The sequence below is a fragment of the Medicago truncatula genome, chromosome 6, assembly GCF_003473485.1.
Source record: "Medicago truncatula cultivar Jemalong A17 chromosome 6, MtrunA17r5.0-ANR, whole genome shotgun sequence".
NCBI lineage: Eukaryota > Viridiplantae > Streptophyta > Magnoliopsida > Fabales > Fabaceae > Medicago > Medicago truncatula.
Genome location: NC_053047.1, coordinates 16,459,804 through 16,523,984, shown reverse-complemented (window position 1 = coordinate 16,523,984; position 64,181 = coordinate 16,459,804). Strand labels below are relative to the sequence as shown.

Below are 64,181 nucleotides of genomic sequence, written 5' to 3'. Positions count from 1 at the left end.
TACATATAAATACTCATCATCCTAGGATACTAACTTCATATGAATATTATCTTACTTCTATCATAGCATATCAAACATATCATTTTCAAGATCAAGTAAATAAACTCTTAATCAAGTCATACCACAATGTATCATCACCTCGACATTATTTCTCAAGTATACTAGCATAATCAAGCAACATATATAAGTCCACATTTCCACATAGTCACAACATGCATCAAATTTCACCAATGCACATAATCACATGACCAAGTATGTCACATTTCACAAATCTCAAGTGCATGCAATGTTCTAGACACCTCTACATGCATGTGGTACCAATTTTAGATTTTGGAGGTAATCTTACCTAGTTATCCACCAACGTAATAAACACCACCAATTACGTTCTTCACCAACTAATATAATAAACACCACCAATTACATTTTTCACGAAATACTCAATATGACTATGAATGCATGGACTTTCAAGTAAAGACTCGACAATGCACATATCACCAACTATATTATATAATTTACACCATCATATAATATCTTAACCGAAATTCACCATTGCATTGCATTATAAAGCATTTACATCCACATAATCAACAAGTCATAATCAACAAAAGAGTCAACACTATAATCATCACCAACATTTATCACCACAAGGAAACAACAATGTTTCAGAAAACACAAATTCGCATAGTAAACGAACAATCAACAACATCATGATACCCAACATATTATAAATCATTGATTCATTCCTATTTCATATTATTATCATGAATACAAGACATTTGCAAGTTATTTGATCATAAAAAAGGATGTTTACAAAGTTCGTCTATTTTTTGACGTTCTTCACCAAAATCAAGTTTCATGTTCGTACCAATCCTATTTGGTTATTCTAAGTCTATTGTTACAGAAACCAAGTCATATCCTCATCATTTCGTTTTAGAAAAACTAAGTTTCAGAAATTCCAAGTTCATGTGCATTTTTCACTCAAAGTTCGTCTCAAAATCATAAAACTAATTTAATCCAAATCAAATGATGTTCAAGTAGCTTTATGAGTTAAGAAAAATAAACACATCAAAAGGAACACTTGGGTATGTCCAGAAGTGACCCCAACTGCCCAGAACGCCCAATACTATGGGTTATATCCCTCGCCACGGCGAAGATAAGCTCGTTGGGCGAGTGTCACAAGACAGGGAGCCCAAATTTTTGGGTTCCTCTTGGAAACTCACACAAAATTTTCCCCAACATCCCAATTGACCCAAAAGCGTTGCAAAAACTTCACCAACAGTTAAAATACATACAAGGAACATTAGGATGCATCGAAATATGAATTCATAACATCCAATCATCAAGTTTTCATCACCACACTCATTTTTCACCAAAAGCTCCATAACTTCTCAATTCAAATCAAACTTCACAATTAACAACAAAAATTCATAACACATCAATATACAAACGTACCCAATCATCCAACAAATAATGAAAATCATGTTTGAACAATAATCATCGCAAATTCATTTAGTTTGGGCGATTTTGCAAAAATGCGTGGGATAAGATATTATACTATCCTCCTGGTGAAAGGTCAGTTGCAGTACTTCCAGTGATGGCCCTCCATGGAGGTCCGAAGGTTTACCGTGACAAGAACGATGACGAAACACACTGCTACTTCCTCTTTCTGAGTCATTGGGAGGCTTCTTGACGCCTTTTCGACGGTTCGTCAGAATGGAGGCAGCGTCGCCTACCGCCAATGATGTTGCATGGCGTTTGTTTTATTAAGGTTCTTCGATTTGTGTGGAAACCTCCGTCAGAATATTCTCTTTATTCTTTTCCACACGTTCGAGCCTATTATTTTGTTGTTGGAGAAAGTTCACCAGATTTGTCAAGATTTCGTTTGTTTTAGGAGGTGGAACAACTGTAAGAAGCGACGGAGGCAGAGGGACGTCCTCCGTGTGCAGAGAAGGTGGAGGAAGGAGTGTTATGTTCATTGTTGTGGAAGGATGTGCGTCAATCGCAACGTCAGGGAAATTATTGTTGTCATTTCCTTTTGTATTCTACAGTTCGAGAATTAGAACTGTTCGATCTTGGAGGATTTGAATAGCATGACGTGATTCTTCTGCGGTGGAGGAGCGACTCGTGGTGGTTCTCCTACGAGTTCAGGCCATTACTGCGTAGAACGGAGAAGTAACTGTCAACCGTTATGGTTGAGGAACGTGGAATTGAAAACGATTACGCCGGATGGGCGCATAACAGAAAAGTGTTACGGTGGACGATCGGTATATCGTGGCGGTTAGCGAATGATTCCCTCCTTCTTGCAACAATGGCGGAAAGTACTCCGGTGTGACAGTGATGGTTTCCAATATGGTGGTGATGAGTCTTCATTCTGGAAGAGAAGGTGCCTGCAAGCAAGTTATCACTCGAACTCTCAAGTCAATAATGAAACTGAGAAAAAGTGTGTAGAAAGTGTTGTGAAAAGTGAATCATACCTTGAGAGTGAAGCTAAGTCACCCTTATATAGGTGCATGTTGGAAATAACCGCATCCAGATTTTACGGCATGTGATTAGGGACAATTAGAAGACACGTGTAGCGTGCTCCTTGTGCGGGGACGTGCTCATATGTGATGTCGTTCATCAAATCTGGCGTGTTCCTTCTAGCGCAGAGTCTTAAGGCGGTGTAAGTTAGATAATATGTCAGCATGGAATTGGTCTTCTGACCGATTCATAACAACTTTTAATATTTCACATGCCTAAAACATAGACAAATATGTTCCCCGTGTGCAACATGATGCTACTCTACATGATGTTCAACATTGAATTTTGTGGTGAACATATGCCGCCGCTAATGAAAGGTTTAGAAAAATATGGAATGTCGTGGAGGACAGAAGCGGCCCCTAAAGTAAATAGGGAAACAAAATTTAAATTTAAACTTGGAATTTTTTTCCTTATATAAATAGACTTCATTCAACTTGGTTTATGCCCCTTTAAGTGATATGGTTGTATTTTGGGTTATATTACTTCTTTTTTTTAAACATTTGTATTCTAGGGAAAAGAGGCTCAAGTAATATGAAGTTCGGTTAAGAGGTAAGTTAAGTCTGAAAAAGAATTGTTCAACTTAAATATCATAGATACTCTAATTATATCGTAAAAAATTAGTTAAAAGCCTTAATTGGAGGCTATAGTGTGATACATCCAAAATAGAGAAGAATTCAGTATTACTATCAACAAATTTTAGCGCTCATTTGATTACCAACATCTTAAAGTACAAAACTATAATTACACGATCCGTGAAAATACGAGATGAAAAATAAATAAAAAATATAATTATTGGACGCCAACATCTTCCAGCCATAACTAAATCTTCCCTGAATGAGATTTTTGTACTCTCTTAGGGTTGACACTCACACAAGATGTTTCTGCCTTCTAAAACGTTTGCATAGGTTGTCAATGCACTTATAAAAGCTGTGATGAATTACTATAGGACAATCAGCATCAGTATCACATTTAATATATTCTGCCATTAAAAATGTTTTACCATCAACCCCCTTTTCAATAAGAAATAGGTAAAGAAATAAAACTAAACCATAAACAAACTTAAGAGTTTTAGCCATATTATTTTTTCTCATTGCTTATAACAAATATAGTATGATCGATTTATAGTGTATAAAGCTCATGCAATACTAAACAAAATAAATATTTATAGCACTTAAGTAGATTAGAACATTGTATTTGCCCCTTTATCACACTTAGAAGATGTCTCTTCAATAAATCAATGTGTTATTTTTGTCCCTTAAACATATGTAAATTAATTTTCACATTTAATAGTTTACAAGATAATGACATCACATAAAAGATAGTAAATCAATTTATATATCAAAGATAGTATGAAGTACGAACGAATAGAATCACTCCAGGCTTGAATTGATTTTTTTGTTCAAGGCATTAATATAGCATAAACAATTCTATAACAAATTTAGCATATGTTAATGTATCACACACAATTCATATATATCCATTTGTAGTCATATCTTACACGATCTCATGTTCGATTATTATCATGTTTGCTTATTTTCATTGTCTAATTCTTTGATCTTTAAATGATAAAAGAATCACATAGCTTTAAGTGGAGTAACTACAACATCTATTTGAAGGTGAGAAAAACACAAGAAAGAGGGGGGGAGGGGGTTGAATTGTGTTATCTTTATCTTCTTTTTAAACTAAGTCCAAAGTCTGATAGAGTTCAAAGTCTGGAGCAATGTTCAGAGTCTAATAGCAGCGGATATAAAAAGATAAGAGAGAAAGACACAAAACAATTATCTTGGTTCCTTCCACAATCCGGAAGTAGTCCAGTCCCCTTGCACTTCCAAGGAGATTTTCACTATAATCCAATCTGATTACAAATGCTCAAGCCCACAAAGCAAGAGACTTCAAATACTCAAGCATACAATCTAGAGATTTCCTATGCTCAAGCACAAAAGCAAGAGACTTCTAAACAAACAAATTACAAAGAAATAAGTTTGGTTTGAACACTTGCTATACAATCAATGGTGTTCACAATACAAAACAATTCAGACTCTTAAGACTCTAGAACTTTTAAGATATGAAAGTTGTTAAGAAATTTTAAGTGTTTGATGCACAATAATTTCAGCAGAGTCTTGACACTGTTTAAAATGTTGTAGAGTCACTTCTAATCTTCAAGTCTTCATTCCTTTATATAGAGGTATGAAAGAGATGTTGTAGAGGTGCCAACACATCAAAGATTCGTTGTAGAAGCTTGATCAATCATCATTGATTTGTTGCTTGATATGCATGGTTAATGTCATAGGAGGGAATAATTTGAAAACCATTCCTTGTATGGAGAATTAACCAGCAGAGACACAGTTGTAGCTTGTACTATGCACAGGAAATGTTGGAGTAGTGCTTGTACAATTGTACTATTGTTCTTCAGTGTCCTTTCTCTTTGGATAAGCAGCCAATGCCTTCTAATTCATCAGAAATAATTGTTGCATCAATCTTCTTATTCCTTCTGCATGTTTGTGTCTTCAAATATATCCATTTAAATAACTTCAAGTTCTTCATTTCAGACTCTGATGAACTTCAGACTCTGACAGTCAGCTTATGATGGTCTTCAGACTTTAATTTCTTCAGACTCTGACTTGCAAATAAGCTTCTCTTGAAAATTCCTTTGTTCTAACTTGTTCTTCCAGAACCAATACTTTGTTTTAAGACTTATAAATTTTAATCTATGACCCTGCACACTTGAACAAATATTAGCATATTCAATTGAATTTTAATACCTTGTTATCATCAAAACTCAAAAAAACATTGTTAAACTCATTTTGTTCCAACACTTTCACATGATCATAATTCATGGGAGGGGTTGCAAGTATCTGTTGAAAAATTTCCATGATAACAATATATGATTTAGACACTTTTGAGTCAAACATAATAAGTTGTATGATCTTAATTGAATAATCTTCATCTTCAACAATACAATTGCGTAATTGAAGAACATTTGGTAGTTTTTTTTTGACAAGACTACTAGTAGTTGACTATCTATCTAAAACATAAATACTCAAAAAACCAAGTCTAGCGGTGAAAAAATAGATGTATTGGATGAATTTGTATTTGCTTTTGATAAAATGTTTTAACAACATAATAAAAATAATCTTAAGATTGTGTGTTTCAATCACAACATATAATTTCCAATCCGAAGACCCTATGTTGATATGGTATTGGTCGACTAACACCATTTTGTATCAAATTGTACCAATGGTTATGGTAATTGCGGTTCATAGGAAAAAAAATATGTATTAAAAAATTTAAAAAGAGATAATATAAATAATTTAGATTTAACCTAGATTTTTTTGAGGAATAGATTTAACCTAGATGTTAATGATAAATTATGATGAAATGACTATAAAAAATAACCGTTGATGATAATTTTACCGTCGTTGGATTTGAATGAATTGTATTGAAACATAAATATCAATAAATAAATAAAATTTTATCCAAAAGCAAAGGAAAATAACATTTTCAAACAGAAGCACGGTTATGGAAAAAGGTATGCATTTTGCAATAGTGGTGCTCTTATTGTTGCCTAATTATTCAATGGTAATAAAGTGAAAAGTTTACAGAATAATAAATAAAATTTCCAAATAACCAATTTTCTTAAAAATAACGAAACAATTGTCGTACTACCCAACATTTTGCAATGAATAATAATATGTTGGTTTGTAACTCATATTACAATGAAGATTGCACAAAACATGAAGAAAAAAAAGTACAATGAAATCACATTGAAGACAATGGTACACATAAATAAGCTAATGAAAACTCAGCTTCATCATCATAACATAAAGTCTATGAATTAGCTTTAAAAAAAACATCAAAAAAGCTCTACCTAGCTTCTACCCCATGATCAAGACTAAGCTCTCTCATTGGAGGGATGTTTTCCATTGCAAATACCATAAGATGCGGAAACATCCAATTACCATGATCAAAGAGAACTAATTGAACAAACACATTTGGAGTTGGGCTATGACTAATATAGCTGGCAACATTCCTCATCATTGATACATCCAATGCAAAATCTAAAGTAGGATATGCAGGATGCACATGATTAGCATCAATCATCGACAAATCTCCCCATTCTTGAGTAGACCTATTCAAAAATCGATTTGGATATATAATCAAAGAGTTATGTTCACCATCCATGGTCAAAATTTCCGCTTGCTCCCTAGTCAAAACAAGTCCGGTGAACTCACATATAAAAGTTCCAGCTAGAATAGGGTCCAAAGACCTAACTCCCCAACTAGTTTCATTAGATCTAAACACTTCCAACCTATATTTAATACCTTTTTGTGTCACACGGTTTCTGCAATGCGAAGGACAGCTACAAAAAGGACCGCATTCATAAATTAACGACCTCCCTTTCAAAAGAATCCCACTTTTACTATAAGGGGTAGTGTTGCCATTCATGATTGAAGAAACACATCCATCAACGCATTCAGAACACTCTATCACCCTCATCTTTTTCCTCGTCGTCATACTTTGAGGAAGCAAGAACATTGGAAATGCCGCTTTCGGGAGATACTCAAATTGCATAGGATAGAGATCACTATCAATGTCATTATATAGCCTCACACCAATATTCTCCTTCCCATTGGAAATATCATCAGAAAGGACACACATATGATTATCACATAAATGGCCTCTCATAAGCATACTAGCTTCCTTAAGGATCATACTACCCATCTTAGGTTGACCTTGAACCCTTGATAACATAAACTTATAAACACCAAACCCAGATATACCTTTTTCAAACCAAAATTCAATTATCTTATACAAGCCATCATAAACAAAAACCTTACTACTAGTAGTAGAAGTAGCACCTTCATATCGAAAACCTCGAATAACCCTGACATCAATCTCATATTGCATACTTGTCACCATAGCAAGGTTGCCTCGTTCCAACTTCTGATCCTGCTTCATATCACCATGTCCAGAGTAGATAATAGAGTCTCCTTGATCATCATCATTATATCCATCAGACACAACCACACTAGTAGCAATGGGTTGGCCATTAGAACTCATACTAGCATGTAAATAATCAATCCCAGCTTGTGGTTGACCATGTAAGCCAATCACACACATTTCGCTTCTATAGAGAAAAATATCACCAATAGAAACACCAGGAACTGTACCAATAATTTTCACATCATGATACAAATACATACCATGATCTTTCATCAGAGTAGCAGCAATCAAGTCATTTCGGACCCTACTATTATTCACTTCTTCTGTCTGGTTTACCAAAGAAGAAGCTTTCAAATTCTTTTTGTTCTTACGATTATTCTCTTCTTCTAGCAAACCTGACACACGAATCGAATCAAACAAAATTCTTGTTCTCCGGACCATCTCACGATACGGACGGTGATCCGCATCCATCACAGTGTGAACAAGCTCCTTGTTCTGCCCTCTAAGCTTCTGCTTAGATTTTGAATCTTTTCCCGTCAGAGTGTTGTTGTCGTAATTTTGTAACTCGTTGGGAATTGGAACGATGGTGCGTGATATGGAAGGGTTTGGATCTTGAAAATTCATGTTGTTATTACTGTATTTTTTGTTTTTTTTTTGTATTTTTTGCTTTGAAAAGTAATTTTTACACACTAAACACTCAATCTTTTCCCTAAAGAGAAATAAATAAAAGAGAGATGTGACTGGTTAAGTGATAAGAAGAGACAGGATAGAGGAAAAATAAGGTGTTGAATAGGTGTAGAAAAGTCAAGGATGTTTAAATATGAGATTAGAGAAAGAGATAAAAAGGATGATGCATTAGATTGATGATATGATTAAAACTGTTGAATGAGTGGTTAAAAATATGAGGTGTACACATATAAGTGTTTATGCTTATATAGTGAAAACACTTGCACTCGAGTGAACGATGATGACAGTTATTATTGTCAGAATGTGATAAGAAGGAATCAAATTAGAATATACTGATTTAGTTTTTATTATGAATGGACGCGGTTATTTAAATGAGGTATATTATTTAATGAAATGATATATTCTTCATATCATTTAATATTATTTAATAATTTTCTATTTTCTATTTTCTATTTTGTGTTTTGGTGTCCAAACATTTTTTATTTGGAATTTTTCTAAATAAGTGTATTTGTTGATTAACATGTCATTGATACAAAGTTTCCATATACTGACAAAACTATTTATTTAAAACCGTGTGACGATTCTTTCTAGAAACAACCGTGTAATATAGCCTTATTTAGGGCCCAAAATAAATATTGTCTTATTTATAGAATGGAGCAATTTATATATTTATAGGGATATTCTATTGTTCTTTTAGCTATTTATAGGGATATTCTATTGGCTCACAACCATTAAAAAACGTGTCTTACTTGTTAAACAAAAATGATATAATATTCCTTTTTGTTTACAAATTTTTTAGTATATTAAAATATTAATTATGTAAATTAAATTTTTAACAAATTTATTGATTCTATTTCAGATAATTAACATAAACGACAAAATCACGATTCACAACACAGAAATTTGTAAATCAATTTAATCATATTTTAACTTTTATTTAGTGTGATTTTAATTTTTGTGTTACCCACCTGATTTTTAGTTGACACTTAATCCTGAGTTCGTCTCTAATCCTGATTTTTTATTGATAAATTTTAATAATATTTTACGATTTCTATTATAATTAAAAAAAGCAAGCTTGCTAATAATTTTTTTGTATGTATTTGATATAAATTATTTTGAAATCCCTGTGAGCTTAGCTCAGCTGATAAGTACAATGCATAATATATGCAAGGTCCGAGGTTCAAACCCCGACCACCACAAAAAAATATAAAATATTTTGTATTTTATTCCATAGTTTATAAATTTGGTCAATTTTATTTCATCTAAATATATACGATTAATAAATAAATAAATAAAAGTGAAAGAAGTTTATTATTATATATATATATATATATATATATATATATATATATATATATATATATATATATATATATACATGTATATGTATATGCACGTTAGTAGTTCGTTTTGACATAAAAAAAAAAAAAAAAAAAATTATTCTTTTTTTTAAGAAGCCAAAATGGAATATAATAAATTGCTCAAAAAAATACGCAACGAAAAAATAACATGATGAAAGCTATTCCATAACACCCATACATAGTAAAGGGTGCCGCAACCAGTCATTATAACTGAAAGCAGAAGTCAGCATATTAGCTTTTAACCAAGAAAAAGACATAAACTTTACATTGTCTAATAAGTGAACCAAATCCTGAGCTTTGTTTTTAAAAATCCTGTTATTTCTTTCCTTCCAAACAATTCAAACTCAAGCATGCGAGATCACTTTCAGGAAAGAATGTTTAAATCGCAGTAACCCTGCCATATGGCCACACTGATGAAGATGATCGCGAATCAAGTCTGGAGATTTGAATGAAATACCGAGCCATTGAAATATACGGTGCCATAAGTTACCAAAGATGTCGCAGCGGAAAAGAAGATGAGACATAGTCTCCTGACAGCCGCACCCTCCTATGCAAATTGTGTCGTCATGATGAAGAACTCTCCAACGGAGATGATTGTCTATGGTTGGAAGTCTATTACGAACGAGTTTCCAAACAAACACAAAAAACCTTTAACGGAACTTTCTTCACTCACGCTTCGTCATAAAGGTCGCACCCCAAAGGTGTGTCAGGCAGCGAAAGATATTGATAAGTCCCCTTAACAGAGTAACAGTTAATATGATAAAAAATTCACCGCCACCTATCAAGAACATGATCCTGCAAAATAATATGACACAACAAGGACGATCACTCCGTAACAGACTCATCTTCTCAAGGCAAAAAGCGCCTCCTCCACTCTCATGCACCACCTAGATCCACCCACCCTCTCTTTTCCATCTCCCTCACCGTCACCCCTTTATTTTCATACAGATCAAATAGGTGGGAAAATCGAACTCGTAAAGGTACTTCCCCCATCCAATTATCCAACCAAAAGTAGGCGATACTCCCTCCACCAACCACCCTACGAACGTCAACCTCGATCCACCCCCCACCCCTAACCCGACACCACTTCGAATGACAGACAATATCCGCCATCACACTGAACTATCCCCCCTTCCCTCCTCTTCATACCGCGCCCCCTCCTTATCAACCAACATACGCCAACACCACTTCCCTAACAAAGCTATATTAAATTTCATCAACCTTCTGACGCCTAACCCACCCTCTTCCATCGGTAAACAGACGGAATTCCATTCAACCCAAGCTATTTTTTTGCTAATATCCTCACCACCACCCCAAAAACAAAATTAAATAATGATTCGATAGAAGAAATTATACATGTGGGGGCCTTGAAGAACAAAAGAAAGTAAACCGGAAGGGATGACATGAAATATGCCAAGAGAATTAGACGACCACCAAACGAAGGAAATTTTCTTTCTATTTCGAATTGTTATGGACAATGCTTAACCCAAGGATGGGGGGAGCCAATAAAGTGTCTTGTCTTGTTTAGTTAAGTGTCTTAGTGTTCCAAACTCCCTTGAATTTAAATTTTTTGTTTTGTTTTAATTGTGAAAGGCATGTAAAGCAGCTTGTTTTTATTGTGAAATATGACATAAAGTTTTTGTCAAGTATGGGGGAGTTTGACGAGTCATTATTTAGTGTTTTTAATAGATTATTTGAGTCTATTTTATTTAGATCTTATATGTTTTTATTTCCTTTTTAGAACTATTTTACTTCAATTGCAAGTTATTTAATTTCAGGAACAAATAGTTCAAAGATTGAGTCTCGGAGCAAAAGAAAGGAGATTTGGAGTTGATTCGGGCCAAAAATATGAAGATTCTGTGCAAAAATACAGACACAACCTGTGCCTTGAAGACACAGCCCGTGCCTCCAAAATTTTAAAGCCAAACACACAAGTTAGAGACTTGGCACGACTGGTGCTGCCAGTGGCATGGCCGTGCCAACACCACATACCTCCTTTTGCTGCTTTTGCTTCTTCGACAAGCTACTTGTTTAGTTTATTTCTAACCTAAAGCCCACGGTTTCTCGTGCAACATTCTATTGATGTATTTCTTGGGCTTAAGTATTTGTAGACTATAAATAGAGTAGCTAGCAAACATATTGATTCATCTCTTGGTCTTGGAATTTAATAATGACAATTGTTTTTCTTTGAATAAAAGTTCATCTTTCTTCTTCTTCTTCTTCTTCTTCTTCTTCTTCTTCTTCTTCTTCTTCTTCTTCTTCACCCTAATTTTATGTAAATCTATTTTCTAATCTATTTTACCGTGCTTATAATCAATAACAAATATTAATCGATGGATCGAAAGATGAAGTTTAATAGTTGTTATTGATTCATCACAAATATCAAGTGAAGGATCGAAATATGAAGTTTTGTTATGGAACAAGTGAAATTAGACAGGGATTGCGAAACATGACAATAATCTAGCAAACCTTGAGACAATAAAGTTTCGAGCTTCAAGGATTTCAATAGCAATCAACCATGAGAATAGGCATGGTTGCTACAGAAATACATTCACTGAGATTGAAAGGAGATGTAATAGGCTAAAGAGAAACTTGTCTTTAGAAAATAGCTCCAACATAAGGTTCTAGGTTTAGGGTTTGGTTTGTGAAGAATTTGTCACCATGATGAACCAATAATCGCAAACACTTTTTATTATTATTTTCAATCGTTAAAAATCCAAACTTTCAACTTGAACTCTCTGCTAATCATTGTTAAAAGTTAATTGAATTCATAACTCCTTGTCGGAATGATATCTTTATTACTACTTCGGTAAACTGTGCACTTGCGGATTTACACCATTAATGCTATCATTAAGCCTAAGTAGACCGTTTCTTGTTTTTCAAGATGTTACACCATTAATTGAATTCATAACTCCTTGTCGAAATCGTTAAAAGAGTGATTTTTGGTCAATTTTGACCCAAAATCACCCCTCTGAAATGTTTTTCTTTCTATTTTACTTAAATAAGTGATTTTTCAAATATTTTCAAATTTCTTTCGTTTGTTTGTGATTTCATCGTCTAACATGCTTTGTTTATTTTGATTTCACGTCTTTGTGCGGTGAGTTTTTAATTTCTCGTGTTAGTGCGGTGTTTATTTGATTCAGGTTAAAAGATTCGTTTTGATCAACTACAGATTCAATCAATGAGTTTTGCATTGTCAACGTTACATATAAACATGAGTGTTTCAGTGGCTTCAAGATAGTCATATTTGTAGGAATATGTACTCTACCGTTTTATGATATTAACATGGATGTTGTAAGTTTGTTCACATATTCTTCTTTTTTGTTTTTAGCGATTTCGAATTTATATCGATATACCCTATCAATTTGAATGAATGAATATAATATATTATTTTTTCAAAAAATTAGTTATTTTAGGACACCTTTTATCTTCCTCTTGAAGCTTGCCTTTACAATTGACTCCCCTCTTGAAGAAACCACCCGAATTCCTAATAATAGAAGACTCATTGCGTGAAATATTTCAAGATGGATTTCAAACAAGAAAGGGGATTCTAGTGAGAGGACTGTTGTTCATCCTATTGATGTCACTATCATCAACGTTGCTCGTCATATTGCATTTAATGAAGATTTATAGCTTCTCTCATGCTCATACATAGTCAAACAACGAGTGTAGTTACTTCAAAGACGTGGAAGGTCATTGGTAAGATATTAAAACTTAGGAGGTCGAGCGGGTTAAAAATAACAACAAAAAAGTGTGTGATGGAAAGAGAACAAGATACCTTGAAGGATGAGAATAAGAAGCTTCAGAACCAGTGGAACAGTTTCAAACATTTGATTCCACAGTCGTGCCAGAAAAAAATGTCAGGGTGGGCCACTAAAATTAACTTTTGAAAAATTATTTAAAGTCTCGCAAATTAGACCTATAATTGAATTATTTAAATTTTTCGGGTGGGCCACTACACCAATTTGCGGGAATTGGGATAACCGAAACCTAAAACCGACATAAAATTGTATAAAATCTCGCAAAATAGACCTATAATTGAATTATTTAAATTTTCGGGTGGACCACTACACCACTTTGCAGGAATTTGGATCAATCAAAACATAAAACCGACACAAAATTGCATAAAATCTTGCAAAATAGACCTATAATCGTTGATTTTTTAATTTTTCCGGCCCTCCCCAGCCCATGAAGGGCTCCGCCACTATATATATATATATATATATATATATATATATATATATATATATGTATATATAACTTTATTTTATCGAATTGACTAAGGAAAATTTAATTATTGAAAGATAAATAATAGTTTACATTTGTGAAAATTAAATAAAACCTATGATAAATCTAGTCGGTGTTATCTATTTGTTGAAGAATTTGGTTATTATTTTTTCATCATTTTGCAATAACTTAAATATGTTTTTGCCTATGTAGGGAAGTGGAAGCATTTGAGTGGATGGTAAACTTAGGCAAGCATGAAAGGGTGAAATTCATATTCCAAAACAAAAAAATTTGTTAATAATAATTGTCTTTCGAGTAAATAGTCAATTTTCCTCCTGAAATTGTAGGTTTCGTCAATTACCCCCTGAAATTAACAAATCTTCAATTACCCCCTGAAATTGCATAACGTTAATCAATTTACTCCCTCCGTCAAATTTTCCTATTAACTGTTTACGGTTATGATCAAATACCCCCCTGAAATTTTGCACTTATGTGCAAAATGCCCCCTAAACTTGAAAATTTAAATTTTTTTTTATCATTGACTCAAAAGATATTAAAGGCAAACAAATTAACAATTATTGATTGTATAAATATGTATGGAATGTATGTTTATGCAGCTATTGGTCATATAAATCTTTAAGAAAGATATGTTACTCTCATGTGTTTTAAATATATACATATATAGAAGATTTTTTTTTACACAAGTTGGTAATTATGTTAGAGTATGGAGTCATAAAGTACACAAGTCTTTAATAATTGTGTGTCCATATGTTAATATCTGTAGAAGGAAGAAGAAACAAGACTTGTTGATAAATATGAAATATGAATGAAAATGCTGCACATGACAAAACCATGATTTCTTTGGCATATATTCATTCATTTTCTTGTGAATAGAATTTTTATGACAATAGGTACAATATACTACTTGAAGAACTAAATGTATGATTTTTGGTAAGAAAAAAAAATCTAAATTTTTAAGTTTATGGGGCATTTTGCATATAAGTCCAAAATTTCAGGGGGATATTTGACCATAACCGTAAATAGTTAACAGAAAAATTTGACGGAGGGGTAAATTGATTAACGTTATGCAATTTCAGGGGGGTAATTAAAGTTTTGTTAATTTCGAAGGGGTAATTGACGAAACTTATAATTTCAGAGGAGAAATTGACTATTTACTCGTTGTCTTTCTATTATCTATTATCATATACAATCAGAATGATGAAATTTTATATTTCAATTGTTCAAGCAAGAGGATAGAGGTACTTAGTTTTATCATTGTCATGTGAAATTTAGATCACAACAAATTAGTCGTATGGTTAACTGTCATTTTTTATGTACTAATTAATTACTTTTTTCAAAGTAATCTCTCCGTTTTTAATTATAAGTAAAATTTATTTTTCAGATTCATTCAATTAATGATGTATGTGATTTATAATATAGATCACATACATCAATAATTAAATGAATCTAAAAAGTCAAATTTACTTATAATTAGTAACAGAGGGAGGGAGTATATTTAGAGTATCCATTATTGTTATTCTTTCTTTGTGTTGTGGTGATTTTGATATTTTTGGATGAGTGTGCGTATCCATTTAGCAGTGGGTTTTTAACAAATTAAAAAGAAAGACTCCAACGTGTATAGCTAAGGAACGAGTCGGATCAAATTAGATGAAAAGACCACATTTTTGAAAAGAAACGTAAGACGATGAAGGGATAAATATAAGGTGATGTTGATTTTGTTTTGAATCGGATCTTTGTGTCTATACTATAGATATAACATAAAATTTTGAGTTTTGAGTTTTGTAAAAAGTTTTAGTCTTTGAAATTTTTTTGAAAATTTATTTATTTTTAGATGAATAAGTTTAAATTAAGACCACCTATATATATTAATTTGTCAAAGAGAGCTTTTGATAAGAAAGAGAGATGACCCTTGTCGTAAATACTTAGGAGGTGACATTACTAATATTGAGTAAAATCTGCCAATTACCTAAGATGTAACTAGTTATTAATTAGGGAAACAAGTGTCTCTGGGAACTAAACGATCCTAGTAGAACCATTCTCCTCGACCCCTTGGTAAGGTAGACGCTGATAGGGCTGCCCGTTTGTAGAACAACAAAGAGGCGAAGGAGAGTGTGCTATGAGTGTTCTAAGATTCGTATATGAGAAGACCTTCAGGAACATTGACCTTCATTTCCTTTGGAAATCTAGGAACACCAATTTAAGTCAATGTTTCAATTACATTTGAATTACCAAGACCCCGCACGTAAGGATCGCCGTGCGATCAGCAGGTGCATTTAGACATCAAAGGGATATACTTAAATCAACCGAGATAGTATAGACCCTACACGTAAGGATCATCATGCGATCAGTATGTGCATCTTAACAACCGAGTAGGTTAGGACGTCCCAACGGCCTCATCATTTGTATAGTCTACTTAAGATAACTAAACGTGACATAAATGTTATTTAATTCCAACAAAGATAGAGGGATTTGAAGAGTTCTAACCGCTGTTTACTTTTCTGCAACCAAATAGGTAACTTGCTCTGTTGCAAACAGATAAAATTTGCAATCTCTAACCCTTAACTCTTTTATTATTATATCGTTAAAACAAAATAACTAACGCGAATTGTTTAGACGAAATGACAATCCCTATTGATACGATACTCTACGTACACTTTATTACTTGGTAAACGATTTGGTACACTTGCCTAATCCGGCCATCAATTTTTTTGCATCGTTGCCAAGAATTGTTGATATTTTTGATTAAGCAATTCAAATTACTTATTTCTATCTTTTTATTTTTCTATCATTTAAATTTCAGTCATTTATTTTTCGCATTTTATTTTTCTATTTTCAAGAAACCAAAAAATAAAAAAAAATTCAACAATATTATTCCAGTTCACTCTGTCCTACTAACAACTTTGTGTAGTTTGTTTCATGCGTGGTACCAAAACAGGTATTCTACAATATGACCCAAACATAGACAAAATTGAACGAGCACTTCAGAAAATAGCCTGAACTGCTAGTGAAAGGACATAACATCCAGAAACAACCCCGATTCAAGACTATTAATCAGACGAGTCAGAAATGGGAGATGAACATCACATTACTCTAGGAGACTATGGGAGGCTGGATAACTTGGAAGAAGTATCACTTGGGTTTAAACCAGCAAACCCGGTGGTGCTTGACATTAAGTATCACTTGGAATCAGAAGATTGCAACGCTAACTTGACACACTTTATGCATTCCTACAACATAATCAATCCAGCTGGGGTGTTAGAATCTGACAAACGACTCAGGTTGTTTGGATATTCCTTAACCGAATGGGAAAAGGATTGGCTGGACACATTATCAAGTGGTATGATCGAGACTTGGGATAAACTGAAGAGAGAGTTCTTGGACAGATATTTCCCTACTGCAAAATACTTTGTCGCGGAAGAAGGAGATTTCCAGCTTCAAGCAACAAAAGGGTGAAGTACTTTATGATGTATATGGGAGGTTCAAGATATTGTTGAAGAGGTGTCCAGGTCACAAGTTTTCAGATATGGATATCATGCAAGCATTCCCTACGGGACTTGTAACGCCCTAGTCGTTATTTTATTATTTTTGGAATTATTTAGAGTCTTTTATGCATTTTATAAAATATGTGTGCTTTATTTGATGTATAGTATTTATTTATATAATTTATTTAATATAAATAGAATAATAGAGATAATAGAATTATTTAGGAGGTTAGGGATTAATTAGAAATTAATAATAATAAGGGAGGGTTTAATGAAAAAAGGGAGGTTATGGTTTTGGAAAGTTAAGGAAAGAAAAAGTGAGAAAACTGTTTTAACGTGAAAACAAGTTGGGAAGAGAAAAGCTAAGGCAAGGGAGAAGACCAAGAGAGAAGAACTAGAGAATCGATTGTTGAGCTTTCTTTGTCTTTGCAATTCTAAGGTAAGGGTGGGATTATCTTTCAATGATTATAATATATAATTTCTGAAAAAATTAATCTAATTGAATAGTTTTTAAGAATAAAATTGAGAATTAGGGTATGAGACCGATTTTGAAAGAAAGGTGTAAGAATTATGTTTAACATGTGGTAATTGATGTTATGTATGATTTCTTAATCTGTACTGCTGCTATATTCTGAATTAGATTGAGATTAGGAATGATGAATGAATTGGGAGAAAATGTGTATGATTGTTGGAATGAGTTGAATTGACGTGTTAATGCATATTTTGTGTTCTTTTGATGCCTAGTTGTGTATATGTCCTGTAAACAATCGCTGGAAAACGTTTTGGGCGATCGGGGGATTAAAATTGGGTTTTTGGAGTGGAGAGAAGTCTGAAATCGTAAGTTTTTACCCTGTACTGATGAATGGTCGCTTAAGCGAACATCCCATCGCTTAAGCGAGATATCATAATCGTTGCCCAGAATTTTCCTTTAACCGTTCGCTTAAGCGAACCGTGAGCGAGCTGTAAGCGTAGAATGCCTTTAGATACGACATTGTGTTCGCTTGAGCGAACTTGTGAGCGAACCGTGAGCGAACCTGAACCTAGATTTTCCTGTAGCTGGTCGCTTAAGCGAGATGCCCTTCGCTTAAGCGAACTGGGTCTTAGTTAACCTTTTTCTGAACTTTGCTTCGTGCACTAGGGGTTCCTTTTAGTACTTCTAAGTGTTTCCTTTAGCCTGTATAACTCTTGTATAGGTATTAAATCTTGATTATACTACAACGTTAAATTGATTGGTTAATTTTATGAACTTGGAGAGGTTGTAATTGCATTGAAGGAGTGGTGAGTCATATAAGTACATATGCATTGTTGAGTTGTATGTAGATATACACAAGTGGAGTCAGTCGCATAACATAAAACGGTGAGGACCTCGGTCCTGGAACGCCTTGTCGTTCAAAGCGGTGGAACACTATGTTGTTCAAAGCGGTGTTAATGGGAGGACTCATGTCCTGATATAAAGAATGCTTTAACCATTCTATAACGGTGAGGGCTTCGGCCCTGATATGGTACCACATGCATAGTTGCATTTGTTGAGGAGTCTTAGAGGAGTCGTCATGTCATGCATGAGTCTTGTGGTGTTGTCGAGTAGTTGCATAAATCTTTAATTGTTGGTTTATTTACCAATGGATGTTGATGTTGCTAATGTTATTGTACATATTTAATTGATGTATTATGACGATGATAGGGTGTTAGATTCATTGACGTTATTATATATTAATATTATTGTTTGAGAATCTCACCCCTTCTGCTTGAAAATGTTGCCCTTCCTATGGGTAACTTGCAGGTGATCCTGAGTAGTAGGTGGTGGCTCACTGTGTTTAGGGCTCTGTTACGTGGGATGGGATTTATTTTCTTGATTTCTTCCTATGTATCAATTTTGAAATATTATTGTTGTAGCCCTTTGGATGATTCGTTTTTCTTTCGATGAGGCGTTTGTGCCAAGAATGATTGTTGGAGTTTATTTAAGTTGAAAAATATTCCGCTGCAAGATTAACGTTGTTTAATGATGAATGATTAATCAAATAGATTTTTATATATTCTATTTAAGAGATTTTGATGACGTAATGTGACATGCCCGTTGGGGTTTTACTCTGATTTTGTTGAAATATAATATTTTATATGATTTTGGGAAACGGGGTGTTACAATTGGTATCAGAGCAGGTTGGTCCGTCCGACCGTATAGAAGAGTCGTGTTGAGCCACCTAGGATAGAGTGTTAACTCTAATGTTGTTTTTGCTGTTTTCTGATTTCTATTTCTTATGTAGAATCTCGAAATGGCTGGTCGTAACGATGCTGCTATTGCTGCTGCACTTGAGGCTGTGGCTCAAGCTGTAGGACAGCAACCTGTTGCTGCTAACGGTGAAGTGAGAATGCTGGAGACTTTTCTGAGAAACCATCCACCAGCATTCAAGGGAAGGTATGACCCCGATGGAGCTCAGACCTGGTTGAAAGAAGTAGAGAGGATCTTCAGAGTCATGCAATGCTCTGAGGTGCAAAAAGTGCGGTTCGGGACGCACATGCTGGCTGAAGAAGCAGATGATTGGTGGGTAGGTCTCTTACCAGTGTTGGAACAAGACGGAGCTGTGGTGACTTGGACTGTATTCAGGAGGGAATTCCTGAATAGATACTTTCCGGAAGATGTCCGAGGGAAGAAGGAAATAGAATTTCTGGAGTTGAAACAGGGTGACATGTCAGTCACGGAGTATGCAGCTAAGTTCACAGAACTTGCAAAGTTTTATCCTCACTACACTGCGGAGACGGCTGAGTTCTCCAAATGTATTAAGTTTGAAAATGGTTTGAGAGCTGACATCAAGAGAGCCATTGGATATCAGAAGATCAGGATTTTCTCGGAGTTGGTGAGTAGCTGTAGGATTTATGAGGAGGATACGAAAGCTCATTACAAGGTGATGAGTGAGAAGAGGAATAAGGGTCAGAGTAGTCGCCCGAAGCCCTACAGTGCTCCTGCTAACAAAGGCAAACAGAGATTGAATGATGAGAGGCAGCCTAGAGGGAGAGAGACTCCTGTTGATGTTGTGTGTTACAAGTGTGGTGCGAAAGGCCACAAGAGTAATGTCTGCACCAGAGATGAGAAGAAATGTTTCAGATGCGGTCAGAAAGGTCATGTGTTGGCTGAGTGCAAGCGGGGAGATATCGTGTGTTATAACTGTGGTGAGGAGGGCCACATTAGTTCGCAGTGCACGCAACCTAAGAAGGTCAGAACTGGAGGAAAAGTATTTGCCTTGACTGGTACGCAGACTACCAATGAGGATCGACTTATCAGAGGTACTTGTTTCTTTAATAGTACTCCTTTAATTGCTATTATAGACACTGGTGCTACACATTGTTTCATTGCTTTAGAATGTGCATATAAGTTGGGTCTGATTGTATCTGATATGAAAGGAGAAATGGTTGTTGAAACTCCAGCCAAGGGTTCAGTAACTACTTCTCTGGTGTGTCTAAGGTGTCCGTTATCTATGTTTGGTAGAGATTTTGAGGTCGACTTAGTGTGTCTACCGTTGTTGGGGATGGATGTTATCTTCGGGATGAATTGGTTAGAATATAACCGAGTTTGTATTAATTGTTTTAACAAGACGGTGCATTTTTCTTCTATGGAAGAAGAGAGTGGAGCAGAGTTTCTAACTACTAAACAGTTGAAGCAGTTGGAACGAGATGGAATCCTTATGTTTTCTTTGATGGCATCTTTGTCGTTAGAGAATCAAGCTGTAATCGACAGACTACCAGTGGTGAATGAATTTCCCGAAGTTTTTCCAGATGAGATTCCTGATGTGCCACCAGAAAGGGAAGTTGAGTTCTCGATTGATCTTGTTCCGGGAACGAAACCAGTGTCGATGGCGCCGTATCGCATGTCAGCTTCTGAGTTGGCTGAGTTAAAGAAACAGTTGGAGGACTTGCTTGATAAAAAGTTTGTGAGACCAAGTGTTTCGCCGTGGGGAGCGCCCGTGTTATTGGTGAAGAAGAAAGATGGAAGTATGAGGTTGTGCATTGACTATCGGCAGTTGAACAAAGTTACAATCAAGAATAGATATCCACTTCCGCGGATTGATGATTTGATGGACCAGTTGGTAGGTGCTAAAGTTTTTAGCAAGATTGACTTGAGGTCGGGTTACCATCAAATTAAAGTGAAAGACGAAGATATGCAAAAGACGGCCTTTAGAACACGATATGGTCATTACGAATACAAAGTGATGCCTTTCGGTGTTACTAACGCGCCTGGTGTGTTCATGGAGTATATGAACCGAATTTTCCATGCCTTTCTAGATAAATTTGTGGTGGTGTTTATAGATGATATTCTGATTTATTCTAAAACTGAAGAGGAACACGCCGAACACTTGAAGATTGTGTTGCAGATTTTGAAAGAGAGAAAGTTGTATGCCAAGTTGTCGAAGTGCGATTTCTGGTTAAGTGAAGTGAGTTTTCTAGGCCACGTTATTTCTGGTAATGGTATAGCGGTTGATCCTTCGAAAGTTGATGCAGTATCTCAGTGGGAAACTCCGAAGTCGGTAACTGAAATTAGAAGTTTCTTGGGTTTGGCTGGTTATTACCGTAGATTCATAGAAGGATTTTCAAAGTTGGCACTTCCATTGACGCAGTTGACTTGTAAAGGGAAATCGTTCGTATGGGATGCTCAGTGTGAGAGTAGTTTCAATGAGTTGAAACAGAGATTGACAACTGCTCCTATTCTAATTTTGCCGAAGCCGGAAGAACCTTTTGTAGTTTATTGTGATGCTTCCAAGTTTGGTTTGGGAGGTGTGTTGATGCAAGATGGTAAGGTGGTAGCTTATGCTTCTAGACAACTGAGGGTTCATGAAAAGAATTATCCTACTCATGATTTGGAGTTGGCTGCGGTGGTATTTGTTTTGAAGATTTGGAGACACTATTTGTATGGTTCAAGATTTGAAGTGTTTAGTGACCACAAAAGTTTGAAATATCTGTTTGACCAAAAAGAATTGAACATGAGGCAGAGGAGATGGCTAGAATTATTAAAGGATTATGATTTTGGTTTGAACTATCATCCGGGTAAAGCTAATGTAGTTGCAGATGCGTTGAGTAGGAAGACATTGCACATGTCGGCCTTGATGGTAAAGGAGTTCGAATTGCTTGAACAGTTTAGAGACTTGAGTCTAGTGTGTGAATTGTCATCGCAAAGTGTGCATTTGGGTATGCTGAAGATCAATAGTGATTTCTTGAGTAGTATCCGAGAAGCACAACGAGTTGATGTCAAGTTTGTGGATTTAATGGTTGATAGTAATCAAGCTGAGGATGGTGATTTCAAAGTTGATGAACAAGGTGTATTGAGATTTAGAGGCAGAATTTGTATTCCCGACAATGAAGAATTGAAGAAGTTGATTTTAGAAGAAAGTCATAAGAGCAATTTGAGTATTCATCCAGGAGCTACGAAAATGTATCATGACTTGAAGAAGTTGTTTTGGTGGTCTGGATTGAAGAAGGATGTCGCGCGGTTTGTGTATGCGTGTTTGACTTGTCAGAAGTCTAAGATTGAACATCAGAAGCCTGCAGGATTGTTGACACCGTTGGATATACCGGAGTGGAAATGGGATAGCATTTCTATGGATTTTGTGACAAGTTTACCTAATACTCCGAGAGGACACGATTCTATATGGGTTGTTGTTGACAGGTTGACGAAGTCGGCACACTTCATTCCGATTAATATAAGTTATCCAGTAGCTCAGCTGGCAGAGATTTACATTCATAATATCGTGAAGTTGCATGGTGTTCCGTCGAGTATAGTGTCAGATAGAGACCCAAGGTTTACTTCAAGATTTTGGAGGAGTTTACAGGACGCGTTGGGTTCAAAATTGAAGTTGAGTTCGGCTTATCATCCGCAGACTGATGGTCAGTCGGAGAGGACAATCCAATCTTTAGAGGATTTACTAAGGGTATGTGTACTTGAGCAGGGTGGAGCTTGGGATAGTCATCTACCATTGATAGAATTCACATACAATAACAGTTATCATTCAAGTATTGGTATGGCACCATTTGAAGCTTTATATGGTCGGAGGTGTAGGACTCCTCTATGTTGGTTTGAGTCGGGAGAAAGTGTTGTGTTGGGACCGGATTTGGTTCACGAGACTACGGAGAAAGTCAGGATGATTAGAGAGAAGATGAAAGCGTCGCAGAGTCGACAAAAGAGCTACCATGACAAGCGTAGGAAAGATCTTGAGTTTCAGGAAGGTGACCATGTTTTTCTGAGGGTTACTCCTATGACAGGTGTAGGACGTGCATTGAAGTCGAGGAAGTTGACTCCAAAGTTCATTGGTCCTTATCAGATTTCAGAAAGAGTTGGAACTGTGGCGTATAGAGTGGGATTACCACCTCATCTTTCGAATTTGCATGACGTATTTCATGTATCACAGTTGCGGAAGTATGTACCTGATCCTTCGCATGTTATTCCAAGAGATGATGTGCAAGTTAGAGATAACCTGACGGTGGAGACCTTACCGTTGAGGATTGATGATCGAAAGGTGAAGTCTTTGAGAGGTAAAGAGATACCTCTTGTAAGAGTTGTTTGGGGTGGAGCATCTGGTGAAAGTTTAACTTGGGAACTGGAAAGTAAGATGCAAGAATCTTATCCGGAGTTGTTTGTTTGAGGTAAGATTTCGAGGACGAAATTCTCTAAGTTGGGGAGAGTTGTAACGCCCTAGTCGTTATTTTATTATTTTTGGAATTATTTAGAGTCTTTTATGCATTTTATAAAATATGTGTGCTTTATTTGATGTATAGTATTTATTTATATAATTTATTTAATATAAATAGAATAATAGAGATAATAGAATTATTTAGGAGGTTAGGGATTAATTAGAAATTAATAATAATAAGGGAGGGTTTAATGAAAAAAGGGAGGTTATGGTTTTGGAAAGTTAAGGAAAGAAAAAGTGAGAAAACTGTTTTAACGTGAAAACAAGTTGGGAAGAGAAAAGCTAAGGCAAGGGAGAAGACCAAGAGAGAAGAACTAGAGAATCGATTGTTGAGCTTTCTTTGTCTTTGCAATTCTAAGGTAAGGGTGGGATTATCTTTCAATGATTATAATATATAATTTCTGAAAAAATTAATCTAATTGAATAGTTTTTAAGAATAAAATTGAGAATTAGGGTATGAGACCGATTTTGAAAGAAAGGTGTAAGAATTATGTTTAACATGTGGTAATTGATGTTATGTATGATTTCTTAATCTGTACTGCTGCTATATTCTGAATTAGATTGAGATTAGGAATGATGAATGAATTGGGAGAAAATGTGTATGATTGTTGGAATGAGTTGAATTGACGTGTTAATGCATATTTTGTGTTCTTTTGATGCCTAGTTGTGTATATGTCCTGTAAACAATCGCTGGAAAACGTTTTGGGCGATCGGGGGATTAAAATTGGGTTTTTGGAGTGGAGAGAAGTCTGAAATCGTAAGTTTTTACCCTGTACTGATGAATGGTCGCTTAAGCGAACATCCCATCGCTTAAGCGAGATATCATAATCGTTGCCCAGAATTTTCCTTTAACCGTTCGCTTAAGCGAACCGTGAGCGAGCTGTAAGCGTAGAATGCCTTTAGATACGACATTGTGTTCGCTTGAGCGAACTTGTGAGCGAACCGTGAGCGAACCTGAACCTAGATTTTCCTGTAGCTGGTCGCTTAAGCGAGATGCCCTTCGCTTAAGCGAACTGGGTCTTAGTTAACCTTTTTCTGAACTTTGCTTCGTGCACTAGGGGTTCCTTTTAGTACTTCTAAGTGTTTCCTTTAGCCTGTATAACTCTTGTATAGGTATTAAATCTTGATTATACTACAACGTTAAATTGATTGGTTAATTTTATGAACTTGGAGAGGTTGTAATTGCATTGAAGGAGTGGTGAGTCATATAAGTACATATGCATTGTTGAGTTGTATGTAGATATACACAAGTGGAGTCAGTCGCATAACATAAAACGGTGAGGACCTCGGTCCTGGAACGCCTTGTCGTTCAAAGCGGTGGAACACTATGTTGTTCAAAGCGGTGTTAATGGGAGGACTCATGTCCTGATATAAAGAATGCTTTAACCATTCTATAACGGTGAGGGCTTCGGCCCTGATATGGTACCACATGCATAGTTGCATTTGTTGAGGAGTCTTAGAGGAGTCGTCATGTCATGCATGAGTCTTGTGGTGTTGTCGAGTAGTTGCATAAATCTTTAATTGTTGGTTTATTTACCAATGGATGTTGATGTTGCTAATGTTATTGTACATATTTAATTGATGTATTATGACGATGATAGGGTGTTAGATTCATTGACGTTATTATATATTAATATTATTGTTTGAGAATCTCACCCCTTCTGCTTGAAAATGTTGCCCTTCCTATGGGTAACTTGCAGGTGATCCTGAGTAGTAGGTGGTGGCTCACTGTGTCTAGGGCTCTGTTACGTGGGATGGGATTTATTTTCTTGATTTCTTCCTATGTATCAATTTTGAAATATTATTGTTGTAGCCCTTTGGATGATTCGTTTTTCTTTCGATGAGGCGTTTGTGCCAAGAATGATTGTTGGAGTTTATTTAAGTTGAAAAATATTCCGCTGCAAGATTAACGTTGTTTAATGATGAATGATTACTCAAATAGATTTTTTATATATTCTATTTAAGAGATTTTGATGACGTAATGTGACATGCCCGTTGGGGTTTTACTCTGATTTTGTTGAAATATAATATTTTATATGATTTTGGGAAACGGGGTGTTACAGGACTAAACCTAGATACACGGATGTCACTAGATGTTTCTGTAGGAGGAACCATGAAAATCAAGACAACTGGTAAAGTACGGGAGCAGATTGATAAAATGTATCTGAATGAATATCACGCACACATAGATAAGGTGGCTGCCCTGAAGAAGAAAGGTATGATAGATCTTAACACTCAGGATGTTTTATTTTCTAGTAACAAACTGCTCAGCCTTCAACTAGAGACAATAGAAAAAAAGTGGCCAAACTAGTAGCTGGGAAATTTAGGGTTATCAGAAGAGAAGGTTAAGTACATGGGAAATTTTTCCAGGAAACAGAGGAATCCATACTCCAACACTTACAATCGATGTTGCTGTTAAGAACCTGGAAGTGCAGATGGGTCAAATTTCTACTAAAATTGAAAATTTGACAAGAACATTATTTTCTGGAATAACTCTAGATAATCCTAGGAATGAGAAATGAAAAGTGATGGAAGTAGAAAAGGATGAAGAGAAAGAGATTGATCCTCTGGTAACTGAAAGCATTAAACCAAATGGTGAAGGACTTTTCCACTCTCGAGGTTATACAACAAACCAGGAAAGTGACCAAGAACTAATGTTGCAATTACATTATGGAATACTTATTCTCACCAACCGGTAAACCACTTTATGATAAGTTGGTAGCTATTCCAAAGATGATCGCAAGAAGTATGAAGACAACTCTCCAAAGAAAAATGAAGACCATGAATGTTTTAGCATACCAGTTACAATCAAGGAGTTTTATGTTGTAGAAGTGATGTTGTAAAAGGAGTGTTGAAGGAAGAAGTCAACCTCAATATTGAAGATCAAGAGGAAATCAAGGAGCCTGAAGGAAAGGTGCTCCCGAGCACAAGTTAGACATATATGTCAGGCTCGAGACGTAAAACACACGTGGCAACCTATTTCGTCCAGCTAGTGACCTAAAAGAAGCGCTGAATCAGAGGCAACCTATTGATCATCGTGATAGAGACATTAAACACACCATGAATGGAAGGCAACCCATTGATTTATTTTTCTGCATTTATTTTTCTGCTAAGGTGAGATTTCCTGACTAATTAACTTCATTTCTTTTTCTGTTACTAATCCTCAAGTTTTATGTTATAAAATTTTATTCCTTTACATATGAATGGAAGGAAACCCATTGATAGAGACATTTACAACCTTTTCTTTTATGCTTTAATTTTGTTTGAGTCTTAAAAAGTAATTTCAAAGTGTTTACAGTGGAGGCTAGTTTACCCTTACATTCAAGAGCACGATACTTTTTGGGGCTTGCTACTGAAGGTGCTTATAGGATCATCATCTCTTTTTTGAATAGCATAGTCGGTAAGATTTAAGAAGTTTAAAGTTTTTATTTCTAAATGTGCAATGTTAAACATCATTGCAGTTCTAGGTTATGTTAATATCGCAATGGTATTACCGTTGGAAAAGAGCTGAAAGATAGTTAACTACCGTTACATTTAGTGAACGGTAGTAAACTGCACTTGGAGGTAAATTGATAATTTTCATGTTTGTGGTAGCACTTTTTTCAAGTGGGAACAACAATTTTCTTAACTTTTCATGGAAATTCTTTTGAAATGGGATTGGGCCACCTCCTATTAAGAATATTTCGTGTTTTACATTGGGCTAAAAGGAATACGGCCCATATTTAGTTTTCTATGGAAGTTACTTGAAATGAAAATTTATATGTATTTTAATATTTTTAATTAAACTTAACCTAGCTATTTAAACTACATTCATGTAACCAAAAAAAAAAACTACATTCAACATTCTTACAAATCTTTTAAAACATAAAATTGCTGAATCACTTCTCTTTTCTTTTATCTCATTCACATTTGATTCCAGTTGCATCGATCTCCTAAGGTATAATTTCATAATTCTTTTCTCTCATATTATCTTCATTTTTATGATTATCTTGTTTATTATAAAGGCTTGTTTTTCGCTTTCAGGATAAATCACAGCATTCCTTTGAAACTAGGAAATAAGAAAGGGGTCATCTTTGTGTACATCTGCAGGTAAATCAATAAAATAAGTCATAAAAAGGTAGTTTGAAGAATTTATAGGTTATATTGGTCATAAAATGATTTGGTTGGAGTGTTTGAAGGTCAAGTCAAAACTTTGGCATGTTTGAGGATTTAATTTTTTTTTTTATATGTTTAAGAAAATGATTGATCTTGAAAATCTTAAGACATTTCTTTGTTATATTTTAATTTCTCTTACCTCAATGTTATTTTTGAATAAAGATTAAGTTAGCTTTCATCCATATATATAACTTGATATTTAGCTTATGATTGCTCACATGTTTCATTTTAAAAACATGAAGATTTGAGCCCTTAATATCAATTGATTGTTTTGCTTAAGAAATTATCATTTTCCTTGAGAAATTCTTGAGATATGATTTATACATAAATTGTAAACATTTAAAAATCGATTCCATTATGTAGATAAAGTTGTATCTCAATAATAAGGGTCTGATCATGTAATTTCAATGGATGGAGTTGAAATCCCTTTAGACACAGTTGTAAAATAATCTATTGTCACTTTAATATAATAATTTCTCTCTTTTAAAATTTTCAAAAGAATATTTTATAAAATTAATTCATGTAGTTATATCAAATTTAAAGTCATTTGGTCAACATACATGCATGTTGAAAATGCACATTTAAATATTATATTTTTTGTCAAAAAATATATGTTTCATAATTTTTTTAAGGAATATATTATCACAACTTATAAGTGTCGTAGATAAATAATATACAAGAAATAATTGACTTTTTAGATACACTCAATATAATTAATGAATTTGATTTAGATCTTAAACTAGATACATAAATTATTCAATGTATCTAGGAAGTCAATTATAGTGGTGGACCAAAATCTTGTTTATGACTTTCTTTTGAATTATTATACATAATTAATATTGTCAAGAATTGAGTTTGATATTTAATAATTTAGTATATATAAATGGTTAAGTATAAAGTTTTTCTTGTAAATAGAGTCTTTCAATATGTTAATTTACAATTTTTTTCATTTTAATATTAATTAAAAATACTTATCAAAACTTTTTAATATATAATTTTTTTTATCAGCTTTGTGATGGCAGACATTAGTATTTCAAGATACTTTGGTTCTTTTAAAAAAGTTGACATCTTGCAACAAATATTTTTCATTATCATTGAAAAAGTTATTAAATGATCAAAATACTATTGGTATATCTAATTTATTATTATAATATTAATAATTTTATATAGCATTTATTAATATTATTATATCATTCAATCAAAAAATAATAATTTTATTATTATACTCATTTTGTTATATATATAATTTTTATGACTAAAAAGCATAAATATAAATCTTTTTTAAAAAAAGAATAAACATAGATCGATATCTAGGTATTGATTTTAAACATTTTAATTTAATTCCTTCATATTGGTGACATCCTAAAACATAAAATCGGGAAATAAAGTTATATGAGATTTATCAACAATGGGTTAATCTCTGATAACATTTTTTTTTTGAAGAAATCTCTGATAACATTGAAAACGAAAATTTTGAATTTGGGCTATTATAGGTGCAAATATTGAGCAATAGTGTCCCTAATAAGATTTTTTAAAATCAGGAATCATCTACGTGTAATTACAAAGATTACAGAAGCTCTATCATTTTTCCAATGTCTAAGGCTGCTATGGATTTTACAAAACATGAGGTATAGTACATAAATTTATTTATCATTAAAATTATTTTTACTATAATTCTTATATATAAATACTTAATTGATTTAAATAAACCAGTTTGGATATTGCAATAGTTCAATGCATAATATACTACAGTATTTCTTATGGCAAGTGTGTGTTTATATATATATATATATATATATATATATATATACACAATAAAAAGAGTGAACACCATTATAAATTACACACACTACAACACTCTCCCAAACCACACAAGAAAAGAAAACTCCTACCACACCATCAAATATTCGTCAAAATGATACAATGAACCAAGTCTACACCACAAGGGATACCAAACACATGATATATACTAGAGAATATGACCAAAAGATCCGCTAAAGAACACCCAATCAAGTCCCCCACACACAAAGTCTACCTACTCCAAGTAGAGTATATGTTCCACAACGCACTCATAAACTCATAATCAGAACTAGTTAAAGTAGGGTGTTAAAAATAAAATAAAAACCAATTAGACATTTTTATCCAATAATTCCTTAACTAATGCCTTACCAGAAAACACAAGATCATTATGGGTCATTCAACTGGACCAAATAATAGATTCCCAAATTAACAAAATACCACGCCTTAACTTATCCTTCCCATACAACATCGTAAACCCTTTAAACATGCAAACTAGATCGCAAAGCAACACCGACATTTACCATAACAATCTAAAAATCTTATACCAAACTTTGAAGCTACCCTGTAACAAAAAAATGATAAATAAACTCTTCTGATCCCCCACATAAAAGACAAAGAGAACCTGTAGGATTGGTATATAATTACCCCGTGCCTAAGGAGTTTATCTCTAGTCGGAACCCTATCAAGGAGAGCATGTCAAGAGACAACTCATACACCTTACCTTCGACCTAGTGACCCGTCTGAAAGATAGTCGTCATTAGAGAAACCGAGTACACACCAACAAAAGAGGCATTCCAAGACCAATAGTAAGGACCCATTGAAAGCGAACGTGTATCCAACAACTCAACCACTAAAGCCTTCTCCCAAAAAACAATCTACATCTACAACTGAAATCTCACAAGCACGCACGGTCTACCCAAGCATCCACCCAACTTACGAACAAAGTTTGTTTTTACAAATCTAGAACAACTTGGGAGTCTCACCCGGAGAGTGACATCCCTAACCAATCATCTCAAGCGAAAAAGTCACGAGTACATCGCGCAAAATCCTCCCCACTCCCTCTGAGAACTAATTGGAGGAGGCATTCTCTCCCACCCCTATAAGAAATACATCTCTCTACCATAATAAAGATCTTGATCCACCACCCTTCCCACCGCAAAAGCGAGAACACACGTGTCTCCTCTATCTAACATAAACAATATCTTTCCACATGCATGTACCAACATAAATGAGACTCCAGTGCCACTTCCCTGAGATAACTGGATTAACTAATATCATATCATTGATCCCTAAACCTCCGATAGATTTATCCCTACACGCATCCTTCCAACTAGCCCAAGAGATTTTACTTTCCCCCATCGAAACACCCCAAATGAATCGTATTTGAAGGAAAACAATTCCCTTCAGAACCTTGATAGGGATCTACATGAATGGCAAACTAAACAAAGAAATATAATTCATAACCGTGTTAATTAAAACCACTTTCCCAAAAAAAAGACAAATGTACCACTACAAAACCCAATCCTTTTAGCAGTAAATTGGATAAAGGGTTCCCATATCCCTTCTTTCCTAAGATTAACCCTATTAGGAATCCCTAGATGCTTGAAATGAATAAACCATACTCAACAAACGTAGAAAGATTTCAGGAAGGCTTAGAAAATTTTCAACCAGATCAACACTCATGACATTACTTTCTGCAAAATTAACTTGGAGACCAAAAGTCAGACAATATCACTTTAGGATAGTTTTGACTGTTTAAATTTTTTTCATAGTTGCTTCACCCACCAATGAAAATAATTTTATGCGCTTACTAAACATTGGAGACGTATATCCCATTGGACACATTTTTCAAACCCGAAAACTCTCCCACCTTATCTGTTTTTCTGATGAATGCATTAAGCCTTTCCACCACTTGTAGGAAGAGGAAGGGAGCTATGGATCCCCCTGCTTAATTTTTTTTTTTTAATATTAATCTCCTAGGTTGGGGAGCCATTAACCGAAATCGATAGCTTTTTTAAAACATGCATACATGAATCCATGATCTTCAACTAGCTCCAAAAAAAATTCCAACTCACCAAATCATAGGCCTTTTCGAATTCCACCTTAAAAATCATATACACCCTCCTAGAATTTCGAGCCAGGTCAATGAATTCAGAACAACGACCACTCCATCAACCAGATACCTCCCCCTAATTAAAGTTTACTGATTGGTTTAAATAATTTTATCCATAATTCCTAACATCAAACAACATTGTCACGAACTTATGAAGAGATCCAAGAAGGGAACTAGGATGGAATTCTTCTAGATGAATCAGAAATTCAACCATATGGATAATAGTAACAAGGAAGAATGAAAAAATTTGAGGAAGGATAGCATAAATGAAATTTCTTCTACCCATAGGTTTTACATATACATGGAAAACCCCATGTTAGAATATGCTACTTTAAGCCACTTTAACCATGACCTTTTATAAATCTATAAGTCTTTTCTCTTAAGGGTGGTTCACAACTCTCCCAAGGAATTGTTTCTCTCCTAAACTACCCCATGGTCAGATCATTACCTTCAACAACCTCATAAAACCAATTTATCTTCTCCACTTAAGCCTCAATGTGAAAATTAATATTCCCAAAAATCACATTGCTCCATGTTTTGAAGACACACTTCAGAAATTTTAACTTCTCTTTAAGAATGTGAGCCATCCACCTTGTAGTTTACAAGGAGGCCTAATTGAGAATGACCATATTATGTAATCCTTTCTCAGCCATCCGGAAGATATTGAATATAAACAACCTTAGGCCCCGATGTTAGGAAGAGTAGCGAATGACCAAGGGACAATCGTCCGAGACATCATGGGGGAGGCTTCGTTGACTCATAGCTGTCGCACCTATCCCACAATCCTTAGAACACGAGAATATAAATCAAGATGGTTATTAGCTTTAAACTCTCGCAGCTTGCCTCTTTTCACTCTCCGACGTACACCTCTAATATTAAAAGATCCAATAATCATTATGACATGATATCTAACCCCCTAAGACTCAAACCATAGCATTCCGCTACCTCACAAGCAACCCAGTAACTTACCTTGTTCTCACCATCACACCTAAAAGAAAATCCAATTTACTTACCCTTACCTAGGACTCTACTGGCAATAGAAACATTGTGCGGACCAATTGAACTACCCGTAAGTTTTATTTTTTAACTGTGAAATTTATTAATAACCAAGTCATTGCATAACACTATAAAGTAAAAGTGTTGTATATAGGCGGCATATTAAAATAAAACTTATAAAAATACCATTACATACTCCACCTAACTAAAGTCTACCATCAACGCATGGATATTGCATATTGTATGCAGGAGACGGGGTTCGAACCTTGGACACTCCACTTCTCCACAATGAAATTGTGTGAGCTCTAACTACTAGGCTACTTGACCAAAAAAAAAAAACTAACCACCAAAAACCAAAGTCAACACCATTATATTTGACATTGCATTCTTCTAATGAGTTGAGCTACTTGATTATTAAGTTGTGAAAATGTATGTTATGTTATCATATTATGTTCGACTAGTTTTTACATTAGATATTATATTTTGTTGAAAATTAATGTTACTCATGCCCCAATTCAATTAAAAAAAACATCTATGTGAAGAGTTAAAGTAGGAGTATGATAAGAATAAAAGATAGATTTATTCATTAAATATGTTTATCATTCAAATCGGCATGCATATCTATCTTAATGAAACTCTTAATTCAAAAGAGAATATCTTCCTTCCAAAAGATACATTTATTTAACTATACATAACAAAAAAAACTAAATATGTTGTTGCATGCATGAATGCTAGTTAGTCTGCTGATATAGATTTTCCTTTATAATGTTCAGATTAAGCCCTACGCTTGCCTAAACACTGCAGATGGATCTATCAAACAAGTTCCATTGTCGGATTGTGTCACCATCGATATCTTAAGTTTGATCAATTGTTATTTTCGATTCAACCACGATACTCGACGTTCAGAAAAGGTTTTGAATAGTAATTTCAACTCTCATTTAATACTAATTTATACCTAAATTTCTTTTCGATTTTATTTTTTGTACCTGAATTATCACCATAAATTCCAGATAGAGAAAAATAAAATATTTAAAACATGAGACAATTATCATGTCACAATATTGCGTATAATTTATATTTGATTGCTACTATTGTAGGAACTTGCAACGTTCGATGAGAAATTCATTCGTAGAGGTACAAAGACGTTGTGTGGGATAGCAGTGGTTGCTGCTAGGCTTCAACTTGATCATTTGCTTCATCTATCTTGTGATGCACTTTCTTTGAAATTTAAAGGAAAAACTCCTAAGAAGATTCGTGATATATTTCTTACACAAGAAGATCTAACAATGGTTCGTGATGATTGTCAAAAGCCACTACTAGAAAAAGCAAAATTAGCGAGGGAAATTAGTGACGGAAAAAATGAAATTCCTCACAAATTCCTTAATCGCAAAATTTAATGACGGAATTAGAGAGGGATTTTACGTTTTCCCTCACTAAATTTAGTTTTTTTAGTAGTGAGCTAAAGTGTTGTCCCATAACTTTTACATCACAATTTATTGATTTTGATTTGTTCTTTTGACAGGAGAAGATATTGATGCATATGACTAGTCAGGAGAAGGCATGTTGCAACATTTTACATCAATTGATAATGATATGCCTTAAACTATTATTGAATATTTATAAAATTATAATGTTTCTTGGACACACCCAACTTTGCTTACACCTATGACACATGATTAATCACATAGTGGTTAAATTCACTTGCGTGTATGGTTAATTTAGATCATATCCAAAATTGTGAAATTGCAGTATACAATGTAATTGATCAATTACCATAACTTTTACTGTAAATCAAATTAACATTCTATTCAATTGAATTAACCATGTTTTTTATGTGATTAAGATAGTGTTATCGGTGGAATTCTCCATATTATTAGGGACTAACAAAAACATTAATTTATTTTTTTATATAACACTGTTTATGTCTCCTTATTTTAAATCTCACACAATGCCTCCATATTTTAGACTGTTGAGGAAGAAAGGTCGATTGATGATATACTCTCATTTATCAATGGCAAAAACAAAGGTATGTCGTGTTTTCCAATTTTCTTACTATCGCAAATTTTTTTCGTCCCCAATGACAATATTGACGGAATTAAAGAAAATTTTGGCTTGTTTAATTTTATCCCTAAATTTTTGTCTCTATTTAAACTTTATCTAATACTCCTAGTTTATAATGCTTGTGGTATTTTTATTTTGGGAGTATAATTATAATTATTTGACAGAGACTAGAGGAAGTAGAAAGAACAAAAAAAAGAATAAGAGGGGGAAAGCTAAAGCCAATGATGCTATAGAAAATGTAAATCAAAATCATGATGATAAGGTTAGAATCGGCCTCTTATTATTTTTTTGAATCCTTGTTTTGATGAATTTTATTATACCTTCATGTTGGTCTTTGAATTAATCTATTTCAAAAAAAAAAATCATTTATCATCATTAATCTATTTTGATATGATTTAGGATGACAATTATGATGCTGATTTAGAAGCTGCAATGAAGGAGTATTATGCTGGCTTAGATCCTGTAATAATGGAGAAGATTGACAGGTTAGATATATGATTCTCCTAGTTCTTCTACACAATAGTATTTTATTGTGGTGAAGTTTTTTTTTTTTTTTTTTAAGGAAAGTATTATTTTAATTTTTTTTGAAGATGCATCCAAGTATAGTCTAAACTTAATTTTTTTTCAACAATAAAAATTAAGTTTAAACATACCAATAAAAATTTAAGAATAACTTTTCATGTGAAATACCAATAAATATTTGAGATGGAAAAAGTGAAGGTTGCTTCAAGTTTTATTTTCATGTTCTCTAATGTTTGACAATAATATAATTTTTCTTCTAGAAGTGGTTCACTTTTATTGGGTGAACAATACTTTTATTCATTTTCTATTATCATATTTTTTTTTTATAAAGATTGTTTTACATATTAGAATTGGATGTGTATGTGTGTCTATGTACAGATATAAACTGCATTTGATTGAATTGACTTCAGTAAAAATTTAATTATTGAAAGATAAAAAAAAATGTTTGCATTTGTGCATATTAAATAAAACATATGATAAAGACACTCTATTATCTATTTGTTAAAAATTTCATTATTATTTTTTTATTATTAAAAAATAACTTAATATATTTTTGCTTATGTAGGGAAGTGGAAGAATTTGAATGGAGGACAAATTTAAAAAAGTATGAAAGGGTAAACATTGTATACCAAAACAAAAAACTATGTGACTATTAAGGGTTTATCTGTTATCTATTGTCATATACCATCAGAATGATGAATATTTATATTTCAATTATTCAAGCAAGAGGATAGAGGGACTTGCTTATATAAAGGAGAAAAGATGTATTAGTTGTATGGTTAATTCTCAGTTTCTATGTACTAATTAATTACTTTTATCAAAGGATCAAAATATGGTGATGTGGTTAATGTGTTTGTTGATCAAGTTGAAACATGAATGATATAAATAAGGTGGTGTTGTTAATGCATGTGTGAATGTATTGGAACTTTTTAAATTTAAAATAATATTAAGTGATTATTGTTTATGGTGATATTGTTAATGTATTGTTGTTGTAGATCGGATATTTGTGTCTATATATATATATAACATAAATTATAATTTTTTAATTTTGTAAAAAGTTTTAGTTTTTGAAAAAATGTTGAAAATTTATTTATTTTTATATGAATAAGTTTATATTAAGTCGACCTATATTAATTTGTGAAAGAGACAAGGTGTTTATTGGACGTGGCTAAAACATGCAAGGTGTTTTAGGGATCAAAAATTTAAAATATCACTTTAGATCGTAGCTCGGTTGATTTGTATGTTTAAAATGATGAATATGAACATATGATTTGAAACTGAAGGCTAAAGATTTAAAAAGTTAATGTCAAAATACTATTTTTAAACCATTGGAGTTTTATCTATATTGTGAGTTGTTGTTTGATTCATTAAAAATGAGTAATCAAGGTACTAGACTTAAAATGATAAGTTGTTTGTGATCAAACAACTATTTGGATAGTGAGACTTTATCGAAATGTAGCCAAAACCATTATAATCGCTTAATTTTTAAATATTTTGAGTTATGGTTTGAATTAAGAGTAGTGTTGATCGATTTTTTAAGAATGTTTTTCAAATCAAAAGAAATTAAGAAAAAAAATAACTATTTTCTAACATGAAAAAAAGTGAATTCAATTAATTGAAAATCACGGATTTCTGAGAAATCTTTATAACAATTGAAATTCATTTTAGCAGCGTTCTTTAAAGAAAAAATATTTTGGTAAAAAGCCAAGTAAATTTGAAACAAATTTTGGAAATGTTTTATTTTCATAAGTTTCGGACAAAATTATTTAATCTAAGTTCTCAAAAATTAATGATGGATCACTTCCTTCGAGACTTAGTTGGTTGAACCCTAAGGTTAGTTAAAGTTAGTCTAAAAATATGACATTAATATAAGTACCTTATGTTATACATGGAACGTGACAATTGATTAGAATGCAGGTACATTTCTATTTAATGTATACTTGAACACACAATAGTAAAACACAGCAAGACGTATAAATGAAAAAGTAGATTCACGTCATGCAAAATCATAAAATTAACCTGACTTTCAAAGTCAAATTTTAATTTTGAAATATCAGATGACTCTGAACGTATAAGAAAGCATCTAAAACAAATGAGAAGCTTATATAACGGAAGAAAGATCATCTAGAAAGTCAATGCTCTGATCAAAATAGTATTTTCTCTTATAAGCATTTCAAGGGATTTGGCATATGAAGAATGAACAAAAAAAAAAAAAAAGAACCAAAAATTCAGAACTTGAATCCATTTGAAGTAAAAGATTATTTATTTCTGTTAGAAAAGCTGAAAATTCATCTATGAATTAAACTAACAAATAAATGAGGGGTTACTGCAATAATACTATCAATAAACAACAACAACAACACAACAATAAGAAATAAATTGAACTTGAAATTGAAATTTAACCCTAAATCTGAAAGTGAGTATTATCAAAACTAATATTGAAATTCAACCCCGAATTAAACCCTAATTATTAAGTATCACCAAAGCTAATCGAGAATTGAAGCTGGGTGAAGGGAGATGACGAAGATGCTTGAAACAGAAAAGAGAGATGTTTGATTGAGCTAAATTGCGTCAATAAATAGCGTCTACCTACTTAAGCTAAATTGCATAAATAAAATGAACACGAAAAATTTGGACGCTAATCAGACGCTACTAGCATCAGAAAAGGTCCGCAGATAAAAAATTTAAAGCTAAATTGCATGTTTCTTGTAGTGCACCCAAACGTTGCTTAATATATTTCAAGAAACCCTAAACTAAATATGTTTGAAATATATTTATATAATTTCATGAAGAGGAGAGTCCACATCCCTTGATTTTTCCTGTTTATAATGTTTTGTTTTTCCATTTAAATTCGATTTTCTGTTTTATTATACTTATGGAATTGATTTTTTGAACAATTAGGCTCATGAATATTTCTCTGAAGAACCACTATATCTTCATTCTATCTTCTGTAGCAAAAGATACATTTGTAGAAATTGAAAAACCTCTGCAACTTTGATCCAAACCCAGTGAAATTATCAACAATAAGGAGGAAGTTTCCGCTCATATATTCTTGCATTGTGAGGTGGCGATGAAGGTGTGAGAAAAGGTGTTCCGATGGCTCAATTTTAACTTCTTAATTCTACATAATTTATCTGTGGATTTTGACTGTTAGAGTGCGGAGGTGCAGAGTAAGAAGTTATGTAAGGGCTATCGGTCAATTTGAGATGCATCTATGTGGGTGATATGAAAGATGAGAAATGATAGTAACAAGGGGGTGGATGACAATGAAATGGTAGATGAGATTAAGGTTGCCGTATATTTACGGTGCTCGTTGTAATTTTTTATCTAGTTATGTCGTCCTTCTTGTGTGGTGTAGCTTGATGACTTTTCTCTTATTCATTATCGGTCTCGCCTAAATTTTGAATTGTTGTAATAGAATAATAATTATTAAACACGGATACTCATTGGATTAGGCATGTTCCGGTATCAAACATGCGTTGTTGTTCGACATCGACACAACACCAACATATATAATTATATTGAATTATGTTATTTTCTCAAATTATTATTGATGTCGACGTGTCAGTGTTCGTGTCATACCCGAAGTCTTTATCTATATATGTGCTTCATAAAAGAGTAATGATATTTGTACAACCATAGAGTCATTTCTACTAGGTGAATCCAATGGTCAATTCATTTCAACTTTTTAACCCAAAAAAAATTATCAAAATGACCTTATAGTTTTGGCCAACATATATAAAGACATATCTGGTGATGAAATTTTAAACAATGGAAAACCTGACAACAACTGTGGTTTTTATGTTGATATTGTCGTTGTCTGTTCATGTTTTAATTTGTATATGTTGGAGATTGAGTTGTGTTTTATAGTTGTTATCATAACTGTTGTGATTTGCGAACTTGTATGGTATCATATATGTTCTTTGTATGTTGGAGATATTTTTCTTAGAAAATATGGTTTTTGATAATATGACTCGTTTTGTTGTTGTTTTTGGTCCCTGCAAAATATTTTGTTTTTGAAAATAGTCTCCCTCCAAGGACTATTTTATTTTCAAAAAAATTATATTTTGCAGGAACCTTTTTAAAAATCAAAAGATTTTACATGGACTATTTTTCAAATAAATAGGTTCAATCATCATGTGTCATGTGTGCAGATCAACACAAAAGTGGGGTCATGAACCAAATCCAAAATGTGACATTTGCAGGGACCAAAACCAAAATGTGACATTTGCAGGGACCAAAAACAACAAAAATAATTTAGAGGCACTAAAATCAAAACGAGGTATATTTGCAGGGACCAAAACCATATTTTAGCCATCTTAATATTGCTTTGAAATACTTTTGCTGCTCAAGAAAACTGCATTTAATCATCATAAAATTCTTAATATATACTTGCCAAAAAAGATCCACATCCAAAGCAGTCAGATTACACGTATTCAAGATGTTGGATCAAAGATCGAACGGTTAAATTTCAAACTAAAAAAGTACACATTAGTAGTACTATGCATTAAGACTATTCATTTCTTGAACTAGCATCATCATGTATCTTAGTTGGTACTTGATTTCTTCTATAAACTCCCCACAAGTAATACTTTGATTGAAACCCTGCATAATGATTGATTAACTAAAGAATTTAGCACAATTAACAAACAATAAAGTTTAAATGAAGAAGTAGCATATATGTAAATGTAATGTAACTCACTCTTGTATTTGCTTGGGAGCATGGTAGAAGGAAATATTAAAAGCTCAGCTTTTTCAACCCTAGCTCTCATGGCAAGGTCATTGGAAATCATTTCATCAACTAGCTGGTCAAAATATCTTTCATCCCTGTAAAAAAGATATTGTTTCTCATTTCAAAATAGTGAACATAACAGTTTGTGTAACTTTATTTTACACCGACATCCATTAATTTTAAAAAACAATAAACAAGTTTGGAATAGCAGACATAACTCTGCCCGTCAGTGCAACCCAATTTTACACCGACATCCATTAATTTAAAAAATAAAAAAATGAACATGTTCAAAATAGTGGACATAACTTTCAGTGCAACTAAAATTTAATCCAATATGTTCAAAGTAGTGATTTTTTAAACGGATGTCAGTATAAATCTATTTCACACTGACTGTTGATATCTTTTAAATCCATAAAAGTATAGTTTTTAATTTGTTAATATAAATACTTGAAAACAGAACAAAAAAATAAAAGTAACAATTCTATAATTAGTAGTGGAGTGCTAGCTAACAACACGAGAAATGTTTATTACAAAGCAAACAACACGCATGAAAGGCACGACAGTGTATTTTCACTCAATTGCACATGATTTCCGTTAAATGAGGAAGTGTATAACCGTGACTCATCCACGTGATGGAGAAGCTTTTCACTTGTTCTTGCGTTTCTTGCATGTATTCTCCCGTAACAAATAGCACCCCTCCTAGCAACACACTCTCTAATTGGTTGAAAATCAAATGGATCCAACTAAATTTGTATGGTGCATACATGATTTAGTTGGATTCGTTTAATAGAGTAATTTGAAAAAAGTGTGATAGAGTATGTTGCTAGCATAATTCTGGGTTGCGTAAACAAGAAATAATATAAAACAGAAATGTTTATCGAATCATGCATGTTGTTAAGTTTGTGCAAAACGTCACCTTTCATTCTGAGGGAAGAAATAAAGGCCAATGCTTAGATTATTCGTTCCAAATTTCCAGAAACTCTTTGGCCACACAGCTTCTCTTTGAATCATGTCTGCATCAAGCACATTAGGTAGATGTTTTGTTTCCTCGAGAACTTTAGGACATGCTAAAGTGGACAAGTGGCACAATAATCCAGTGATGATTTTGTCAAAGCTTTTGTTGAGAACCAGCAAACTTCCCCTATTATCCACAAAATTCAACTTCAGACAATGATTTCACAGGAGCAGCTATAAAAGTTACATTAATTCCGAAATAATGTAATAGAAGTCACAAAAAGAACAAATTTCTTACCTCCAGATTGGATCAGAAATAGGTTGTGGATCAGCAATAGTAACAGCAGTTGCACATCCTTTGCTGGAATCGACTTCACCTTTTTCTGAATCAATTATCTCAATATCTGAATCTGTAGTCTCATTGTCTGAATCTGTCGACTCACTATCAGAGTCATTTATGACTACTACATCTGTTTCGCAGTCCTCGCAAAACCAAATAACCTCATCCGTAAAAATTACAGGCCCGTCTAAACAATACCTGAAAAGGGGATGTTGAGGTGTACAAGGACAAAAAGGTATTTTAGAATGTGAAACACTGTAATGGCAAAAGCTTCCAACTTCGTAAAATGCAAAAGCTTCACGTTAAGAAAAATATGATGGCAAAACAAATTGCTTGCAAAAATGGAAGTTCATGATATATTAATACAAATGTGTTATTGTTCACTAAATCAAAAGAAGAGAACAATGGTATTCACACAATGATATTATTTTATAGAGCAGATGCATGGGAAACACAGGCGAACAATATCTTACAATATAAAAGATCTTGTTTTAGCATTTTTTAACAAAATAAGATCTTGTTTCAATATTCTTTGGAGTCACATTTCCGGATAGAAACAGAAGTGATTGCAAAGAATAATGATTAAAATAACCTGCAAGTAGATGCAATGCAAAATAATAGATGGAAAGAGTAAGTCCCAAGTACCTATGCAGTGCGCAAGCTTTACATTTGTTGCAATACACCAACGTCTCTTCAAAGCCTACATCGCCACATGTAAGACAGACAGGTATCTGCAACAAGAGGCAAAGTTTTAATTCAGTAATTCATAAAAGGTATATAGCTCAAAAAACACATATTTCAAGAAGAAAAAGTAACAGTATTATTTGAAACTTCCCAGGGAAGTCAGAAAATGAGAAAAACCTGAGGCAACTTAGTTGTCTCTGACACGGTGACGAGAACATCCATCTCCACTTCCGATTGAGAACTTTCGTCTGCAGCTTCAGTTTCAGTACTAACATCCGCAGGAGCATCAATCTCCACTGCAGCTTCCGATACTTGAGGTTCAACTGCAGTATGTAGACCATGTTCAGTTAGGAGTTCAACACTTGACACTGATGCATCTGTCGGTGCGGATGCAAGTGGTTCTGTAACAACTTTGATTGCTGCAAAATCAGAATTCACAACTTCTGTTTGGTTGTTAGTCATAGAACCAGCAGTGTGTGTCATATTAGAGCCTGTTGAGGCATTCACCAATTGTGGCTGATCATTCTTTTCCACAATATTTTGAAACTTGTGATGTTCATTGCCTTTAGACTCTTGAGACAGTGAGGCCGAGACATGTCGAGACTGTATTTCGAAACTAGATCCTTCAACAGGGATTGGTGTCATTTTAGGTGAAGCCACACACCCTGATGGTTGTTTTAATCCAGGTTTTTGGACTAGAGATTTGACTGAACTTGACTTAGCATTGACCTCGGGTTTTGATGATTTTAATCCAGGTCTTTGGACTAGAGATTTGACTGAACCTGACTTAGCATTGGCCTCGGGTTTTGATGATTTCACGGGTTTTCTTACCCCATTATCCATCTTCATGTATTTATCTCCTACGGCTCCCCTAATATCAAGCTTGGAACCATCATCCTTTGCACCAGTGTTATCCATAAGTTTCCGTTTAGACCTTTCAGCTGGAACATTCTTGTGCTTTAAAATAGGAGCTTCATTTTTCACATTTTCTCCCTTTAAACCACAATCCTTTGGACCAGTGTTATCCCAAAGTTTCCTTGTAGAACTTTCAGCCAGAACATTCTTCTGCTTTAAACTAGGACGCACATTTCCCACCTTGAAACCACGATCCTTTGGACCAGTGTTATCCCCAAGTTTCCTTTTAGAACTTTCAGCCAGAACATTCTTCTGCTTGAAACTAGGACGCACATTTTCAACCTTGAAATCGAGATCCTTAGCACCAGCATAATCCCCAGATTTCAATTTAGAATCTACCGCTGGAACTTCCTTGTTGCTGAATCTAGGAGCTTCACGACACACATTTTTTACAGGGTGCCCATTTTTCTTAGATTCTGCGACTTTCATAGGTTGAACTACCGGATTCATTCCAGAAGAATTTGGAAATAGTCTACTATCTCGTCCATTTGGAACACTACGTTCCGTTGATTGCTCATGTAGTTCTTCTAATTTCATTCGATGTTTCTTTCCATTATGATGTTCTTCCAAACATTTGTGATCCATCGTAACATGACAAATTTTACAGCGTACTATATTTGACTGCCGACGTTGTACTGGGGCTAACGCAGGAATAGTTGGCCCCGGTGTTTGATGCGGTAAGCACTTCTTATCAGCAAAGTCTTTTGGTCTTTGTTGAGGTAAGCGCTTCTTATCAGAATAGGGTTTTGGCGCTCGATGTGGTAAGCACTTGTTATCGGCATATTCTTCCGGCTTTTGATGTGGCAAGGACCTTTTATCAGCAAAGTCTTCTGGTGGTTGACGTGGTAAGTTCCTTTTACCAGCAAAACCTTTGGGCTTTTGATGCGGCAAAGGCCTCTTATCACTGTAGTGTCCCGGCATTTGATCAGGTAACTGCCTCTTATCAACATAGTGTGCCGGCTTTCGATGTTCTAAGCGTTTGTTATCAGAATAGTCTGCTGATGTCTGATGTGATGAGGGCCTATCATCAGCATAGTGGTGACCCCTTCGATGTTGCAAGTGTCTGTTATCAGCATAGTGTGCTGATGTGTGATGTGATGAGGGCCTATCATCAGCAAAACCCATATCGTGAGGAATTTGGTAATCAAAGTTCAAGTTCAATGATTCCAGACTGAAATCATTGAATGGCATATCATGATTGAACGGCATAACATCCCAACCACTTCTATAATTGTTTTGAAAATCTCCTATCTGCAAATAAGCATTCAAATACGAAACAGTATGTTAGATATAAAACCATTATGTCTTTGACTTAACAACTTAAGCATTTGAAACAATTGATTCATGACACAATGAATAGATCGATATCACGGCAACATTCAGAAACAACTGCCTCGACTCTCTTGCGATAAGGCTCAAGCACGAAACCATTAGAATTATACCAATCAGAAACAAACTATATCACTCAAACAACATTAAACTTAACTTCCAAACTAGTCTCAGTTTTGAAAAACATTAAAGTTCATATCACAAGCCGCAACAGAAAATTCTAACATTTCGACAATAACTACAAGCATCTTCATTTAGATATTATGACAGTTAAGAATCATTCAGATTTCACAAAATTTCAACTTAACGTCACAATAGAAAGAGACAAAGACAACCTGCTTCAGAAAGAACAATTTGCATCAATATGAAAACATAGACGAGTTTTAATACACGCACCAACTTACTATAATTTTCTTCCTTTATACAAAAAATTGATAGAGAACAATAATTGCAACATGTTCAAACCCGTTTCGTAAATAATTCAATATTCCAACAACCCAACATTCATCCAATACACTCGCAAACCCCCTTACACAATTTCAGTTTACAGACTTATCAAAAATAAGGAATTCCATCCAAGTCAATGCAAGTCACGATAAGGTCACACGAAAATCACAAATACCAATGCTAAATTTATGTATACATCCAAGTCAATGTGCTTAGTTTTGAATAACAGCATCTTCAACAACAAAAATCTCTAAACCAAAAGAAACTTTCACCACATAAAACATTAACTTTACGGTTACATCAAAATCAATAACCCTAATCTTGAATAACAACAGAATCAAAGCAAAAAATAATCCCTTCCCAAAACCGTTAATCATTCATGTATTGTTAACCCTAATTCAGAATGATTTAAATTCAACCTTTTTCCCAATAACCCAATTCAAAATAAGCATTTTTTTAACAAAATTCACTCAAAACAAGAAATTTCAAAGAAAACAGACAAAAAGAGAAAGATTCTTCAAATTCCTCATATGAGAAAAATTCCTCATGTGGGTCCCTCAAAAAACAACAAAATTAGCAACTTTCACATGTTAAAAACGAGTAAACCACCAGATTAATCCTTAAAATTATGAATATTTCAAAACTGTCCCTACCTCTAAATCTATGAAATTGGTCCCTATATTTAACCTTTATATCAATCAGGTCCCTATGAATATTTCAAAAAAGGTCTCTAACTCTATTAAATTGTCAAGTTGATCACTTATATTTAACAATTTACTATCAACTGACCCTAACTTCTTGAAATATTCATAATCTTACGGACCTAATTGAAAGCCCCATACAAATTCAGAGACGAATTTGATGGTTTACTCAATTAAAAACCCTTTTCAAAAGAAATACAAATAACATTCAATCTTTTCCAAAAAAAACCCAATTTCAAAATACCTTATTTTTAACAAAAACACACTCAAATCAAAACAATAAGGTTAAAAACAAAACAGACACACGAATATGAAAGAAAGAAAAAAAACTAAACGGAAAAAAAAAACCCATAAAAACCATAACTTTGGCATTCAAACTATCATCGTAAAAACTACAATGCATGAATTCACTTTAACTTTCATAAAACAACAACAACAACGACAAAAACTAAACCAAAAATGAAAAGGAAAAAACAACAAGAAAAAACAGAACAAAACAAGAAACAAAAAACAGAACAAAACAAGAAACAAAGAAGAAAAACAAACCATGGTGTTCAGAAGGATTTGAAAGGTTTCTCCGAAAAAGAAGAAGAATTTGAAGGGTTTCTCCGAAAAAGAAGAAGGATGAGAATGTAACAAAGAGAAGGGTTTCACTATGACGGTTTATAAGGCATTGAACACGCAAAGATTGTTTGTAGGGTTTCAAACCGAAATGAAGAGTGAGTGACTGAGGAAGTGAGGTGTCAAAAGGATAGTGACAATGATATGATTTTATTTTTTATTTATATTTTTATACGTATTTTTTTGTTACTATTTTGGTCTCAAATTAGTCTCCATACTTTATATTGATTTGTCACTTTTTGATCGATAGAATATTGATGTCACTTTTATATAGAGGTCTCAAAATGGTTCGGTCATCCTAAATTTATGGTGAGACCGACTATATAAATGAGTCGGTCTAATCTGGTCTATTTGTAATTGGTTTATTTGATTTGACTATTATTTTCTATTTATTCACTTTTTTGATATATTAGTTTCTCACAATTATCTATTTGTTAAATATGTTTCGATGGATATTGAAGCGTAAATAATTTTGATCTTAGCTTAAATATTAATAAAAATCTATATATTTTTTTAAGAAATTAAATTCTAGATTTATTCTTTAAATTCAATTTAATTTTTGATTTATAAACTTTAAAAAAATTTAATTTAAGCTAAATTTATTTATTTATTTTATTAAGATTACCTATTTAAAACTAAACCAAAAAAGAAATTGAGCTAGCTATTTTAAGGTCAGGTCCGGTCAAAACCTATTAGCTCGACTCATTTTTTTACAGTTCTACTTTTATAATATTAATACAACATTTAAGTTTAAGAACTAACGGAAAACAAAACTGAAAACAAAAAAATAAGTTAAGGGACCAAATGATGTATTAAGCCTAATAGATACATGAAAAGACATGCTTCAATATGTTTTTTGAGAAATAGTAGCGTAAACACTGACATTGTGTCACAATTGTTAACTCCTTAACGCTCGTCATCAACATCTTCATGACAATTGACTCTATATCAAACTCGAAACTGAGTTTGTTAACCAGTACAAAATTGACAGCTTCGTCGGTGTTTTCGTTAATCAAAGGACTCGGCTTCGGTTCCAAAAAAAACTGCATAGATCGATGGTTCTTGAATCAACATGGGAAAGGTGACTAAGATGGTGGCGTGAGCGGAGGCCATGATGGATCATGGATTCAAAGAGAACTAACTTGTTGAAACTATCTTAAATCTGCTCCAATTTTTAATAGAGATACATGAGTCAAATGTGAAAACTAGTTTCAGCAAGGGAGGCGGAGAGGAAGTGCACAACATGAAATGGAAATGTAAATGTAAACTGGAAAAGAAGAGTAGGCACCCACTATTGTCGGTAATTTGCTAAGGACCATGGGTGGACCTTAAAAAAAGAGGTCCATATTTGGGCTCCTCTGCTATGATATCAACAACGAACAAGCCAAGTCATCAAAGTGAAGTCGACAAATTGATTAATGAAAAGAGACATGTGTTACTTGCTAAGAGAAATGGATATAAAGGAGAAAGTCTGAATGATGTGAGGAGCATGAAAATAATGGATTGAAGTCTCTATTTCTCCCCCTAAATGTTCGTCAATGTCATCCTTTTATTAAGGGAGTAATTCTTCATGCATGTTTTTTACTTAGCCAATTGATATCTTGATGGTAAACTGAGTTGAGGGAAAAGTTCTACTTGTATGGCTAAGTGCTCGATTGACATCTAATAATGTTCTCCACATTCCTACTTTTGAGGGAGTGTATATTTGACCACCTTTTGCCTTTCAAAAAGATATCTTTATATCTAATCCAAAGGTACCTTTGCAAACAACACTAACAAAACCCTAAAACAATCTTATTTGGCGCTACTTGAAATTCAAATTTCACCTGTACAATTTATTAATTTCTCATTGGAAAGTGCTCAAACTCTTCCCATTCCATTTGTTACAACTCAGCGTGTTTCCAATGCAGTAAATAAACCAATGGCTTCAATCAGGTCTCATACTTTTTGTCAAAAAAAAATCTCTCATGCAAGAACTCAAACTCCTTCTCTTTATCTCCCATGCGACTACTTTCTTCTTCCTTTTCTCCCAACCTATTTCCATTCAAACTCCCTCCCTCCCTCCCTCTCTCTCTCTCTCTCTCTCTCTCTCTCTCTCTCTCTCTCTCTTATGCCAGAAACCTGCTCTCCGAAAAAAGAGAAATAAGCCATGGAAATTTGCAATCTCAAGTGGGGGCTCCCATCGTTGCTCTCTCCCTTCATCAACAAAGGTTCTCTCTTCGTCGTTGCTGAATGCTCCTTTCCATCACTGTTCAGATTTGCTAATTTTGCAAAGTTTCTCTCAACGTAATCGCTTTTCCCTTTCTACGTATTGAATTGTGTTTTTAGTCTAATCACCCTCCACCTCTCAGTTGTTTCTTCAATTCCATTCATTAATTTTGTAAATTTGCAATTAGATTCACAACAGAATCAGATTTGGGTCTCTGATGAGAACAGGCTAATAGTTGATTGAATAGGCTGTCAATGTTTCTCTGTTAAATGCAACGGCTTTAAGCCAATTTTTTAAAGTTTAGGCGCAAACTAGATTTTATGAGGTTATAAAACCAAAACTTCATTACTAATTTTTCCCATAAAACTTTGTTGATGAATGTTTTAAATTTGTTTAAGCAATATTTGATTATGTGTTTTCTGGAGAATTTATTGATTTCGACGATTTATAGAGAAAATCCATTTGATGTGTAAGCAACTTCAAGTTTTCTTTTCAAATGAAGTAGTTTCCTTTTGTTTCTCAATTGAAAGTTAGTATATTTAGTGATTGATGTTGGAAGCTCATACACCACGATTCATTTTTCAAGTTTATATGTTACATTCAAGATGAATTACAAATCACTATTACTTTTATAGGGTTAGACTTATATTGGAATTTGCAAAATTAGGCCTGATAGACTAATACTATAGTATGTATTGCAGGTTGTTTATGTTTACATACTGCTTATAGAAATCAATTAACTACTAAGGTTGCTGATATCCCTGCCTCATATATGCTTCATGCTTTTATGTTAATTTTTTTGAAACGATGCTTTTATGTTAATAAACTTTAAAAACCACTACCATAGGATAAAATAGTAGTTTTGGAATCAAGTGTGGTTTGTCAGTAAGATATCTGTGTATTATATTTCACTAAGATATTTTTTATTATATTATTTTTCTTTTGAATTAAAACAGGTGATTCAATCCAAATTGTATAAGATTCCTCCGACATATGTAAGGATGGGATTCATGGATGTTCCGATGGTAACAGAACCGGAATTCTCAGACACAATGAGCTTGGATGTAAACAAATTATTTGCTATTAAGACCTACGGGCATGGCGGCGAGGAGAACAACATTAGTGAAATCAAAGTTTTGCAATAGCGTTATGGGATTGTTTTCTGTTGCGAGGGTGGAAGTTCTACAATGGAGGGGCTGTCTTGCTGCTACAGTTTTTTTTTATGGTCTAGAGGTGTATTTGGAGGCCGGCTAAGATGATTTTTGTGTGTTAAGGATCAGTCTTTAGGTTTCAATCATGTTCATAACTTTTGGTGGTTGATATGCATAACTTTTTTTATGATTTTATTAATATGCACATCCTTAACAGATACTCTCTCTGTTCCTTTTTAATTGTCATATTTTGACTTTCTACACAAACTAAGACAACAAATACTTTTACTACTTTTGATACAACAATTTATCTTTTTCCTATAATAACCTTAATAATTTAATATTTCATTTCATATATTTATCTCTCAGTAATAAATATATAAGGGTAATATAGGTAAAACCACATTTAATGATACATTGGACTTTGAAAACGACAGTTAATTGAAATCAAATTTTGTATGCAAAAGTGACAATTATAAAGGAACGGAGGGAGTAGCATATAAGGTCAAACTCATTCATTGTTTTCTTTTCAAGTGTTCAAATTGGATGATGTATAGGTTGAAACAGCTTCCACAACCTATGTTGTAATATCAAGAGTTACATCTATGAGTGGTCTGAAAAACTTTCCACAATGTGTAATTTTCAAAGAAACTTTCCACGATGTGTAGACATGAAAAACTTCCAATATAATTGTATTTATTAGGATAACATTAAGATTTTAAGTTGGGTATGTAATATGTCACTTTGTTTTTGCCTTCTACATTTTCGATGTATATGACCCGTGCGGCCGCACGGGTAGAAAGTCTAGTTGAGGTAAGCTCTCTCTCTATCTCTCTCTCAAACCCTTCCTTTGTTATATCAAATATGTAGGAAATTGGTTATATATCCTTTAGAGTTGGTCAAATCTATGTTGCGATTTCTTGGACTCTCATTAAATTTTACAATGACCCTATAAGACCTGATAACAACACCCAAGATTATTTCGAGTTTGTAGCCATGCTCAATTGTTAACAGACGACATATTCAGTTTGTTATACCCTGATTTTGGACCTAAAAATACTCGTTCAAATTTCTTTTTTAACGCTGATATTTGTCAGTTCTCTGTTATTTTACTCTGAATCTTTACTCTTTTTTTAAACATATTTTACTGCCTCTGTCTTTTCTGACGTTACAAGTCATTTAAGAACCCTCTGAAACGTCGCATTACTTTTCTTGCATTTTATTTCAAAAAAACCATACAAAAGGGTATTTTGGTCATTTCCTGCAGTGGAACCCATTTTAGTCCCTGTGTTTGCCTCTGAGTCTTTTCAACCTGTCTGTACGAATCATTGTTGAGTCTTTGTTTAAAAATTATTTCAAAAATTGCATCTGAGTCAGTTTGGGTCAGTTTAGTCCCTAGGGGCATTTTGGTCTTTTCCTGTCAAAATTTCGACAGGGAGGTATTTTAAAATACCTCATGTCGGTAATTTGTTCGTTTTAGTCCGTTTGTTGATTTTATTTTTCGTTTCACTTTACCTTTTTACCAATTACCGATTTTAATTCATTTTATTTTTTATTTACATTTCGGTCCCCCAAAAGGGTCCCAAAATTGCATTTTTGTCCAATACTTTTTTTTTAATTGCATTTTTTTTAGTCTTTTTTATTGCAGATTAGTCCTCATATTAACCTTTTTGCAGATTAGTCCTTAAGTCCAAAACAGTCAAGGTGTCAATTTTCCATTGGGTCTCCAATACACATGGCAGGCTATAAATAGTAAATGTGTCAGATCCATCACAATCAGTCAGAAAAAAAATCAGAATCAATCACAATCAGTCTCAAACAGAATCTTTTTCTCTCTCTCATCCATAACAGAATCAAAACAGAAAAATCTCAGAAAAAAAGAGGAAGAACACCAAGAACACATCATCACCAAAATCAACAGATCTAAACCGGATCTGCTCAGAATCAACTCCAATCACCACAAAATCAACAAATCCGAACCGGATTCACTCAAAACCACCGCGAATCATCACATCAACACCAAAACGTACCGGATTTTTGAGCAAAAACAACCACAAACGGAGTTGAAACGCGCGCGCACGGAGGGGGAAAAAGGGAGATTCGAAGTTTTCCGAAGATTTTTCTCCGTTCTACGACAGAGGTAACACATTTCTCTCCTCTTTTTCTTCATTTTCGCGCGCGCATATAGTGTAGAAAAAGTGTGAAAAAGTTTGTTACGGATATGTATTTGTAGATCTAGGCTTGTACGTTCGGATTTTAGAAATTCCGAGATCGGATTCGGACTCTATAGAGAAAAGGATATCTAGATCCGTAGTTTTTTTTGCGAAAAGTGTGAAAAAAATTTCAAAGTAAAAACGTAGATCTAGTCCGAATCGCTCCGTTCTCGCTAAAACTAACGCCGGATTTGTGTAGAGGAGGTGGTGACGGAACTTTTGATGTAAAAATTTCGAAAAAAAAAGAAAAACGCTCCGACGCGGCGGCGCTACGGCCGGCCACCGCGCCGGAGCAACTCCGGCCACCACCACCACCACTTAGCTCGCCGGCGGCGAGTTTCTAGAGAGAAGGGAGAGCATTTTTGTGATTTTTGAGTTTTAGAGAGAGAAGGAGAAGAGGTTTATGTGTTTTTTGTGTGAAAATTCCTTTATATACTCCCTCCGTTCCCACGCGCGCGCGTGCATGCTTCTGTGGTGTTCCTTCGCTCTGTGAACCATCAGATCTGGATTGTTCCAAGATCTGATGGCTGCTGTGTGTTTGATTTTGAATCCTGTGTGTGATTTTTTGTGTGGAATATGTTATATCTTCTGTTTGAACCGTTAGATCTTTGATCTAACGGTCACTGTGCTTCCTGCATTTTACACTATCTTTTGTGCTTTTTTTTGGACCCTTGGATCTTTGATCCAGTGGCTGTGATGTGATCTTGGGAGTTAGATCTGGACCTCTGGATTCATCCAGCGGACCAGATTAAATCCTGCTGAGCCTCTTTTTAATTGCTTTTTTGTTGTGTTTTTAAATACTTTTTTACACTTTCTTGGCATTTTATGCTCCTAAAAATTTTCTAAAAATGTTTCCCTATCATTTTAATTTTTTCTCTAAATGTTAGAATTTACTTGCTTATTTTTTTTATTTTCTTCATTTGTTCTTTTTAATTCTTGCTCATTAAATTCCTATATGTTCTTGGTGCATTTTTTGACATTTTGTGATATTTTTATTTTTTTTGCATGTTAAATAATGTGTAGAAAATATCCCTAGGAATATGGTATGATGCTTTGTTTGTGTGTTTTTATGATCCTCACATTGTAGCTTAAAATCAAATCTCTTTTAAAAATGGCTATGATGAGAGAATTATAAGCCATATGCATGTCTAAGTGTTATACCTAATTCTAGGTATATTTTGCCACTTTATTTCATTTCATTACCTTTTTTTTTCTCTTGCTCTTCTATTCAATTTTGTTTACCTTTCTACTATTTTTATGCCTTATGATACTAACCAGTTCATCTCACATTTCATTCATCACATAGTTCTAGCATCATTTTTTTTATTCATTTCTATATCAATTGAGTTTGTAATAATTTTAGATAGATTAGTTCTTTTTTAAATTCCTTGCAAGACCATAGCATGTATTTAGGACTCAATGTAAAGGACTATGGACACTATAAGTGATGTACACCGACACAAGCACCGACACGCACACACGTTGCATGATTACCGTTTAGATGTATGCTTAGGAAACGCGATTTTTAGACAAATGCCAATTTTCAAGAAAATAATAAACCAATTCCATCACTCAAATTTTTCCAAACAAACCTTGGAGTCAAAACTCCATTGAATTTTTTCTTTTATTTTCTTAAACAAATCCAAATGACTCCTAATTCCTACTTAGACTTTTTTAATAACAATTGAACCAACCATTCAACATTTTTCTCTCTTATGCCTTTAAGGCCTCTTCCTCTTCTTCAAAACCATTTTCCAACAAAAACTAAAATCAACCAAACACACAAAAAAAAAACATTTTTTGAGAGAGAACTACATGGAGTTTGATCCCTTAAATGGGTATGTAGGCATGAGGTCAAAACCTCTCCAAGTCCACTAAAATAAAACCTCAAACACTTTCTCCCCCCCATTCTTCACTCAAATAAAACTTCTTTTTTAATAAGTAGGCAATAAAAATAAAGCGTAGAAATAAACTTAGGAGAACGGTTCTTATGGAATACCATAATCGTTCCGGGTGCCTAACACCTTCCCGTAGCGAAAGCGACCCCCGAACTTAGAATCTAAGGGTTTTTTCTCAATTTCGCCCTTCCCAAGAAAAAATAGAGAATATCAAAGATTGAAAGGTTCAAGCATAATTAATGACTTGACACCCGAAAATCGCGATAACACAGTTGTTAGTCGATTCAACATAAATTGTGATCTGATCCAATTGTTAGCCGATTTAGCATTAGATGTGAGCTGATTTTGCATCAGTTGATTCCAACGTTGATTAAGATGCAAATGATAGCCAAATATTCCACTTTAATCTAGTGGAAAATATATGATTCAACTACTTTTTGTTTTGTTTTGTTTTGTGTGAACACTTATTTAAACATGTCCATATCAAATATGATTTTAAATAAGCTAACATGTTATATTAGACATTTAAAATGTCATACTCAAGCTTAAAAATAAGTGATGGGTTACAGGTAGTGCTTGGGCCTTGAATATTTTGATAGGAGAAACTTAGGTTTTGCAACCCATAATTGTGGCTATTAGGTCACAATTAGATGTTAATTAATCACATTGATCTTTTCCACTTCCAATTTTTGTTTAAAAAAAAGAGAGAGAAGCGTGTGGTTGTCTAAAATCCTAAAATATTCTTTTGCTTGCCAAATATTGTATATGGCATAAAATTGTCCAATACCATAAAATTTTATCGTGTGTTGTTATGTTTTGTGTTGCATTGTTATGTTCTATACCATGCAGATCAAACACAAGACATAACAACACAATACAAGTCAAAAAACAATACATGACAAACTTTTATGGTATTGAATTTTTTGTCTCATACAATGTATGATGGACAAAAGACTATTTTGATATTTTAAACAATTTGTACTTAAGACAAAAAGTTGTGTTGAAGTTTAGTGAGCGAGAAACAAGAATTTCAATTTGTCGTCCCACTGAGCATGTCCAATGCTTGAAACCGAGTGTTGTCTCGAGTTTTAGTCGTCACGCGATACTACAGTCAAACTAGACCTTCTTGCGAATAAACATGGAACGGACGTTGTCCCGTGCTACCATGATATACGTAAGAGAGGTTGCAGTTTGGGAACTTGATTAGAACCTTGGTTACTATTATCCTAAGCCTTAGTTTACCGGGCACCGTGTCCGCCCTTGGCTCCTCGACTTTAATCTCAACCCTCCATGTTTTCTTTGTAACTGAAAAAACAATCATGCATACATGCATTCATGCATAAATTTTTTCTCATGCATTCATCGAAGGATTGGACAAATTAAAAAGTTTTGTAAACATTACAGGTATGAAGAAGACTAAATCCTACAAGTTCAAGGAGGTTGATTTGGTTAGTTTGAGAGATTTGGCACTCAAGGTGAAGAATCAAACGGGTTTCCGACTCCGGTATGGTGGTTTGCTTACTATTCTCCGGACTAATGTTGAAGAGAAGCTCGTGCACACTCTAGTGCAATTCTATGACCCGAGTTTCCGTTGCTTCACTTTCCCGGATTTCCAGTTGGTCCCTACTCTTGAGGCTTATTCCCACTTATTGGATTCACCTATAGCCGAGAAAACGCCTTTCACCGGTCCCGGGGCTTCTCTTACTCCTCTGGTTATTGCCAAGGATCTCTATCTCAAGACTTCTGATGTCTCCAAGCATCTTACTACTAAGTCCCACATCCGAGGGTTCACTTCCAAGTATCTACTTGAGCAAGCTAATCTCAAAACTACTTGTCAGGACGCACTCGAGGCTATTCTTGCATTGCTTATCTATGGGCTCATTCTCTTCCCGAATCTCGACAACTTTGTGGACATGAATGCTATTGAGATCTTCCATTCTAGGAATCCGGTTCCTACCTTGCTAGCTGACATGTACCATGCTATCCATGACCGGACTCTCAAAGGTCGTGGGTATATCCTTTGCTGCGTGCCTCTCCTATATAGGTGGTTTATTTCTCACCTTCCGAGCTCCTTCCATGACAACTCGGAGGATTGGTCCTACTCACAGCGGATGATGGCTCTCTCTCCTAACGAGGTGGTCTAGATCACTCCCGCCGCTCAGGTTAAGGAGATTATTACTAGTTGTGGAGACTTTCTCAATGTACCTCTTCTTGGTACCCGTGGGGGAATCAACTACAATCCGGAGCTTGCTATGAGACAGTTTGGGTTCCCTATGAAGACAAAGCCCATCAATCTTGCTACATCTCCGGAGTTCTTCTATTATTCGAACGCCCCCACCGGACAAAGGGAGGCTTTCACAAGGGCTTGGTCTAAGGTCCGTAGGAAGAGTGTGAAGCATTTGGGTGTGAGATCTGGTATTGCTCATGAGGCCTATACTCAGTGGGTAATAAACCGAGCTGAAGAGATTGGTATGCCATACCCTGCTATGAGACATGTGGCTGCATCTGCTCCATCTATACCTTTACCTCTACCTCCCACAACTCAGGAGATGTATCAGGAGCATCTGGCCATGGAAAGTCGTGAGAAACAAATGTGGAAAGCCCGATACAATGAGGCTGAGAATCTAATCATGACTTTGGATGGTAAGGACGAGCAGAAGACTCATGAGAACCTGATGTTGAAGAAGGAATTGGTCAAGGTCCGAAGGGAACTTGAAGAAAAGGATGAGCTGCTTATGCGGGACTCCAAGAGAGCTAGAGGACGACGCAACTTCTATGCTAGATACTGCGGTTCGGATTCGGAGTCTGAGTCTGAGGATCATCCCACTACTTCCTATGCTTGAGAGTTTTATTTGTTTATATTTCAAAAGTCTTCCCTTGGCTTAGTATTTCAAAGGGATTCATCTTGTAAACACTTCGTTTTGCTTTGTTTGTTTAGATATTGTTTACAAAACTCCTAATTTGTCTAAAAATTCTTCGATGTCCAAAAAAAACTTTTGCATTTGCATTTGTACATATCATGCATCATGTGCATCATTCATCAAGCCACAAAAGGTTTACAAGTGCTCACTGCCTCCTGGTTCTTCTGCCACAGAGATTGAAAGGTGGCTCGTGCTCGGAAAGTTTACGAATCAGACAGAATACACCGGACTAGACTCTACAGAAAGAAGAATTCGGCAGCCATGGAAGAAGAGAATGCTCAGCTCCGTACCGAGTTAGCCACTCTAAGGGAAGAATTGGCTAAGGCCAATGATGTCATGACCGCTTTACTAGCCGCTCAAGAACAATCAGCCACGGCTATCCCTATAGCCACAGCTATACCGGTGACTACAAGCATGCTCCCAACTGCATCTACAGACGCTCGCTTCGCTATGCCAGCTGGGTTTCCGTATGGGCTTCCACCGTTCTTCACTCCCAGTACTGCAGCGGGCACTTCGGGCACTGCTAACAATGTTCTGATTCCTGCAACAAATGTTGTCTCCATCAATACTACTTTGCCACAAACAACGGCAGCTGTCACTGAGCCTCTTGTGCATACCAGGCCTCAAAGTGTTAACATCAACACACAGCACGGAAACATCCCCGTGACCAAAACCATGGAAGAGATGATGGAGGAACTTGCTAAAGAAATCCGTCATGAAATTAAAGCCAATCGAGGGAATGCGGACTCTTTCAAAACTCAAGATCTCTGCTTGGTGTCAAAGGTGGATGTCCCTAAGAAGTTCAAAATCCCAGATTTCGACCGATACAACGGGCTGACTTGTCCCCAGAACCACATCATCAAGTACGTCCGAAAGATGGGCAATTACAAAGACAATGATTCCCTTATGATCCACTGCTTCCAGGATAGCTTGATGGAAGATGCTGCAGAGTGGTATACTAGTTTGAGCAAAAATGACATCCATACCTTTGATGAATTAGCCGCTGCTTTCAAGAGCCACTATGGGTTTAACACCAGATTGAAGCCGAACAGGGAATTCCTCAGATCTCTCTCCCAGAAGAAGGAGGAAAGCTTCCGTGAATACGCACAGAGATGGAGGGGGGCAGCTGCCCGCATTACTCCCGCTCTTGATGAAGAAGAAATGACCCAGACATTCTTAAAGACCTTGAAGAAGGATTATGTTGAGAGAATGATCATCGCTGCCCCGAATAACTTTTCGGAGATGGTCACCATGGGAACTCGTCTGGAGGAAGCCGTCAGGGAAGGAATCATTGTGTTCGAGAAAGCTGAATCTTCTGTGAATGCATCAAAGAGGTATGGTAATGGACACCACAAGAAGAAAGAAACGGAAGTAGGGATGGTGTCAGCTGGAGCCGGTCAATCCATGGCTACTGTTGCTCCTATCAATGCAGCCCAAATGCCTCCGTCATACCCATATGCGCCGTATTCTCAGCATCCTTTCTTTCCGCCATTTTATCATCAGTACCCTCTGCCACCGGGTCAACCTCAAGTACCCGTTAATGCAATCGCTCAACAGATGAAACAACAGTTGCCAGTTGAACAACAACAACAAAATCAGCAAGCTAGACCTACTTTCCCTCCGATACCGATGTTGTATGCTGAGTTGCTTCCGACTTTACTCCATAGAGGGCATTGTACAACTAGACAGGGCAAGCCCCCACCTGATCCGTTGCCTCCAAGGTTCAGGTCCGATCTCAAATGTGATTTTCATCAAGGCGCCTTGGGTCATGATGTCGAGGGGTGCTATGCTTTGAAGTATATCGTGAAAAAGCTCATTGATCAAGGAAAGCTGACTTTTGAGAATAATGTCCCGCACGTCCTCGACAATCCTCTTCCAAATCATGCCGCTGTAAATATGATCAAAGTATGTGAGGAAGCTCCTAGACTTGATGTCCGTAACGTCGCAACTCCTCTGGTGCCTCTACACATCAAGCTGTGCAAAGCTTCTCTGTTCAGCCATGATCATGCCGAGTGCCTAGGATGCCTTCGTAATCCTTTGGGTTGCTATACTGTTCAAGACGACATCCAAAGCTTGATGAATGATAATTTTTTGACTGTTAGTGATGTCTGCGTGATTGTGTCAGTTTTTCACGATCCGCCTGTCAAGAGTATGCCTTTGAAGGAGAATGCTGAGCCACTGGTGATAAGGTTGCCCGGACCGGTACCGTATACTTCAGATAGGGCTATCCCGTACAAATATAATGCTACCATAATCGAAAACGGAGTAGAAGTGCCTCTGGTGTCCTTGGCTGTGATGAACAATACCGCCGAAGGAACTTCAGCAGCCCTTAGAAGCGGAAGAGTCCGTCCACCGTTGTTTCAAAAGAAGGCCGCTACGCCTACCGTGCCATCCATTGACAAGCCAACCCCGATTGATGTTTCTCCCGTTAACAGAGACGCGAGCCAACAAGGCCGGTCTATAGAGGATTCTAATCTGGACGAGATTTTGAGGTTGATCAAAAGAAGTGATTATAAGATTGTGGATCAGCTGTTGCAAACTCCGTCGAAGATATCCATTTTGTCTCTACTCCTGAGTTCCGCTGCTCACAGAGATACCCTTTTGAAAGTATTGGAGCAGGCTTATGTGGATCATGAAGTAACTGTGGATCACTTTGGTAGCATAGTGGGGAACATTACCGCCTGCAGCAACCTGTGGTTCAGTGAAGATGAATTGCCCGAAGCAGGAAAGCATCATAATCTGGCCTTGCATATCTCTGTGAATTGCAAGTCCGACATGATCTCAAATGTGTTAGTAGACACTGGCTCATCTTTGAACGTGATGCCCAAGTCAACGCTGGATCAGCTGAGTTACCGGGGAACTCCCTTGAGGAGGAGCACTTTTCTGGTCAAAGCCTTTGATGGAACCCGCAAGAGTGTTCTCGGGGAGATAAACTTGCCCATAACTATCGGCCCCGAAACCTTTCTAATCACCTTTCAGGTCATGGATATTAATGCCTCTTACAGCTGTCTCTTGGGGAGACCATGGATACATGACGCAGGAGCGGTGACCTCTACTTTGCACCAAAAGTTGAAATTTGCAAAAAGTGGAAAGCTTGTTACCATTCATGGAGAGGAGGCATACCTGGTTAGCCAGCTATCATCTTTCTCTTGCATAGAGGCAGGGTCTGCAGAGGGGACCGCTTTTCAAGGATTAACTGTCGAAGGTACGGAGCCCAAGAGGGATGGGACTGCAATGGCTTCTTTGAAGGATGCATAGAGAGCCGTCCAAGAGGGTCAAGCTGCCGGCTGGGGCAGGTTAATACAGCTTCGTGAGAACAAGCATAAGGAAGGTCTTGGCTTTTCCCCAACTTCAGGAGTTTCCACCGGGGCATTCTATAGTGCTGGGTTTGTCAACGCAATCACAGAAGAAGCAACTGGATTTGGCCCGAGGCCTGTATTTGTTACACCAGGAGGCATTGCGAGAGATTGGGATGCCATTGACATTCCCTCAATCATGCATGTTTCTGAGTAATATACCTTGTTGCTTAAGTATCTTGTTTTTTCAAAATAACAATCCTCTCGCTCTGCCCAAAGCGAGAGTGATATTTTCTGTAAGGGCATGTTTGTTTCGGCATTGCCATTGATTAATAAAAAATTGTCGTTTCTTTCACGACTGCTTTTTTTTAGTGTCTTTTTTCCTTGGAAATAATGGTAATGCCAGAAAAAACCAAAACATCTGTATTTTCTTATTAATTTCAAAATCTGCATAAAAAACCTCTTTCTAAAATCATCCAACCATTTTACGCAGATTGAACTATAATAAACCCGTTGGGCACAGTAACCCTGCATTCCCTCTGGATTTTGAATTCCTAGTGTATGAAGCCGAAGATGAGGAAGGTGATGACATACCATATGAGATCACTCGGCTACTTGAGCAAGAAAAGAAAGCCATTCAGCCTCACCAGGAAGAGATTGAGCTTATCAACATAGGTACCGAGGAGAACAAGCGAGAAATCAAGATCGGTGCTGCTCTAGAGGAAGGGGTTAAAAAGAAGATCATCCAACTCCTCCAGGAATATCCGGATATTTTTGCATGGTCGTATGAAGATATGCCAGGTCTAGATCCTATGATTGTGGAGCATCGGATCCCCACCAAGCCTGAATGTCCTCCCGTCAGGCAGAAATTGAGAAGGACTCATCCAGATATGGCTCTCAAGATTAAGAGCGAGGTTCAAAAACAGATTGATGCGGGTTTCCTCATGACAGTTGAGTACCCTGAATGGGTTGCCAATATTGTACCTGTGCCAAAGAAGGATGGTAAAGTCCGGATGTGTGTTGACTTCAGAGACCTGAACAAAGCTAGTCCAAAAGACAACTTTCCATTACCTCATATTGATGTGCTCGTTGATAACACTGCTCAGTCTAAGGTGTTCTCCTTCATGGATGGTTTCTCCGGTTACAATCAGATCAAAATGTCTCCTGAAGATAGAGAAAAGACGTCTTTTATCACTCCATGGGGTACTTTCTGCTACAAAGTGATGCCGTTCGGCCTAATAAATGCTGGTGCTACCTACCAAAGAGGAATGACTACTCTGTTTCATGACATGATTCACAAAGAAGTCGAAGTATATGTGGACGACATGATTGTGAAGTCAACAGATGAGGAGCAACATGTTGAGTATTTGACGAAGATGTTCGAAAGGTTGAGAAAATACAAGCTTCGATTGAATCCCAACAAATGTACATTCGGCGTCAGATCCGGGAAGTTATTAGGCTTCATTGTCAGCCAAAAGGGCATTGAAGTCGATCCTGATAAAGTCCGGGCCATCCGAGAAATGCCAGCTCCACAGACCGAGAAGCAAGTCAGAGGTTTCCTCGGACGTTTGAATTACATCTCCCGATTCATATCTCACATGACCGCAACCTGCGGGCCGATCTTCAAGCTACTCAGAAAGAATCAGCCTGTTGTATGGAATGATGAATGCCAAGAAGCTTTTGATAGCATCAAGAATTACCTGCTGGAACCACCTATCCTTGTCCCACCCGTGGAAGGAAGGCCTTTGATTATGTATTTGGCAGTATTTGATGAATCCATGGGATGCGTACTTGGTCAACAAGATGAGACTGGAAAGAAAGAACATGCTATCTACTATCTAAGCAAGAAGTTCACCGATTGTGAAACTCGGTATACAATGCTTGAGAAGACTTGTTGCGCTTTGGCCTGGGCCGCTAAACGCCTGCGTCATTATTTGGTGAATCATACAACGTGGTTGATATCCAGAATGGATCCGATAAAGTATATCTTTGAGAAAGCTGCTGTTACTAGGAAGATTGCACGCTGGCAGATGCTTTTGTCTGAATACGATGTTGTGTTCAAAACTCAAAAGGGAATCAAAGGTAGCATTCTTGCCGATCATCTTGCTTACCAACCTCTTGATGATTACCAACCAATTGAGTTCGATTTCCCCGATGAAGAGATCATGTATTTAAAATCAAAAGACTGCGAAGAACCGTTGATTGATGAAGGTCCAGATCCCAATAGCAAGTGGGGTTTAGTCTTTGATGGTGCTGTCAATGCTTATGGTAAGGGAATTGGGGCAGTCATTGTATCCCCACAGGGGCATCACATCCCTTTTACCGCCAGAATTCTGTTCGAATGTACAAACAATATGGCTGAGTATGAAGCATGTATCTTTGGGATCGAGGAAGCAATTGACATGAGAATCAAACACCTCGACATCTATGGAGATTCTGCGCTCGTCATCAATCAGATAAAGGGTGAATGGGAGACCCACCATGCCAAGTTGATTCCTTATCGTGATTATGCGAGACGTTTGCTGACATATTTTACAAAGGTTGAGCTGCACCATATTCCTCGTGATGAGAACCAAATGGCTGATGCTCTTGCTACTCTATCCTCCATGTTTCAAGTAAACCATTGGAATGATGTGCCAATAATCAAAGTGCAACGCCTTGAAAGACCTTCACATGTGTTTGCTATTGGGGATGTGATCGATCAGGCTGGTGAAAATATGGTTGACTATAAACCCTGGTACTACGACATCAAACAGTTCTTGCTGAGCCGTGAGTATCCGCCAGGTGCTTCCAATCAAGACAAGAAGACCCTGAGAAGATTGGCCAGTAGATTCATGTTAGATGGAGATATTCTGTACAAAAGAAACTATGACATGGTATTATTAAGGTGTGTTGATGAACACGAAGCAGAGCAGTTAATGCATGATGTACATGATGGTACCTTCGGGACCCATGCTACAGGGCATACTATGTCAAGGAAGTTGTTACGGGCAGGTTACTACTGGATGGCCATGGAGCATGATTGCTATCAACACGCCAGAAAGTGCCACAAATGTCAAATCTATGCTGATAAGATTCATGTGCCTCCGCACGCTCTCAACATTATTTCATCCCCATGGCCGTTTTCAATGTGGGGCATCGACATGATTGGAAGAATTGAACCGAAGGCTTCAAATGGTCATCGTTTCATCTTAGTGGCAATTGACTACTTCACCAAGTGGGTTGAAGCATCATCTTATACCAATGTGACCAAGCAAGTGGTAGCTAAGTTCATCAAGAACAGCATCATCTGTCGATATGGTGTTCCCAGCAAGATTATTACCGACAATGGTACCAACCTGAATAACAATGTGGTGCAAGCTCTTTGTGAAGAATTCAAAATTGAGCATCATAACTCTTCTCCTTATAGACCTCAGATGAATGGTGCCGTTGAGGCCGCCAACAAGAATATCAAGAGAATTGTCCAAAAGATGGTAACCACTTACAAGGACTGGCATGAGATGCTACCCTATGCTCTGCATGGCTACCGTACTACCATGCGCAGTTCAACCGGGGCAACCCCTTTCTCTCTTGTATATGGTATGGAAGCAGTTCTTCCTTTGGAAGTGGAGATCCCATCTCTCCGTGTGATCATGGAAGCAAAGTTATCTGAGGCTGAATGGTGCCAGAGCCGGTATGATCAGTTGAATTTGATTGAGGAAAAATGTATGGATGCCATGGCTCGTGGACAGTCATATCAAGCAAGAATGAAGACTGCCTTTGACAAGAAAGTCCATCCTCGAGAATTCAAGGTAGGAGAACTTGTATTGAAAAGGAGGGTAAGCCAGCAACCCGACCCAAGGGGCAAGTGGACACCTAACTATGAAGGTCCTTATGTTGTCAAGAAGGCCTTCTCCGGTGGTGCTTTAATCCTTACACACATGGATGGTGTAGAACTTCCAAATCCAGTGAATGCCGATATAGTCAAGAAATACTTTGCCTAGAAATGTGAAAAGAACAGCGTGGTAGGTCGAAAACCCGAAAGGGCGGCCTAGGCAAAAATGCGCTTCCCGGTGGATCGAAAACCCGAAAGGGCGGTCCAGGCAAAAATAAGGGACACAAAAAAAAATTATATAAAAAGCTCGCTGCGATTGCATGCAACTCAGGCAAGAATGAGCGTCTCGATGAGCCGAAAACCCGGAAGGGCGGTTCATGCAAAAATGAGATT

At 35.4% G+C, this 64,181-nt stretch overlaps 2 protein-coding genes across 2 annotated transcripts; both read right to left on the bottom strand.

Annotated features, from left to right (window-relative positions):
- Positions 1 to 6,384: 6,384 nt before the first annotated feature.
- On the bottom strand, positions 6,385 to 8,088 carry LOC11438729 (histone-lysine N-methyltransferase family member SUVH9). Its single transcript, XM_003619161.2, has one exon. The coding sequence runs from the start codon at positions 8,086 to 8,088 to the stop codon at positions 6,385 to 6,387; it is 1,704 nt and encodes a 567-aa protein (XP_003619209.2).
- A 31,837-nt stretch (positions 8,089 to 39,925) lies between these two features.
- On the bottom strand, positions 39,926 to 46,409 carry LOC11446591 (uncharacterized). Its single transcript, XM_003619156.4, has 7 exons — positions 46,212 to 46,409; positions 42,451 to 44,439; positions 42,235 to 42,320; positions 41,548 to 41,787; positions 41,212 to 41,436; positions 40,266 to 40,390; positions 39,926 to 40,168 (listed from the first exon to the last, which is right to left on the bottom strand). The coding sequence occupies exons 1-7, from the start codon at positions 46,212 to 46,214 to the stop codon at positions 40,077 to 40,079; spliced, it is 2,760 nt and encodes a 919-aa protein (XP_003619204.3). The 5' UTR covers positions 46,215 to 46,409; the 3' UTR covers positions 39,926 to 40,076.
- Between the last annotated feature and the right edge of the window lie 17,772 nt (positions 46,410 to 64,181).

Bases quoted from the DNA above. Each gene is read 5' to 3' on its own strand.
- LOC11438729 (XM_003619161.2), bottom strand. From the start codon at position 8,088: ATGAATTTTCAAGATCCAAACCCTTCCATATCACGCACCATCGTTCCA.
- LOC11446591 (XM_003619156.4), bottom strand. The intron at 42,321-42,450 runs GTTTTTCTCATT...CTCTTGTTGCAG, and splicing joins AGACAACTAAGTTGCCTCAG to ATACCTGTCTGTCTTACATG. The intron at 40,391-41,211 runs GTGACGTTTTGC...TCTTTTTTACAG, and splicing joins TTCTTCCCTCAGAATGAAAG to GGATGAAAGATATTTTGACC.